This window comes from Chenopodium quinoa, unplaced genomic scaffold (genome assembly GCF_001683475.1).
Source record: "Chenopodium quinoa cultivar QQ74 unplaced genomic scaffold, ASM168347v1, whole genome shotgun sequence".
Taxonomy (NCBI): Eukaryota; Viridiplantae; Streptophyta; class Magnoliopsida; order Caryophyllales; family Amaranthaceae; genus Chenopodium; species Chenopodium quinoa.
This window is the reverse complement of record NW_018745024.1, coordinates 3,057,187-3,129,275: the sequence shown is the minus strand read 5'-3', so window position 1 is coordinate 3,129,275 and position 72,089 is coordinate 3,057,187. Positions and strand designations below refer to the sequence as shown.

The window sequence follows — 72,089 nt, the reverse complement described above, 5'->3', positions numbered from 1 at the left end:
TCGATTTGGTCCTTCAGCTGGATACACTCCTCAGTGTTGTGTCCCGGTGATTCATGAAACTCGCACCACTGATTTTTATTTTTTCGCTGATACCACTCTGGGAGTGGTCTCAGCTTTCTGTAACTTTGCTCCTCCTTCGTTACGCTGTAAATTTTGGCGCGCGGAAGAGAGAGCGAAGTGTAGGACTCGTATCTGCCCGTAAAAGGAGCAGATTTTTCCTTCTTCGACTCGTTGGCCGAGGATTGTTCCGAGGCTTTCGCCTTTCCCTTTGCCTTCTGGCCTTGGCCTTCAAACGAGGGTGCTTGTTTTTGTTTCCCTCCCCCAGATTGAGGTTGGGTTTTTGTTTTGTTCCACTCTTCAGCTCGGATGTACTTATCCGAAGCATTCAGTGCCTCCTCCAAGGTCTTGGGTGAATTTATGACCATGAAGTCGGAGAACGGTCCAGTTTTGAGACCGTGCTGAAGGGCGAAAACTGGCAGCCCTTGGTCCAGCTAAGAAATGCTGGACGACTCGTTGCTGAAGCGAGTCAGATATTCTCGGAGGCTTTCAGCCTCCCCTTGCTGCAGACCCATAAGCTCTGCAGTAGTCTTCTCTCGGCGGTTTGCCGTGGAAAACTTGCTCTTAAACTTGGAGGACAGATCGTCCCACCCGGTGATTGAGCCTTCTTTCACTCCCTTGGAGATCCACGCTTGCGCGACCCCCTTGAGAGTGGTTGGAAAATATTTGCACCAAGTCGCCTCGGACCTGGGGCAAAGATGCATATGAGCCTCGTACGAGGCAATATGGTCCTTCGGATCCGAAGTTCCATCATAAGTAATGTGCGACGGGATTTTAACCGTCGGCACATGGGCTTCCAGTATCCACTGCACGAATGGGGAACTGGAAGGCAGCATCACGGCCTTTCCCTTATTCCCAGCCGAAGGGACCGCGCTCCGCCTTCTCAGAGAGGTAGAAGTGGTTTTCGTCCCTGGCTGGGAGGTCTGGGCCTCGGCTGCAGGATAAGAGAGGCGAATGTGCACGCTCCGTTCCCTGTCGCCGAGACGGTCATGAATGCTTCGGCGGACAGTTTCTGGCTGAGAGGCAGAACTGCTGCTTTTGTGGGCTCTACTCGTGGTGAGCTGAAAGTGAGAGTTCCTATTTCTCTCCCTCTCGGTTCTCCAGGTGTCTTCCTCCCATTCGCCGAGCTCCTTAAAAGACGAGGGTTTCCCCCTATCCTGGCCGAGGTTCCTCCGCTGATTCCTGGTTTGCGGAGGGGTTCGGTCGCGCGGAGGCAGCATATTTTGGGCCTTCATGGCCTCCATGAGGACCGCTAAGGCTCTCACTACTTCCTCCGAGTTGGGCCCCGTCAGGGGTGTCCTCGGCTGAGAGCGAGAGTGGGTGTGAACGCTCCGAGATTGATTCCGAGCGTGGGATTGGGTACTCTGAGTGGTCCTGCTATCCTCATTCGACCGAGGTGGACTCGGCGGATGGTTGGACTGAATTAAAGGGGATTCGGATCTCTCCCTAGGCTCTCCATGAGAGTCAGGTCCCGCGGAAGGGCTCCGATCCCTAGGAGGAGACGGACTAGGAGTAGGGCGTTCTAAGGGACCCCCTCCTAGTGATTTTCGGCGTTTTCTCGGAGGAGAAGCACCGTTGCTCTTGTTCTTGCGATTCTTAGCCATTGGAACTAAGATTGAGGTAGAACTAATGAAATTGGCTTAAAGAATTTTTGAAAGTCTTCCCCACAGACGGCGCCAAATTGTTTCGGGTGAAAACAATAGGACCTTGCTGAAGGTCTAGAGAAGTGGCGAAGACTGGGCTCGATCCAAGTGATGTTGGGCCGAGGGTTTCCTGCACAGCAAACACACGTAAACTAGCCTCGGGGGTGTTGCCGAGGAAGGCCCCTCCGATGCTAAAGTCAGTACAATGTGTAGAGAGAGAAAGCTATGCAGGAGAATTAATTGATTGAGGCTTTGTCTGAATGAATGTACAAATGTGATATTGATGACTTTTAAACCTTTGCATATGTGGGAGAAGTGGCCCTTGGCCCAATTGACTTGCTTTGTGGACTGATCTTGACTTTAGCACAATTGGAGAGTTGAGCCTTGACCTTGGGCTTTTAATTGGATCATTTAATGATTAGGTCTAATTGGACTAAATTGGACCCAAACAATATATATATATATATATATATATATATATATATATATATATATATATATAACTCCCCACCTAAACGATGAATTTCCCTAAGGTCCGATGGAAAGCAATGTTTGTCTTCCCTTGTTGTCGCATTAAAGAAACATGTAAAGGAGTCGGAGCAAATTACACTAGATGTTAAGGTACCTATTCTGCCACGTCAACAACACAATTATGACGCCTGCCAACTCGGCAAAAGTTTTTGTAACAAACTTATTGCTTTTTGTGTTTGTTGCTAAGGTTATGAAATTTTATATAAATAGTTTCCTGTAAACATTATTTCATTTTAATATATTCAATCATAAATTCCCGAATATTCCTCTTCGTTTTCTCTCTTCTCCGTCTTCCATAAATTTATGATATTTTCCGCCATTGTTGAACCTCGAGTTCAAACTTCAGAAGTTAACATGGTATTAGAGCATAACTCCATCGTTCTTCTTTGATCATTTCCTTGAGGCAGTTTTCTTCTTCTGCTGGAGGCTCGATTGTTTTGTTTCTAGTTCATCTTTGTTCGCTATTCGCCCTTTTAACCTCGATTAATTTTCTAGATCTTTTGGTTAGTTCATCAATAATCTCTTTGTTCTTCAGCTAATCGGTGTTGTTAGCTAGTTTCAGTGCTATTTTTGGCTTAATTCTTGAATGTTGTGGTAGATAATCAAATTGATTATGTTTTCCTTCGTAATTCATATGTTCTAGTTTTTCCTGAATCAATTTCTCAAGTTAATTATTCTTGATACAATTGATCATAAATAGAAAACCAAGTACCTATTGTTGATCTTTCTCAAGATCCTACTTCACCTTATTTTTTACATCCATTTGATAATCCTTGTATGAAATTAGTCTCTCAGAAGTTTGACGGAAATGGATATGGTGATTGGAAGATATCGATGCTTATTAGTTTATCAGCTAAGAATAAACTGGGATTTGTAGATATATCAATTGAGAAACCTTTACCTACAGTGACGAATCCTATGTTTATATTGACATTTTTTTTTTATAATTAGGGGTAGCACTGGACAATTAAAAAAATATAACGTTGTTATAACGTAACGTAATACATTCAACCAAACAAATTATGTTTAATTTTGGATATAATGCGTTGTGTAGCCGTATTATAATTAACAATCAAATTCAAATATTTATATTGACTTTTTTTTTCAAATAATTTAAATTCTTGTTATCGGTTATACAATGATAAAATTTTCACCTATTTATTATTTTATTTTGTAAGTCAAAGTTGCATATGAATATATACTGAAAACTTTGTTATAAATTTTTCCTTGTGCACATATGCTAATGTAAATTCTGACTGAAAATATCTTTAATAATAAAAAATTTTATAACAATTAACTATTAATTTTTTTTTCGTTGAGATGATTCCAACAAATATCCACATGACTATGTTTATTCTGATGTATAAATCACAAACATTAGTCAGCGTGAATTAGATGACTTGTGTTAAAAGTCAAAACATTTTATTTACTTAAACATAGATGGAGTATGTTTTTTCTATATTCATTTTAGTGTAATTTTTCATACTAATATAACACAAGATATTATAATGGCCAAATAAATGCAATAAATATTATATAATGAAATTGTGAAGAATGTCATCGAATATAACGGAGAGAATATTTCATATTAATGTAAGGATTGTTTATAAAAAGGTGTGAAAACTAAAAAAAAAAAAATTATCTTGGAAACATAGTACTAGCTTATCCTTGTGTTGATGAAAGTAGAGGAAAGTGGAAATTCATTTGGGTTAAAAGCAAAAAAAAGTATGCTAATGGGTCTCGAACCCCTGACCTCAACAAATAAAAACTCTCCTTACAACTCCCTTACCACTGAAGCAAAATATTTATATAAATATAAAGAGCGCTTTTTTCATAAAATCAGTTTTTTTTTTCCCTTTTTTTGGGGGTAGCACGTGCCCCCCCGGCGTCAACGTGGATCCGCCTCTGTTTACCTACTTCGAATTTTTTGAAAGCTTGGGAGTTTTGGATCAGATCTGGCCAAGAGTGTTTTGTATTTTCATTTTGCTAGAGAAATCTAGTAGTTACTTAAGGAAAGATATGGAGCTTTATCTGGTACTGTTCTATTTGTTCTTGAACATTCCATTACTGAGCTAAAACAAGGCACAAATGATATCTCGACCTTCTACACAAAGCTCAAAAGGCTATGGGATCAATTAGATGATTTTGATCCTTTTCCATAATGTCATTGTGCTAATTGCACTTGCACTATTGCTCAACGCTTACTCAAATCTTAGCAGGACAAGAGATTTGTGTAATTTCTTATGAAGTTGAATGATGATTTTGAAGTTGTGAGGGGCAGCATATTGCTGATGCAACCTCTTCCAATCAGTTATCATTCTTATAGATTGCTTGTGCAAAAACAGAAGCATATGCAACTATATAAGGAGAACAAAGAGAATGTTATTTCAGTCGTTTCTAATGAGGCAGTGGTTGTTGCTGTAAACAAAGGAAGGTATCAGGACAGATGGAACAATAGACCTTACATGTAGTCTCAAGGTTTTCGGAATCAAACTCATAATCAAGCTTAGAGTTCATTTCAAGCACCTGAGACAAGGTGCTTGAAGGTTTGCCTCAGATTTCTTATCTGCCTACTGCTTCAAAGTTAGCTAACATATTCACCAAGGTGCTGCCATCACCTCAATTCAACAATCTTCTTTCGAAACTAGGCATGCTAAACACTGCCTAGCTAGTTTGCGCGGGGGATGTTGAGATACCCCTTTGCCACGTCAACAGGAAAGTTATGACGCTTGCAAACTCAGCAAAAGTTGTTGTAACAAACTTATTGCTTTCTCTGTTTGTTGCTAAGCTTATTGAATGTTGTATAAAGAGTTTCCTGTAAACATTATTTCATTTTAATATATTCAATCATAAATTCCCAAATATTCCTCTTCATTTTCTCTCTTCTTTGTCTTCCAGAAACTTCTGATATTTTTCGTCATTGTTAAACTTCGAGTTCAAACTTCAGAAGTTAACACTAGAATTGTTGTGGTTGCAATTCAAACTCCAATTTAGGGTCGAGATACAACCCATAATTTGTCTTTCTAAAGTTTCCAATGTATCAAATTCTACGCACATAACACAATGCCAAAGCTAGAAACTCTGTGTTAGACTTGTAATAATAGGTACAACAAATGGATTTAGAAATTTGGTAGATCAATCATGCTAGAGGGATAATGTTCTAAGTAAAGCAATTGATTCGAAAAAAATATTTAACCTATATACCTATATATGAGTAGTATATATGACCATACTCTTATAGTCTTATTTATGTAATTATTGATTTATTTATTTGTGATATTCACCCATAGTGAACTTCTTAGGTTTTTAAGTTAACTACTGATTTAGTTATTGGACGATAACTGTTTTAAAAAAAAAGGTCAAAATAAAATGAGCGTATGAACTTTATAGTCAGGAGAGAGACAACATATTAGATTGATAGATTTTTTTTTTATTATATGTATGTATCATGTATGTACATAGTTTGGTAGATATTTTTATTTAATTTTTTTTTTCTTGACAAAAGGACTATAAAATTAAACAAGGCTAACAATACCAAACAACAAGAGTCAAAAAGGTAAATGAAAAAATTGATGACGTCGAGCATGAGTAGCTAGCCAATAGGCAAGAGACACCCAAAGACGAGGGACCTTTTGGATATGAAGAGTTGAGCATGAAGCCACGAGGGACTAAAAAGAACCAAGCAAGAAGCAATATTAAGACATGACAGTCCTCCCATGACCACGTAATAGCATCAAGATATCTTAACAGTATGTATACTGACAGACACTAAGAAAGCCTCGACACACAGCCATAGCCAAGGCCCAACAACAAGCCTGAATTTCATCCTGCCGAAGAAGCCAAAAAATCTCTAGAAATTAGGGGTGGGACTTCGGTCTGGCAGTTCGGTTTGACCTCGGTTTGAGTCGGTTTCGGTTTGGAGCGGTTCGGATTGAAACGGTTTAGTTTAGCTGGCGGGTCGGTTTGGTTCGGTTTGGGTTAGTCACGGCTCGGTTTGGTTTCGGTTTATTTCTTTGCGGTTTAAATTCGGTTTGGGTCATAAGCGGGTCGGTTTATAAACGATTCGGATTATGTCGGTTCGGTTTGATACGGGTCGGTTTAAGGGGCGGGTTTACCCGGGTCAATGTCAGTTCGGTTTACAAACGGTTTGGATCAAGCCGGTTTGGTTTGAAATGGGTCGGTTTAGGGGCGGATTTACCCGGGTCAATATCGGTTCGGTTTATAAACGGTGCGAATCATGTCGGTTCAGTTTGAAATGGGCCGGTTTAGTAGAGGGTTTACACAGTTCAATTGGTTCGGTTTATGAACGGTTTGGATCATGTCGGTTCGGTTTATAAGCGGTTTGGGTCATGAATTGAATTCATGATTGTTTTAAAGATCGCGTCATGACCATGATTTAATGAGTTGATACTTATAATACGATAAATCGATAATTAAGAATGTACAAATATTCAATTAGATTGATCAACAAGTGTTTTAAACTTTTAAGTTTTAATAATCAGATATGTAAATATGTTTATCGATTGTAGATTTGTAGTACATACCAATAATTCAATGAGGCAATGATACTTATGATAGTATGATAATGATACCAACCATACATTCGTACGATATGATATACATAATAATTAATCTATAATTACATATACATTAACAATATCGTATTGAATCAATTTCCATTTCCAAACATTGCATTTCTTATAAATTATAACTTACACGAGATTAAATGGATTCGTTATTTAGTTTGTTACTTTATTTAGATTACTAACTCAAACAACTTAATAAGTTAAATGGGCGAAATCACGAAATCATGACCATGATTTAATGAGTTGATACTTATAATACGATAAATCGATAATTAAGAATGTACAAGTATTCAATTAGATTGATCAACAAGTGTTTTAAACTTTTAAGTTTTAATGATCAGATATGTAAATAACTAAATATGTTTATCGGTTATAGTACATACCAATAATTCAATGAGGCAATGATACTTATGATAGTATGATAATGATACCAACCGTACATTCGTACGATATGATATACATCATATACATAATAATATAATTACATATACATTAACAATATCGTATTGAATCAATTTCCATTTCCAAACATTGCATTTCTTATAAATTATAACTTACACGAGATTAAATGGATTCGTTATTTAGTTTGTTACTTTATTTAGATTACTAACTCAAACAACTTAATAAGTTAAATGGACGAAATCACGAAATCACTAATTAAAGTGGTGATGAAAGCATTATGCAATACTAATGTACGAATAGTCAAATATACAACGGTTAGATTGAATGCCCATGAAAAACAATGGTTAGATTTTCATTACTTTATTAGTTATTAGTATTATTACTTATTAAGTTATTATTAGTTTTATAGTTTATTATATATACTGATATACAATCACAGACTCACAGATGTCAGATATTGTCATATTGATGAGCATTAAGCCATTAACTCATTAAGTCATTAACTATGTCGTATTGAATCAATTTCAATTTTGAAACATTTGCGTTTCTTACAATTTATAACTTATAAGTAATAAACTAATAATAATAATAATAATAATAATAATAATAATAATAATAATAATAATAATAATAATAATAATAATAATAATAATAATAATAATAATAATAGTAATAATAATAATAATTATTATAATAATATTATAATAATAGTAGTAGTAAACTAGTAATAATAATAATATTAACAAATAATTATACTAACAATAATAATAATAATAATAATAATAATAAATAATTAAAAAAAACGGTCAAAAAGACATAGAAAAGCACAAAGAAAATCTAGACCGTTAGATCTAGATGAATATTCTAGAATATACAAAAAAAAAAAAAAATGAACGGTTAGATCTAACTTAGATGTTGAGATTGAATATGGACGGTTAGATCAACTGAAGTAAAACCTAAACCTAGAAAAAAAAGCCACTCTCACTCTCTCAGCCATTCTCATTCACTCATTCAGCCGTTTCTCTCTCAATCTCACAATCTGTCATAGTTTCTCTCTCTAACTTCTCAGTTTCTCACTCTTTCGTTCTGAAATTCTCAAGAATCTCAAGCTCAATTTCGTTTCATTTGTGTTTTGGATCTACAGTTCTGATTTCTAGCTTTACATTCTCGTTTTTTTTTTAATTTTTGTTGTTTTCGTTTTGATTTTTTTCGTTTTTGTTCCGGTTTGTTTATTTAGGGTTTTTGTTTTCGTTTCATTTGTGTTTTGGATCTACATTTCTGATTTCTCGCTTTACATTCTCGTTTTTTTGTTAATTTTTGTTGTTTTCGTTTTGATTTTTTTCGTTTTTGTTTCGGTTTGTTTATTTAGGGTTTTTGTTTTCGTTTCATTTTTGTTTTGGATCTAAGTTCTGATTTCTGATTTCAAATCTTCCTCTCCTTCAAGCCGTCAAACCCTAAGGTAATTTTTTTGTTAATTTATTCGATTTTTTTCGTTTTCGTTTCGTTTTTTTTTTTATTTCAAGTTCTGATAATCTACATTCTTGATTTTTTCTTTTGATCTCCAGTTCAGGTAGTTCTCCATCTTCAAATCTCCTTCAAGCCGTCAAAGGTAATTACTTTTTCCTTTTTGTTTTTTTTAATACAGTTTTTCTGTTTTTGTATTTGATTATTGTTGTTATTCTTGCTTGAATATAGTCGAAATATGCCTAAAATGAGTAAAATCTGTTGTTGATTGTATTTTTGTTTTTTACGGGAAAATGGTAGATTTGTGCTGTTTTGTTGTTTATTATGCTCGATTTAAAAGTAATGATGATGGGTTGTTCAGATTATGTGATTATTATTGTTGGAATACATGCATTGTTTATTTATTGGGATTTTAGCTTTATATTTTTAACCCATATTGTTGGAATACAAGCATTGTATATGATTGGCTTAAAGTTAGTACTTAAAATGTACACATATGTGACTGTATCGTATATAACTTTCTATATTCTGTTAGGATATATGTTGTAATCACGTTTGTTGTATAATTCTGAATTTTGAAACATTGACTAGTGCAAATAAAATTCTGAAATATTAACTATCTATTTAGTTGAATTTTGGTATTGAGTGAATAGGATTCACTGTCGTGACTTCAGTGTCAGTCACATGAGACAATGCATGCTTAATTGCTCACTATTAGTAGAATCTGTCACTTAATTTGGTACTTATAAGTTATAAATGCTGTTTTTTTTTTGTTTCAGTCATGTCTCGCGAGTATGATGAATTTGACTATGAGAGGCAATCAAATTTTGATACTGTTAGCTCTCAAGCTGCCTCTGTCTCGGTTGATGATGCTAGTAATACCGGCACTATCAATCCTTCTGTTAATAAACGTCAAAGAACCGCAGGTATATGGAAGCATTACACTTTTTTTGTAAAGACGATAGGTAATGAAAATGTAGATTATGCTTGAACTTGTTATGAGCTGCTGCCTGATGGTAGTGCTTTTGCCTTTTGGTTGTTGTCTCTGCTGAGTTGTTATTGCCTATATTGTTGCCTGCATGAGCTGGTTCCTGCCTCCTGCCAGCTTGAGGTGCTGTGTTGCTGCCTTTTGTGTTATGAATTTATGATAAGTTTTGTTGCTGCAGTTTCTTATGCTTGCTGTTTTAATTTTTCTTGAATCATCGTTGCCCTTGTCATTTATGTTGAGACTTCAATGTATATGTACTTGCTGGAAGCATTTTTCAAGTTTTAAGTTAAAACAGCCATTGCTCAGTGATGATACGATAAACGTAAATCTGAGAGCAATTTTGAAAAACAAAAATAAGTTCCTGCTGAGTCCCTTCTGCTTATATTATTCCTTGCTTCGGATAAGTTGCTGATCTGTTATTGCGTGTGCTGGTTCCTGCTTGTTGCTGCTATTTCCTCTGCTCTTGGGTGCTGGGCTGCTGCTTCAAGATTCTGCTTCAAGATTCTGCTCCCAAATCACTCACATTCTCACTCCTCCCTTCATCTTATCATGTATCATTTTTTGCAACCCTAAACTTGATGATGTTTCAGTTGATAAATCTGAAATCTAATCTGGGTAGTAGTGATAGTAGTTTCATTATGTATTGGTATATGTATTGTGAATTTTAATCAATGAAAATGGTGACTTTTTTTAATTGCTTGTTGATATTACTCTAATTTTAATGTTATTTATCTCCAATCTTATGTTATCTTATTGGATGATCATGAATATCAAGGAACAATGAAGATAATTTGGGTGGACTTTATTACTGGAATGAAAAGATACAAATGATATATCTTGTAATTAAAATAAATAAGTAATCTAAAACGATATTAATAATGTCGTTGGCCTAGATCTAGGTGATATAAACCTTTGTATAAACCTAAGCCGTTTGATTAGATCTACATTTATTAACATTAATTATTTAATTGTATTTACTATTTAGCCATTTAGGTTGTAAATAATTCAATTTGAATTAAGCAGTTTGTAATTGGATAAGTTTAAACAGGTTGCGATTCGAAAACAGTTCGATTTTAACGGTTTAACGGGTTATGGCAGTTCTGTTTAGACGGTTAGCGGATTATAACGGTTCGGTTTATACGTGCGGTTTAAACGGTTTCGGTTCATAAACGGGTCGGTTTAAACGGTTAGCGGGTTACAAATGGTTCGGTTTAAACGGTTTTTTTTCCGGTTTAAACGGTTTCGGTTTATAAACGGTTCGGGTCATTAACGGGTTTATAAACCATTCGGTTCGATTTCGTTTCGGTTCGGATTTGCGCAGTTTGGTTTGTTATCGGTTTACGGTCCGTAACGGGTTGACATTGAGCGGTTCAATTCGGTTTCGGTTTGATATTGAACGGTTCAGTTCAGTTTTCGGTTTACATTTATCGGTTTATAAACGGATCGGTCCGTGATGGTTCGGTTCGGTAACGGGCGGTTTCACGGTTCGGTTTGAAAAGTCCCACCCCTACTAGAAATATATCAAAAATCCAAACATGATTTCTCACAAATAAGCAAATTAACCCAATTTTTGTCCAGGTGTCTACAAATATCAAAAATCCAAACATGATTTCTTCCAGTGTCCGACATATATATAGGTGTATTGGTCCAGCACGTGTGACAATGTCCTATACTGATGTGACAATTTAATAATTTTTTCATATTTTCCCTCTATCTATTAATAAGAGTTGGCTCAAATGGGTAATTAAGTAACTTGATGTCGCTTAAGAAATATTTCGAATTTGAGTCTCACTGTATGCAGCAGAAACTTTTATTGGGAGACTCACCCATCATAAGCCAGGTGTACTACTCCGTCTACTCGAATTGGACCCGGATATATTCAAAGCTAATAAGCTCTAGTAAACCGGGTGGACATCCTTACAAAAAAATAGTCCCCTCTATCTCTTGAATACGCTTTATTTAATTTATGTTGCTAACTTGCTATAGTATAGGAGTATTAAGTACCCAAAAAAAAAAAAAAAAAAAAAAAAAAAAAAAAAAAAAAAAAAGAGGAGAAGTAGCACTTATTAATTAATCATATAAATGCTCTTTTACACATTAACTTAATTGACAAGAGTTGACATGCATGGTCTAGGCTTATTACGTACTTCCAATTCACTAAGCTGCGGTACTAACATTAAATTAAGCAGGTAAAATTGTCTTTCACTCGCTTAATTAGACTTATAAGACAGCTTGAAATAACTAATCAAAGATTATTAGTTGATCAATACAACTACCCTAACAAAGCAATGTAAGCTAGCAATTAGCAAAGCTTAGTACATTTGCAGTGCCGGTGGTGAAAAAAACCACGACACTGACCGCCGGAGAAAGCTTCGGCGCGGCAGATAATCGCGCAGTTATGATCATGTATGCATGGTCCCTTGAAGTACCGGCTTCGCGTTTGGCATATCCTTCCTTCTCCTTGCTTCACTTGCGCTGCATTTTTTATGATTTTATGTTGTTAAATCTCTTCTAAAATAAATTTAAAAAAATAAAATAAAATAAAAAGGACCTGATAATAATTGCGCAAAAAAAAATATTAGCAAAAACAGATTAAAACAACTGATATTTTCTTTATTTATACTTGTCTATGTATATTTTTAACCATATATATATTCAATAAACAATTATAATTAAGATTTTTTTGCAACAATTAACTTTAAAGTTTCAATGAAGTTTGACTATTGCTATCAAGTAATTTTCACATTAGATTTTTGAAATTTGTATGATAGTCATCCTTAAAATGACTATCATTATACTAATTTTTTATTGACTATTATTTTATTTCGTTTTGTATCAAAATTAATTATAAAAGTTAATTCATATTTTAAAATTTATTTTTAAATTTTTTATTTTTTAAAAATTTATTTAGGAATTATATTTTAATTTCAATAATAATAAAAATAGAATTTGAAAATTAATTAGGGAAATTAAAAAAAAAAACAATTCAAAAATAATCAATAGAATTCAAAAATTAGAGAAATGATTTATAATTAATTTAGACATTAAAAAATAAATCAAAATCAGCTAATGGTAGTCATTTTAAAGAATGACTACCATAGAATCATATATAAATTTTGTAAACAATTACTTTTTAGTGTGATATTGTTTTCGCATCACTACCTATTGACATATTTCGTCAAAATTTCCGTTTTATGGCCCATATTTAACGATTTCAATACAAATAAACTTTCAGTGTAGCTAAGTTTAACAATTTCAATGCAAATTAACCTTCAGTGTAGCTAAGTTTAACGATTTTAAGACAAATTAACCTTCAGACCTTCAGTGTAGCTAATTAAGGTTAATTTATATTAAAATTGCTGAATATAGGACCCACAAATGAAAATTTTGATGGAAATCACAATAGATTATTGTAAAAGGAGAATGATTGGATTGTGCAAATTAAAAGTCATAACGTGACAACTAAAAAGAAACAAATTGAAGGAAATGTATGTTATAATCAGGATTTAAGAATTGAACCAAAAACTTTGAAAAATTGTTCCAAAATACTTGTAAGAATCAAGTCAAAAAAAACCTAAAAGTCACCAAGTTAACTAACAAAAAGGTCAAGTAGTGAAGTTAAAAGTAAAATAACTTTAAATATATGATTGTAATTATAATTTTGAAAATAATATGAGTAAAATTTTATTAGATTCATTTCATTATATATTTGTTATGATATCAACATACTCCCTCCGTCCCCTTTTGATAGTCCATTATGGGCATATTTTACGGGAATTAATAAACACAAATAAGAATAGTAAAAGTACATTGAAAAAGTAAATTGCATTGGATATGTAAAAAAGTAATGAGAGAAAGTAATAAAAGTACATGGGAAAACAGAATTTACATGAAAAATTTAAATTTATACAAGTATTGTAACAAATTGGAGAGAATTTTGGTAAAAAATTAATAGGTAAAATTAGAAATAATAATCCCAACTTTGTCTAATTTATGTAGAATAATCCCAACTTTCGTTAATATTGGAATAATCCGAATTTTAGGGGGTTTTTTTTTTTTTTCTTCAATCCTTAACCGGTCAACAAAAGTCAATGACCTATTATATCAGGTCACTTGAAACGTGTCAAGTTCTGATTGGTCCGATTTTTTTTTAAAAAAACCAAAATTTATTAAAAATAATCAGCAGGCCAACCTCGTCGGACCACCACACAACCACCACCCTAGTCGCCGCCAGCCCAGCCACAACCCTCATCGGACCCCCACGAAACCACCACCATAGTCACCGCGAGCCCAGCCAGAACCCTCATCGGACACCCACGAAACCACCACCATAGTCATAATCAAACTGTACTTAAATCACCAGCCCAACCTCGTCAGACCCCCACACAACCACCACCCTAGTCGCCGCCAGCAAGCCACAACCCTCGTCGGACCCCCACGAAACTACCACCATAGTCGCCGCTCTGGCCTACCATCTAAACCCCCATCCCCCTTCTCCGAAACCCCCACCCAACCACCAATAAAACCCAATTCCACCCCAAAAATCAAGCAATTTACGCCTCTAATTCCCCCTCCTCTGCGCCGCTAATACCTCCTCCCCAAGCACCGATGATTTCCCTCCTCCTACGCCGAAGGTGATTGGGTATGGCTTGGACGAAGGTGGTTGGGTATGGGTTGGATTCGGGTCGAGTGAGGGGGAATTGTAGTTTTGGGGTTTATTGTTGCAATTGCGCCGCAAGGAGTGGTGTTGTGTGTGGCGGCGGTGGTAATGCGGTTGGGCTGCTCAGTTTCCCGGCGACAGAGGGAGAGGGCAGTGGGTGGTCAGGGGGGTCCCGGTGAGCAAGGGTGGAGAGTTGGGTGATGTTCTGGTTTTTTTTTTTTTTGGGTGGCTTTTTTTTTTAATTGTGTTTTTTTTTTTTAATTTTTTTAACCAATTAATTTGTGACACGTGTCATTTTAATCAAAAAAAAATTAACCCATTCAACCGGTAACCAGTATTTGGGATTGAAGAAAAAGAAGACCCCCTAAAGTTCGGATTATTCCAATATTAATGAAAGTTGGGATTATTCTACATAAATTAGACAAAGTTGGGATTATTATTTCTAATTGTTGTTGGAAAAAGGCTAATGGGATGAACATTTTGGGACTAAAATTTGTTCATAAGGGACTATCAAAAGGGGACGGAAAGAGTAATATTTTACTAATACACATGCATTAAAAATCAAAGATTTGCATTATAAACAACAAAATTACAATTGGGAAGATAATATTTATCGAATTAGTACAAGATATTAACCAATATATATACAAAATATGTAAGAAGTATACATAATTAGTAAATGAAAGTTAAAGAGAACAAATCACTTACAAGAAGCAAAGAGAACAAGCAACAATAAGAAGCAAAGCTCGAAAAGTCTTCTGCCCATTGCAAATTTCTGATTCCTTAGCTTATTTATTTGAGCAATAACGAAGAACTATAATTAGTTTTGAAAGTCTAAAGTTTGTGTACTCAATTTATAAAGAGTTTGTTGGGATAAGAGTATACCAATAATTTTGCCTAAAAATTACCATATGAGATAGTAATTCACATGCTCACACAACTTCTTCATTATTTATTTTTGTATTTTTTGGCCAATTTGTCCTTGCATGTTATGGACACTAGTTAAAAAGTATCATCTTTTAATATAGGCAAAAAAACTAACAAATGTTCCGAAAGCGTTGAATAAGGTAATTAAAAATAGAAGTTTCAATTTAAAATAAATACAATATTAATTACACCGACCCGACGTATAATTTTGACATACATAATTAATATTGTATTAAAATAAATATTTTAAAAGGCTATCTATTGCCCCAAGCTTGTTCATTAGCAAAATCCGTTTAATTATTTACACTTTTTTTTTTACTATGTTCAAGTGTGGCAGGTAGATTAGTTAATCATTTTGTGCTTGGTCACGAGCAAAAAGCTGGCCAAACTTGGCTTTCATCTGAAAGACAGAAACACTGGTATGGATTTTATTTTTATTTTTGAATTTAAAATTGAAGCATTAGTTACATGTAAGATGTAACATATACACCAAGATTATACCGTAATACCGTAGAATAGATACAAAAGTTGGCAGATTTGTAAATCAAAATGACTGCCACTTTTCTTTTGTTTTTGTATTGTGGTATTGAATTTTAAATCTTCAAATCGCTTGATGGCCTAGAGATTATTTTTAGATTTGAATGTCCCACGACATATTTCATCCGTCCCTCTTTATTTATTACGGAGTATTAGAAAAAAATTGTTACAAACAATCTCATTTTTGGGATGTCTGTTTAATATAATCCCATCTTTGGCTTATTTTTAAATAATCCAATTTTTATATTCAATCCGCTCAAAATGGTCCTAATCGGTCATATAACTTGTTATAATAAGTTACTTGACATATGTCGGCATGCGATTTGTAAAAAATATAAAAATAAAATAAAATAATTTTTTTAAAAAAAAAAAAGTTAAAAAAAAAGTTCAATTAAAATAAAATTTTTTAAAAACCACCCACCAACCCTAGCCACCCTAGTCCCCCTCCCCCAACTCCCCTGCCCCGTGGCTCCGTCCACCTAGGCCCTCAACCCCAACGTCGGCCGCTGCACCGCGCTTGACTCCCCTTCCCTAAGCCACCAACTCGCCCCCCCCCATTAAACCCACACAGATCGAGTTTAAACCACCGGTGAGCCATAAAATCATCCCCCAGCCTAGAAAACCCCATGTTGTCCTGACAGATTATTTAAAAATAACCAGGTGAGATTATTCCAAGAATTTTTTCATTAGCATTATTATGTGTCATCCCAGCTTTAAAAAGTTAATAATTTGCAATTAACGGGTCAATTAATCAAATTAAAAGTTGCTTATTGTGTGACTATGTTAGTAGAATTATTATGTGTGATTAACCTTATGCAATTAGTATTCAGGCCATTTTCACTTTTATCCGCGAGTCTAATCAGGTTCAAGTCATTTTATACACTTTAAAATCATATATCCCAATGCATTGATGCTCAACGTTCATGCGATGTAATGTTGATTTGTTTGCCTCTAACATAATTGTGTATATTATGGTTAAATATGTATACTGTAAATTTTTAAGTGCAAAAAAAGAGCCGAGAGTTTTTAGAATAACCATATGTTAATTACACTCTTTATATATGCATGTGTTTAAATCACAACTAGTGTGTGGCCCAGGCGATGCTCTGTTTTCTTTTTTTTTTTTTTTTTTTTTTTGAACAAACACTTGTAATTGAATAGATAGGTTCATTCTTCCTTTAAAAAAAAAAAAAAATAGGTTCATTTTTTATTATTTATTTATTCATTATTTGTTTAAGTGTTCCTATCAAAATAAATTATATAAACATGTCTTTTGTTTATAATTTATAATATAATGAAAGTAAAGACAAAATTATTTTCAAAATAATTAAATAATTATTTTCGTTCTTGGTTTTATACATTACCTCGATTAACATAATTCAAAAATAATAGGATCGTTTATTTTTTGAAAAACAGAATTGCAGCTATTAAATGTTCAGATCTCCATCCAATCCATATGTTTATATATTTATTAGTCGAGTATAAAAGTATGATTAATATATGGATGAGATGGTAACTTGGTAAGACACCTAATGCATATTTTTATGGTTATGAGTTCAAATCTCATGATTTTTATTAGAATATGATCATAGTTGGAAGATGACATGAAGAGGGTGCCACATGGCACATAAACGTTTTTAAGAACGAGTAAAACTACCTATACATGTTTGATTATTAAGCTAGGTTTCTTATATAACTTACACACAACACTTTCAAGTTTCAAATTTTTTTTTACAAGAAACCTGAGCACTATTCATTTCAAACTTAACTTATGCTTTAGTTTTAGAAAAATACTTCGTATAATACAGAATATGCTATGTAATGTATTGATACTATCTTATGAAGAAACTTTAAAGTGTTTAGAAAATCTTGCTTCCTATGCTGATTTACTTTCCATGATGCAATCATAAAATCGACCATCAATAATGTTAGGGTTGGTGAGTGTGCAGCGGAAGCAAATTAAAGAGGTAGAGATTGATAAAATAAATAAGAGAAATGTAAAGGCAAGATAAAACTAAAAAAAAAATACATGTTTTAGTTTTATCTCTAAGAGCGGATATTTGTATAAATTCTCTCTAAGCATTATGAGGGGACACTCATAAAGTGTATAATATCGGAGTATTGGAAGATATGTAGGTGGATACATGCTCCCAAATAATTCCCAATGCCACTATTTATAGGTGATGTATGGAGGTGGAATAAGTGTATGTAATATTCTACACTTTAATTTAAATTCTCTACACAAATCTAGAGCCTTTACGGATTATATGGGCATTAGCTAATTTTAGATTCTTCCACAACACTCCATTAATTTCTCAATATACAAGATTTTTCTAAAAATTTTGAGAAACATTGAGAAGTATTTAGTTGGACTATGGAATTTGGGCCACACTAACCCAACAAATAATACTGACAACTTAGGCAAAGCTAAGCTTAGTGCCATTATCCTATACTTATCAATGTTCAACTCTACCAATTGGTTGTTGGTGCAGTGGTGATTATGACTGCACTTGGTAGGAAAAACCCATGTTCGGTTCCTTGCAACAATAATTGGGAAGGAACTAGTACCTAACCATCTAGAACTAACTTTCGAATTCGGATTAACCCAAAGGGTGAACCGGATGGAATAACAAAAAAAAAAAGAATTTAACTCTAATTTTTCTCCACCTCCAATCCTAGAGCTACATTTGGAGGCTTTTCCTCAAGGCATTGGTGACAAGTTATGGCTTCAATTGCAGGAACAAACGTAACGCTATGAATGTACTAACGCGAGTTGGTTGATTCACACGGTCTTTTGGCAAGGATAAGGTAACTAGCTAGTGTATGTAATTGTGCATCTCTTATTAATTAAAGGATAACTTTTGTATACACCCGATTTTCAGTAATTATTGTACATCGGGTACACTTTTATCAGATTTAGTGTCACTTTTGTCAAATTTAATGTCACTTTTGTCAAATTTATCAATGAAGTATAAATAACTCTTATATATGTCAGGGTAACATTTGTGCGTTTTAGTGTAACTTTTGCACATTTTATTGTCACTTTATAACGGATGTTCAGTAATTTACTGAACATCCGTTTTATTTAAAAGTTTGTTTTAATTAAATTGGATTATCTCAAGGCCAAATAGACATTGAAAAACTTGAAGAATTCTCTTTGCTTTTAACAACTTGTATGATTGGTACCGCAAAAAGATATCATACTAAAGTCATTCATAAGTCATAATTAACCAACTTTGCAGTAGTAATTGGGTAACAAAATGCCTCCTATTTTGGGCCTTTACAGCCCAATCAAAAGAAGCTTCTAATTGAAATGTGATAATATAAACATGGCCCAATCTAGGCCCACATACTAAGCAAGGCCTGGTAGTCGATCTACTTGTTAAACATAACATGTACTTCGTACGAAGTAAATAGCTAGCCTAGAGGATCCCAAGAATCTATTGCTCAGATCATATATTGTACTTACACTCTTAAACTTAATTTGGAGTCTAGGACAAGTTACTCCTCACTTAATACTCCGTTCTTTTTAGCTAATCGAAGTATCAGAATATACTCCCGAGGCTAGTTTACGTGCTTGCTTGTGTAGTTTTTTTATCCATCAAGCATAACTTCGCTAAGATCTTCCTTCAACATTATAAGTAGACCTCATATGAGAAGTTTTTTGTAAGACGAAAACATATACTACTAGTAGTATACTAACAAGTTTCAAAGAAAGGTTTGTTGGTGTTGTGTCACTCATCTTATGGGATTATATTTACAAGTATATTGTATATTTACTTCCACTCTTATTAAACTTAGGAGTCTAGGATAAGTTATTCCTCTCTTAATATTCCGTTCTCTTAATTAGTTAATCTAAGTATCAGAATACACCCTTAAGGCTAGTTTACGTGCCTACTTGTCAACTTGAGTAGATTTTTTTTATCCATCAAGCACAACTTCGCTAAGATCTTCCTTCAACGGTATAAATAATTAAATAGACCTGTTTTTTGTAAGACGAAAACATATACAAGTAATAGTATACTACCAAGTTTCAAAGATTAATTTGTTGGAATTTGCAATTACCAAAAATTCATGCAAAGTAAAGTAATTTTTTTAACCTTACACAAACTTCTATATGCATGCAATAGACATAACACCAACAAATCTTTCTTTGAAACTTGATGTACATAACTTCTAAGAACAACAAAATCAAATTAATAAAAATATATTCCAATAACATAAACCATACACCCTTCTTCACAACCAAAATAATATATATTAACAATAATTATCATAAAATTCATAATAAAATACAACTAAATGAATACTTGAAAAAAAGGGCATTTCTCAAAGTTAATCAAAATAAAATAATATATAATAAGCCGTTGTTTAGTCATCAATAGAAGGCTTGGTTTTAAGGCGATAAAGAAGTCTTTTCTTCTTAGAGGATGAATTATCAATGGTTAAAACAATTTTGCCAGGCTCACTAGTCTTGAAGGTGTTGCTAATTATGGTTTCTTCAGTGGGTCCCACTTTCCTCATTTTTTGTATAATAACAGTGTAATTATCTTTAGCATTGGGCACAAATTCAGCACCATAGCTTACTTCCCATCCAAGCACTCTCACCTCCCATGTTAGATGGCATGCCTGCATAATATATAGATCATATGAAAAATTAAAATTAAACTACTCTGCGATTTTATTGAAATGAAGGTTAAGTTTCTATCTATGAATTAAAAGATCACGTGTTGAACACAAAACACTTTATCTTTAAGATTTGATATGTTTAAATTAACGTATAGGACCTTAACATGAGAGAATATGATACCCGTCAAAAAAAAAAATAAAAAAATAAAAAAATTGAGAGAATATGATACGCCATATTCTCTAAAAACACAATGAACTTATAACTATCAAAATGAATGGTACCAATATAAACTTTTCTCTCATTTTGAGTTCATTTCTCATAAGATGGTTGTTCCAAAATAAAAAATTTCTCTCATTTTCAGTTCATTTCAATAAATATATTATGTTAATTAAACTAATAAAATGTAATACACATTCTTTTTTTTTACACTAGCTTCTACTATTCATGCTCTTTTTTACACTAAAACTGTAATGAACATGCTTTCTTTTTTACAGTATGTAATTTATTCCGTTCATTTCATAAAATATATTATGTTAGTCAAACTAATAAAATGTAATACACATGCTTTCTTTTACACTAGCTTCTACTATTCAAGCTTTCTTTAACACTAAAACTTTAATAAACATGCTTTTCTAGTTTTCTTTTACAGTATGTACTTATTTCTTATCTTAAATTTAAAAGTGACATTCCTTATATAGTTGATGAATATGAATTTACACCTTTTTTTTTATGATTTTTAAGTTACATTTTTATTTTTTTTTATTTTTTTTTTAGGCCTAAGCCAACAATAGTGGGGTCTTGTCCACCCACCAAAGGAAGAGCTTTGACCCACAAAGAGTACCCTAAACTAAAACATAATCAGTACGTACAAGAATCCAATGACATTTTACACCGGTTACACTCAAAATTTGTTCATGCTCACATCTTTGTTTTCCTCTATATCTCAACAGAGTTAACTCGTGCCCTAAATCGATATGTAGGCCAATTAACTTGACGGATGACGAGTAATGCAATGACATAAAATTATTAAGCATAAGACTAAGACTAACCTCAGTAACATCAAATTCCACAGTTTCCTTGCATGTTGGCTTGACAATAATTTGTGTTGCACCATCTTTGCTTCCAAATTCTCCATCTTTACTAAATCCACCATATTGAACCGGTACTTGCTCCGGAGCAATGTAGCTAAAATTACAATCAATTTTTAGTAAAAACAAATGATTAATTTAGTTGTAATATCTAATATAAGCTAAATTAATCCTATATATAAACACTAATGACGTGCAATTTAAGGAATAGCTTAGAAAAATTAAATGGTGATCAGAAAAGTTTATTACATAATACAATTACTTAAACATTAATAGCCCAACACTTTCCTCTCTTATCAATTTAGATTATTTTGTTTGATTTATCCGTTTAGTTTATCTAATTTATTCATCAAATCACTCGCCAATAAGAATATGAATATATGATGCAATAAAAAAACAGAGAAAGTAAGTCTTTTAAAATAAAGCAAATTAAAATAAGGGTAAACCAGAAAAGAGTTTCAGCAGATTTAGAAGGTCCAGCAACAACAAACTTGCTCTTTGTTCTCTGAGTCAAAAAGGGACTTATCATCTTGTTGACTGCCACATACCACCATGGCACATTGATAAACACCTATCATATAAACAATTACATAAATAAATTAAAGCACCCAAAATAAAAAAAATATATACATTTCATATAAAGTAGCTAGCATAAATGAAAACAAGAAAAACTTTTTTTCCCTTAATTCATTACAAGTAATGATATTATTGAAAAAAAAAAACAAATTAAATTAGCTAATATTGCAACTATTATCATGATCTATGTTATTCGGACTTGGTTACTCATGTTTGACACGAGTTCGAGTTCAGGTGTCCGACTAGCTATTTTGTGAAAAATTTCTATAAACTAAAATAAAGTGTCCAAGTGGCATACTCATGTCCGAGTATCGAGGGTTCAACACGGGAATTTGAGGTAAAATAAAGAGTGCGAGTAACATAGGGGTTATGATTATTAGATTTTTATTTTTCAATTTTTTTCTTTTTCTATTGTCATCTTGATAGTATAGTTTAAAGTTATAACAAGTAATGCAACAATTCTCTCAAAAAAAAAAAAAGTAATGCAACAATTAAATTCGAACAGAACCAAATTATAGGATGTAGAACTACTTAATTAGCATATTAAGAGTTGTTAACTGACCTGTTTGGCAACAAATTCAGGGTAATTATCCTGCAGCAATTGTAGAGCTTGTTTTGTAGCTTGTCTAAGCTCCCATTTACCAGGTCCAGGAGAATTCTTAAGATCATTAACTTGAACCATTGTTGAAATACCTCCATGACTAAAATCCAACTTTCTGATACTTTTCTCCAAGAATTGAATCCTCCATTTCAGGAATTTCTGCCTTTTTTCTTCATCAGAAAATGTTTTCTGATACAATTCCTTGTTTTGGAATGCACCATAAACATTGTAACACACAGGGTGACCTTCTTTGCTAAACCCGTGCATGAACACCGCCTTCTCTAGATCATTCCCCAAGTCTTCCTCGAGCAATTCGTCGATTTTGAACTCTTTCCTCCACTTAATGGTGGATTTGATCATGGCGAAGGCTTCAACCACTTTGAAGTCCCTGGCACGCAGGAACTTCCAGAGGATGGTGTCTGTCCTTTCGTCCTTGAGGAGGGGTACGCCCCATATGGACACCTCCTCCGGAGGCAGTAAGGAAGCGGCTACTTCCTTTACTGCCTCCGTTGGTGTCTTCACCTCTTGCTCAGCATCAGCAAGAGGTGAAGACACCGCAGCAGACGACTCCTGAGTCGAGTCATCAGGAGTCGTCTGCTGCTCTTCGAAAGTCACTGTCTCCTCAATAGCCTCCACAGTCTTTGTCCCATCCTCGTTTACACTAACTTTAGCCAATGTCTCCTTGGTGGCCTCAGCCTCCTTAACCCCTTCTTCATCAACCGCCTTCTTCTCAACCTCTTCATCAACCACAATAGGACCCTCTTCTACAAGCGATTGCGGCGGTGGCGGTGGTAGAGTAGCATAACTAAATTCATGGTTATTAAGAGCATTTTGGATAAGCTGCTTAAGCTCATCCAATGCTTTCTTCTCATTCTCAGGATATAACCCATTATCATCCTTACTTATCTCATCGTTAACATTACTATCAGCAATAACAACATCAGCAACCTTCATATCAGTAGTAGTTACCTCCTCCTTCTCCTTCTCATTCGAGGCGGTAACATCCTCAACAACAGCCTTAGTTTCAGTAACTACCTCCTCCTTCTCCTTCTCCTTCTCCTTCTCCTTCTCCTTCTCCTTCTCATCCTTATCCTCGTACTTCGCTACGACATCGTTAATTGAATCATCTGTTACTACAACAACTTCTTGCTCATTTGGAGTTGGTGTAACGGTGGTTTGATTAGCTGTTTCTTCAGCCATGATTATCAGTTTAACTGGATTACAGAAACAAAAGAGAAAGAAAGAAAGACAGTTGAATAAAGAATGTGAAAGAGAAGAGGGAAAGAAGGAGGTTTAAATAAAAGGAGGGTTGAAAAGAAATGATGAAGAAGAATGTGGGAATGAAGAGTGGGAGAAAGTGGGTTTGAGGTGGATAAAAAATAAACTACTCTAGTAACATAGAATGATAGAAAACAGTCTGTCTAATGTTTTAAAGGTTTCAGACAACCAAGATTATGTGTATTTTTGTAGGGTATGCTATCCTGCTATTTTGATTTCTTTCCGTTTACAATCTGTCATCCAAATTCATAAAGCAAATTTATTGTTGGATAAAATAATTAACAATATAAATTTAATATTTGAATAAAAAAAATTAATTAACAATGTATAGTTTACTGAATTTATTTTCATTGAGAATTTAATTTAGAGAAAATATGAAATTAATACAATATGATTATATTGGGTCCACTAGTTGAGTAATATGGAGTATGAATTAAATATTGTGAAAACTTTCCAAATAAGAAAATGGAACAAGTATTTAAAAACGGCCGAAAATAAAAAGTGGAACAAATATTTAAAGATGGAGGGAGTTATAGGTCCAATAATATACCTCAATTAAATTCTCTAAATATCATCTCAATGAAAATAGGGTAAAGCTATACATAGCCCTTAGGGCTATATATAAGCATTGAATTTACTCTTGAAAAATGTATAAAGTTAGGAATTCATGACAAAAACACGCGCAGATCAGTGTAATTAGTGTGTTTTTGTCATGATTTTCTAAATTTAAACAATTTTCAAGAGTAAATTAAATGTTTATATGTAGCTCTTAGGGCTATGTATTACATTTTCCTATTACTTCACTTATCCCACAACCCCTTTTTTTTTTACTATTTTCTCCTAAAACTCCATGCATGGAGAATGGAGCGAGTATTTAAAAACAAAGGGAGTATTTTTACCTTTATTATTGTTATTAAAGGAACAACTCAACCAATTAACATAAATAAACATAAGTGTATTATTCTACTAATAAGAACAATACGGAAATTATATCATACATATGTTTTCTGATATTATATATCTCTAACAATTGATTTTCTTTTTCTAAAAATTGAGTTTCCTTTAAATCAAGGATAAATAAAAGGTGTGTCTTGAAAAAATATTTGCTTGATTATTTGACAATGTATGAGACTAATTAATCAAAATTGGATAAAAGCTTCTATATGTGACGATAAAAAAAAAAAAAAATATCCTCTGCTATATAAAAATACTTAATGGTTCTTTATAGTTCATACTTAGGGCATGTTCTCTTCAGCTTAATTTCAATTCAATTCAGTTTAGTTCAGTTTAGTTCAGCTCCAATCAATTCAATTCAGTTCAGCCCATTAAATCAGAACATGCCCTTATTATGCATAAATTATTTTTCTATTGAACTAATAACTAAAACTCTAAATGTTTGATATAAGATGTCAAAGATTCATGGAAAAATATTAATAGAACTTGATTTCACAACTGAAAAATTGAAAGGAAGACAACGAGAAGCTAATCACTGGGCTAATTTCGCTATCATTCAAAGTTAAGTGATGGATTTCCGACCTTTGCTCAACCAACTAAATCAACTAATAACATTCATACAATCATACTATAAAAACTTGTATAGCTAGGTGATCGATATGAAGGGAACAAAAATAAAAGTGAAAAGACTTACATGTAAAATATAGTTATCCAGAAATCCATTCTTTTGAGAGGTAAAAGTGCAAAAAATGTACAAAATCTTGATGACATACCCGTTAAAATCGGCAAGAGTGGCAATAGCTTTAGAAGGATACATGATTAAAATGAGAGGCCCACGACCAAGTTAATGTTATGAGTGTGCATGTTCTAAGACTTGTAACATCTTTATTTTGCTAAAAAGTAAGGGAAAGAGTTGGACCAACGCATCAACTATACAAGATACAACTTAACTAAAGAAGAATGATATTGCACTTAACTCATTGATTTACTTTCTCTGCCTTCCCGACCGTTGCGGCGTGATTTTTGTCATGCCTTTCAATCTTCCATGCTTTTTCTTCTGTTAATTCATATTTTCATGTTCGACAATACTAGATGATATGAATGTCGATCTACTATTCAAAAAAAATATATATATGAATATCGATCTGAAGGCACTAGTAAAGATTGGGTATACCGTATATGTATAAATTCGGACTGGAAAGGATTGAATTCGGTTGGACTAGAAGATTGGAGTTCTCATTTTTCATGGTCCTTGCTTACCACGGCCAACATGTGCTTAGTTAGGATGAGTTTTGAGTGGCTACAATAAAATTGTGGTCATTGTATTAAATCAAATCACAACCGTTTATTTTTTATTGATTAACATGAACTGTTGATATTGTTAGGTATGACCCAAATTTTATAAACCCATTATTTTGGAGTATTGTGCATATTCTAGCGGTTTTCGGAATAATCAAGCAAGGTCATTACTTGCTCTTGATTTCTCTAGAATAATATCATACTTGAATGTTGTAGAACATTGGAAGCTATTAGATTATAATAGCTGGTTTGTGAATTTTCTAGAACATTATGGATACAAGAATGATGAAGGAATTTCTAGAATATTCCAGCCATATCTTCCAACCTCCATTTACACCTATAAATATAAGTCATGGACATTCATCAATCATTTAATACAACACAACAAGAAGCCAAATACACAAAGAGCCACACACAAATACATAAACTCTCCTTGTAATTTCCACCAAAAAAGCTTCTCGTTAAATATTGTATGTCTATTTTTACTACTTAATTATCTTACCGTCTTGTTTTTACCTATCTCCTACTTATCTTATCAATCAATACATCTTTAATTTGCTTTTAATGTGCACTCACCAACCCTAATAGATATGGGTTACTATTTATTTTATTTTTGAAGATTTTTTTTTTTTTTAAAAAAAAAAAAAAAAAGAATTACTACATAAATGAAAATACTCCAAATTATGCATCATATTATATAATCAATTAAATCATAGATCATTCAAAAATTAATTGCATTGAAAATACTCCAGATTCTTTATCATACTAATATACTATACAATCAGGTTCAAAATGATCCGAATAAGAAATAAGCATCTCTATGATCTAAACTAATTGACCACCATCAACCTCTTTGAATTAGACTAGCTACAAATCGAACTCCGCCAAATATTCGAAACAATTAGGATTTTCCAACATTTTTCTTAAGTGCGGAATAATATTAATCAATCTCTCACAACCCAAAAATAATTAATGAATGTAGTCACAAATGAATGCAAGAAAGCTCAAAATCATAAAACTATTCACATTTTTTAATAAAAATAACCCAAGAAACGGGTTAAAAAAGATCGAAAAGAAGTCAACGGAAAAAAAAAAATATTGAGTAAAAAATGAAGAGAAACTTTTGCGTGATACCTTTTCACGTGAGTCCAGTTTATAATGAACACACACATCCGACCTTAAAGACGGCGAAATAAAGGCCATAAGCAAGATTGACAAAGACGATCCAGAAGATGATTCAGATGATTATGATGGAAGTGCCGCTGTTGACACAGGATGATCGAAACATATAGAAGTAAGATCTAAGAAGACGACCCAGATGACGATGAAGGTGCTACTAAGAAGACAATCCAGATGACGATTAAGGTGCCAAATATAAGAATTGGAAAAGTTTTATGATTTTCCATTGAATTGTACGAGCCATTAGATAGGCTTAATGAAGTAACAAAATAAAGTAAGATAATTACAAACTAATTAATTTAATAAAAGAAAAAGATGATTATATAAAAGAATACATATCTACATCTAGCAACTAAGTGATAAACACTGACTATAGTAACAATATGATAAACGTAGTAGTAGCTATAACAACTATTGTACGATTTATTTTCAACAACGACGTGCCGCCATTGACATACAAGCATGATGAGTGATTCTTTAACCATTGAAAAGCAAATTTTGTCTAATATCTGATAATATCATCTAATTTCTGATCAATAGCATCTAATTTCTGACCAATATCATTTAATATTTGACTAATTTTATCTAATCTCTGACCAATATCATCTAATTTATGACACTTTTGATTTAATATCTGATATTTATAACTTAATATTTGACCAATATTATCTAATTTCTAACAATTAAGAATTTTATTTTAAATTTGTTTGTACGACCGAACTCACGTGATTCCGTTCTATACAATACTTTTCCAACAATGAAAAACCGATAGAGAAACTGATAAGAACGTGGATTTTTTTGTCATTTTTTTTAAAAAATAAAATAAAATAAATCAATGGCTTACATTAGTCAATAAAAATATAGGGATATGATTATACAATGGCCACAATTTTACCATTTGAAAACTATCCTATAAAGGTATAGTCAATTTATAAAAATTAAAAAAAAAAAAAAATGCTATGTAAATTGGGCTATGATAAAACTAAATGAATTTGTTTTAAAAATAATAAAATTAAATGAATTATAAGGAATGTTTACTACTTCCTCCATTTCAAATTACTCGAACGTTTTAATTCTTTACATGATTCATTAACTTTGCTTTGACTAACATTTGTGTTTTGTAGGTATAAAAAAAGTAGTAATTTGGGATCTTGTTAGATTCATTTTAATGTGTACTTAATTAAAATTCAATTTTTAGTATTTTTTTTACAATAACATAAGTAAAAATATATTCGATTACACTTTTGCATTGGCAAACGTGATTGTAGACACCTAAAAATGTCTCCCAAAAAACCAAACTCGATGATGAACAACCTTTAACCGCCATTATTGGTTGGTTTAAGTATTTAATCTCGAAACTGCTTAAAATCCATATTCAGCCAAACATGTTCAATCCAAATGTTTATTCAAGCATAGTCCAACCCATATTTCAACCCAAACCATTTTAATCCATTTCGTTTTATTTATTATTAAGCCAGATTAATAAATAATAAAACCTTAATCCTGAAATTAAATAAGTCCGGAATAACTGAAACGACGCTTAATTATCACATGCTTAATGCTTAAGAAAAAGATAAAATGAGTTTAGACCAAATTCAGGAAAACTTATTTGTCGCGTCGCGTCAACGGAAAGTTATACCATGTCACGACAATTTGCGCTGTGACACGACAATTTTAGGTTTAATTTCTTCGGGGCATTCCAACTCTAGGGTTTCGTGCTTCACCCCTCATATTTTCTCTATAAATACGAAGGTGATTTCACCAGTTTTAGGACACCAAATAATTCTCTCTTTCTTTCTTATACACCTACACACATTTTAATTTCTATCTCTCATATTCTTAGCCTTAAACCTATTGTCCTAATTACACCATTCCTTCCCTAAGCACTCTCTGGAGTCCATACAACACCTGACTATACTTAAACCAATGCGTGAAAGATTGTTACGATTGAGCTGAGGGTTTAGACCTAATCAGCTCTACTTTTATTTAATTTAATTTCAATTTGATTTATATATTTATTGAAGTTACTAGCAATTTATTCATGATGCAGCAATTTAAAGAAGCACGGAACATAAGTAATTTATTATTACTTAATTACTCTTATTTTTATCCTTATTGCTAGTATCATGATTGAAGTTATTATTTTGATTTGATTTAACTAACATTATTATGGTTAAAATGTTTCCAATGTTATTGTTTATTCTATTTTTATTTTTATTCTTATTGCTAGTATCATGATTGAAGTTACTAAGATAATTTGGATGACCGATGCAGGTGCCTTTTTAATCTTATTGTGTTAATCAAGTGATCACGATATCATATAGCTAATATATAAAGCTAAACTTTTAGCCATGTCACGACATTGCGATACTTGGCGTTCCAACTTTTCGCCAAGTGTTGCGCCACGTTGGATAATTTAAATAGATTTCATAAGATAAAAAAAGTTAGTTTAGAATTCTTGTTAGTTTAAAGTTTTATTATCAATAAAATACCAATATTTCAGATGCATGTACAAATTGAATAATAATTTTATTCAAAAAAAATTATTAGATTATAATTCTCAAAAATTATCATACAAATTTATTTTTTATATCATAATATTTTTTGGAGCGAATGAAGTAGTTCAAAGTGTAAAGCATCCATTTATAATATAATCGGTTTAAATTATATACTTCACAATCTAATAGAATGGATACCTGACAAATAAGGTTGGGTCATGAAATATCTCGGATTAGGTCACTTTAGGTTACGAGTCAAGAAATGTTCAACCCTTATCCAAAGTTTTGGATTCAGGCAATCCAACGTGCTTTGAACATTTAATTATTTAGTTTATTTTTGCTATTTTGTTATTTTATTTATTTATTTTTAATGTATTAAAGCGAACATTTCACCAACATTATTATTAGTCATTACATGCCTACTACTCCCTCCGTCCCCCATTGATAGTATAGTCACTTTTGCCATTTTTGGTGACCCAAAATGTTAGTCACATTTGCATTTTTCAAGTACCGTCTATAAATATTACTAAAGTAACAACCGCTGACTTCATCACTTTTTTACAATTGTACACGTGTCAACTTCTCCTTCATTTTTTTCCCGCCTAAACTTTTTTTTTTCCTTTCGCATATTTTTTTTAAAAAAAATCTAAATATTGATTGCAAAGTAGTTTAATACAGTACAACAAACTTTTTAATTTTCAATTTTTCATTACCTTTTCTTTTAAGAACCTTTTAAAAATCTTAAGGAAAACAAATATCAATCTTTTTATATACGTGATCATTCCATCTTAGTACAAAGTTCGCTAAATTTAATTATAGACGTGAATTTTCTTTTGCTTATATTATTTTTTGTACTTTGGTTTATGTTAATAATATCGTATGTAATACAAAGATTTTACATATAATTATAACTGATATGTCTTTGAAATTTACATAATTATAAATTCTTTTATAATATCCGTGCGTCACACGGGAGTTCATCTAATTAATATTATTTTTTTACCAAAATTCTCTCCCATTTACAAAAAAAATTTACAAAAAAATTTGTGCAAATTTAACTTTCCCATGTACTTTAATTACTTTCTCTCTCTACGTTTTTCCATACCCAATGTAAATTTATTTTTTCAATGTATTTTTGATACTTCTTATTTATGTTTATTAATTCCCGTGATTTTCTACCAAAAGTGACTATCAATGGGGGACGGAGGGAGTAGATAACAAATCGTCAAAAAGCACATCAATTCCTAACTAATTTTGTATCAATGATATATTCTAAATTTTTACATATAGATTATAAATTTATCTTAAAATTCAATAAATAACCTGGGCATTGCACGGGGCACAAAACTAGTTTAAAATTATATGTTGCATTAACATTCAACCAATTTAGTTTAATAATAGTTTGGGGCAAATTGAATATTTGTTTGTATGCCTTTAAGATTGTAGGAATACTTTTCACTATATGAATCGAGTAGAGCCCAATACGGGCAAAAGTGACTTCATGACTCACTTTGTACCATCATGCCCGATCCTCCTTTCGTTGTTCTGAACCATATGGACTTGGTAATCTCATCGATTCTGAATGGGGTGTAACATTCACAGGTCAATCGTTGTTGTCTATCGTTGTTATTCGTGGTTGTCTTAAATGATTCGTGAAGGTTTACAAGTTCCTTAAAAAACTTGCTAGCGGCTTCCTACTTTGCTTTGTCCATAATCGTATATGTCAATTCCCTCTTCCTATGTACCAAGTATACTCACAACATGCATATGTATGCGCACTTCGAACAACGTCTACAGTGATAAAATAACGTTTCATCTAATTTGGAACGTGTCATCATTGATCCACTTTCTCAAAAGCCAATAGTTTTGTAAAATTGAGATTAGTTAAAGCTTTAATTTTGGAGAAGACAAAAACTCACACTCTGTTAAATTTCAGAAAAAGGAATACATACAAAAAGGACATAAAGTTATAAAACATTTAGGACCTGTTCTCTTACGTTGAAATTCAGTTCAGCTCAGTTCAGTTCAGTTCAGTTCAGTTCAGCTCCTAATTTTCTTCTCTTATAAAATATTCATTTCAGTTCAGTTCAGTTCAGCTCAGTTCAGTTCAGTTCAGTTCAGTTCAATTCAGCTCAGTTCAGTTCAGTTCAGCTGAGTTCAGTCAATGAGAACAGGCCCTTAATGTGTGATGAAGCAATTACTCTGTATCTTTTGTAGCTAAAACCATAGGTAGGGGAATTGGTTATTCTTTTCACCTTCTTAAGTATGGATCAAATATCCGACTCAAAATCAATTTCATTATTCCTCGGTTTTTTATTCTTACACACCTTTTTGATATATTGTTTGAGGAAGTAATTAAAAAGGTAAGCATGCAGACGATTTCTGGTCTTCATAAAAATTAAAAATAAGATTACTTATGTTTCATTAAAATTGTGGAAATTATTTATACAATATGTTTATTTTAAGATTTATAACATCTAAATCCTTAATGTGTCATCAGAATTGATATTTAATTTATTTCCCATATTTTGGAATCAGAACTCCCAAAAGACATCATATCATATATATGTGAATTTGGCCTTAGCCCTATCAATCAACGTGGGGGATTCGATTCTTAAAGGAGCCAATGATGTTCGTTTCAAACTATACAATATTTAACTATTGTTTGCATCCTTTTGTAAAAAAAAAAAAAAAAAAAAAAAAAAAAAAAAAAAAAAAAAAGAAAACCTATTCTATGCATCATTTAGGTATGAAGGGAATACCTTAATAAATTACTATTAATACCTTTTTTCTTTTTTTAACTAAAGATGCACCATATTTTTATCACCAAAGCCATTGAAAAAGAGTACCTTGAACATAATTTATTTTTAGAAGACTTTCTACATATGATGATACCAATTAGGAATTTAGGATATTCAATATCCGAAAAAAGAAAATTACTTTGAACAAACTACAATTCTACAATTACTATAAAGTGGAGTTTGTAACACTTTCAATGTGACAGTATCCACAAGACCACATGAAACAGATAGTACACTTGAAATATTCAACAGAAATAACAGGGGAAAAAAATAGTGCCAGTTTTTAGTGCTCCTATACTTATACAAACTAACAGTACCAAGTTACAGGCTTACAACCATAACCATTATCTTAAATCTTTTCAAATTTTGGAGCACTAGCTTATGCCGCCTATGCACACTTCGATAAACATAAACTTTATAAAACATATAGACTACAATGGCAATGCTGCCAACTTAGCTGATGATGAACTCTCCGCTTGCATGAACCTGTTTCACTGTCTTATCGTACTCGTCCTCTTCATCCTCTTCTTCTACTTCTTCTGCATCTTCATCATTATCGTCTTCATTCTCATCCTCCCATCCTGGGACAGGCCTTGATACAGGAGCAGGGTTCCTTGCCTCCCCCACAATCTTCATGATCTCTTCCACGCTTTGCAGAGATGCGAAGCTTGGGTTATCTCTTTGGTAGTAGGCAGCTTGAGCTTGTTCGGTTAGTTCTTTTGGGAGATTCTTTAAGAACCATGGATGGCTTCTGATTTCTTTGAGGGTAATTCTCTGCAAGAAAAAGGAAATGATGACTAAAACAAATCAACATGATTTTGGTCTATATAACCAAATATTTGCAATTATGCAGTGAATTGGACAGACAATCATCTACTTATAATTACATTATTACATGTACATAGCTTTAATCAATGTAAATGCATTTCAAGTATACAATTCATTTTATTATTTACTCAAGATACACCAATATTTTACAGCCATTGAAAAAGAGTTTGATTATTCAACGCCATTGATACAGAAGATAAATTTAGTCTTATTCTAACTTTTGCATATTGTTACGTAAAGAATCCTCGTGTATAATGCTCAACACAAAACACATTAAGAAGCAGTTGATACTACATATTAATATGTTTACAACAGAAAGTAGTTAGCGTAATTCGGACATCAAGTATAATTAAATATTCCGGCAAGTCAAATGCTCTCTTGAACTTGCAGATTCTAAACAACAGTCTCAAAGGAAGAGTCTTAACAAATGGTAAATTCAGCATGCTGTCAGCAGAAAATCGGCCATTAATTTATTACACACAGTGAAAGAGAGTTTTAGATGGTTGCAGACACGTGGAGTGGGTTTTTTTTTTTTGGGGGGGGTGGGGGGGGGGTGCGGTGGGCCGGTGGGGGAGGGGAGGGTGATAGGGCTAGTGTAAGTGTCCTAATTGTGGGAAGATGCTGAGAAGACGACCAGAAACATGAAATGAGCAGGCAGCAGTTATTGTGCATACTGATCTCCCACTCTCCATGCAGAATGGGTGATGAGATTTCTTTGGCTATTTTTTCAAACTGAAAACCCTTATGAAGTACTACCTCCGCTTTTTTAGTTGACACATTTTGAATTTAGCACTATTCACACCCTCCCCTTTGACCGTGTTTTGTGCTTTAGATTCCTCATGATATGTATTTTCAAAATATCAACTTTTTATAATTTTTGTTTCTCGGTAATTAAAGATATTAATGATTGAATTAGTGCATTGGCAAACGTGACTAAAGTAACGTGTCAACTAAAAAGAAACGGAGGAAATATTATTTTATGCCGTAATTGGAACCTGACAAGATAAGAAGTTGAACTTGGCAGACCTTATCTAGAACTTGTTGGCACTGGTCTTTACTTATTTTTGGTGGAAATTTGAGGATGGTGGCAAAGTTCTTTGTTAATTATTAAAACCTATATTTTTAAAACCTATCATTATAAAAACAATTTTTTAAGACTAATAAAATCCCTTAGTATATGTAGATGATCATATTATAGCTTCAGTGCTACATTACTGCTATATGCCAATTTTATAGTATTTCATATTATATAAAAGTGTGACAACAAAAGAAGAGTAATGGATATGATCAAAGAAAAAATCAGGTAATTCATAGAAACATATAGATTCACAGGACAAACATGAAACATATTACATTAGCAGCCAAACATTAGGGATCCACCATAAAACATGCAACAACATTCAGACTACTACGAATATATTCTTTAGTATGAAATGGGAGCCAGAAAAGGAGCATTGTAAACCAAAGACAGACAATGAGACAAATATAGGAAACTTCAGCAACAAACATACCCTTGTTGGATTGGTAGTGAATATACGAGAAAGCAAATGCTTGCAATCTTGTGATATATGAACATATTCGGGAATTTTGTACTGGACAGCCATAATCCTCTGCAAAAGAAAACATTAATGAAACATTTAATTAATTAGTATACTGAAACAAAATAATACAATAAGAACCTCTACAGACTAATTATGAGAAGTTATAAAGAGAGATTACTGTAATTGTCTTTCTGAAATTTTTTGGATCCTGAGGGTCTTCAAAGGGATATGCTCCAACCAGCATAACATATAGAGTTACTCCACAGGACCACACATCTGCCAACTGAACATGAACATGAACAAGAACTTAAGAAAATTTTGAAATATACATAACAGGATTTATGAGGCTGATCAATTACAAAGTCACAATATTCAACCATCATATTTAAATTTTCAGCAAATCACATTTTGTAGAAAAAGGATGGGTACAGGCTACAGAGGATTTTATCACCAAAATCATGTTGGTTGAGGCTAACACGAAAATTACAAACAATCAACTACGTATAATACAGAAATTTCGACCATAATCAAGCAGATTTCTTTTTTTTTTTTTTTTTTTTTTTTTTTTGAGGAAAATCAAGCAGAAGATTATTGTCTGTTGACGTGACTATTGAGAAAAGGACAAGATAAGTAAACTTCCTGAATCTTGCAATTCTTGCCTAGAACTATCTTTAAACGGCACCATTATATCACTTCAGGTCTTTGCAGTCCAATATGTGAGCCATAGACAATTATACGGCTCCGGCAAAAGAACTAATTTCATGTAAAATAATAAGTCATAGATTACATTTGACTTATGTAGTCAAAGCTTGCTAACTCCTAGTTGGTGTGAAAAGTTATTCTTATTAATAAAACTCAATATGTAATAATTATTGCATGTTAAATTAATAAACATTTAATTTATCTAAATTGGCAAATTATAGAGTGAAATGATAAATGTGGGATTTTACTTTAAATTTTGTTCTAAGCTTCTTGAAATCATTGTGTTCCCAATGTTGAATAGAGGAATAAAAAAAACCAAATAATAAGAAAAAAAAAATGTTGTAAAGACGGACAATTATTTGCAATAGCAGCCATGAATGTAAACTATACAAAACTTACTGAAGTTCAAATAATAAAATAAGTAAATAAACAATAACATAAGAAGCTTAACAAGTAGTCAAGTAGGGGTTCATAATAAAAATTCAATCTATAAGACCTGTTTTATTTTTTATTCAAGAAAAACTTATCAAGTTACTCGATCACATATGCGATCAACAAAATACCATAAAGCAGTAGATGAAAAGCAAATCAGATAAGTCGGCCTTTCCTTTAGCAACATCAATATATAATACTAGCAGAATCATTATCAATATAAGCCAATAAAAAAAGCTAAAGCTAATACCATCTTCTTATTTTAGAAGGAAAGATAAATATAAAAAAAATGTGGTACCAACCTAAGGTTGCTTTAAATGTTTTTTAAAGCTTCCCCACAATATACACAGGTGCCAGGTAGCGCAATCTTGACAATGACCAAAGATATTATCTAGATGCACAACTAATCTCCACTAAGGTACTTTAATAATGTTTCACAATTAACATAGCAATCTTTTGGTTTAGACAAACTTTATTACTATTAAGCCTTAGTTAGGGATTTTCGATTTATGACTTCTATACCCATACGCAGCCATACATCCTGCATCGTTCAGTCAGACTCAAGATTTCAGATAATCAGAGCATAGATAGAGATATGAGATTCATTGTCTTTAGCCCATTAACATAACAATTCAATCTTAACAACTGATGATGATTTAATCAGAGGCCCCAAGGTTTGACCTTTCAATGGATAGACATAAATAATTGATGTAATAAATGTAACATGGACCAATCAACTTAGAAATGAAACCATCTTGCATTAAGTCCGTCGTAACACTAAACTTTAAAACATGTGGTCACATGGGTGCTAAAGACAAGGTAAGGTATTCAGCAAAGCGAGTGCATTTATTTTCTCTCGCGACTCATTATATGCATTTTTATGTACACATGTCCCAAATCCTTCAAAAGAAACAAATGATGACCCTTTCCTCACAAAAAGGGAATAAGAAAATGAAAGCAATGTATCACTTCAGAATAACTTCGAGTATGGTTTAACTTTGTATAAATCTGTGCTCTAACTCTGGCATGATAATATTTTTTTTTTTCAAACACGCAAAAGAATATACTACTAATTGGAAAAAACGGTTGGTTTTATTGGAAAAGGTTCGCCTTGACAGTTAATTTCTCAAAGTGTACGTCGAGTCAACACATTTCAGAAGTACAATATTACCGTGTGATTAATTTATCATGATATAAGATCTAACCATAAGGTCAAATGTGATCTATTATTTTAGATTAGAAGAAATACAAATCATCAGATCATTGATCTTAAATTCGGGTCCACCAGTTATGTTAATCAATTCTGACATCACACACACACACTTGTATACTATAATTTGCACAATGCAAGCCTGTAATTACCAAGCATATTTTCGCCCCTTCAATTACGGAGCACTCTCTAAAGGCTCACCTTGCCATCATATTCTCGCCTCGAAAGTACTTCAGGTGCTATGTATGCTGGAGTCCCTACCGTGGATTTCGGCCTTGAATGCAAAAGAGATGACTACAAGTTGCAGTTTTAACAATAAACAAATTAGTGAATAAACTAATCATAGTACTTGATTATAAACAACTTAGCAAGTCAAGCAAACACATGATACAGAATACAATATACTATATGCTGAGCTTCATGGAAAACATAAATACGGTAAGATTCATCCGAACCTTGGAATAACCAAAGTCACATATCTTCAGGCGGGGAGCTGCATTTCCATCTAACAATGTGTTCTCCAATTTCAAATCTCTATGACAAATTTGCTACCACCCAAAAAATAATCAAATAAATTGACACATTAGCTAAGCTTTTAACATAATATTAATATAAATATACAATGAAGAACTAATCTAAGATAGCAAGAAATGGTATTTTACCATAGAATGGCAAAAGCTAACACCTGAGATCAACTGCTGGAAGAAATACCTTGCCTGGAAAATTATTCAAACATAAATGTTAAACACGGCCCTTAGGCCATTAAGGAGTACGACTACATATATAAGAAGCTAAAAGTAGAAATAATCGAACATTAATAGGGGAAAAAGACATGATTTTGTCATAAATTTAACTTAATATGGAAATGATTATAAAAAAAGTCGTAATAAATGGTTATTTATTGTCTTTCCTTTCTATTTTTAGCTTCTTATATGCAACCCTAAGAGCTGCATATATCTTTTTCCATAAAAAAATGATAAAGATTATCATGAGATTATACAACATGTTATTGATTGCTACTTTCAAAGTTTCAATCCCAAGTGGACCCACATTCAACCCCAAAAAACGATGCAAAACGAGTAGCTAGCCATGCAAATTAGTACAAGTAATTTAAAACTCCTAGTAATTAATTAATATTATTTGTAACTGTAACATAAAGTCACAAACCACTACAAATCAAATGAATACAGAATAATTCAAATAAAAGCTCAAAAATCAATATAAAAAATAAATAGAAAAGAATGAGCCAAAAAAAAATAAGTTGAGGATATTATACCTCATCCTCGCTAAAACGACCAGCAGTACAAATTCGGTCAAAGAGTTCACCACCGGCCGCGTATTCCATCACAATTCCTAGATGGGTTGGTGTCAATACCACCTATAATTATCCAAGACCTCAGATCAAATCCCGTCTATACGACTTTTTGTCGATAATAATAAAAAAAAAAATTGATGTCTTACCTCCGTTCCATATTATGCACATTATGCACAATTCATGTCAAATCGTTGCAAATAATATGAAACAGATACAGTAAAGAAAAACCCAAATTACCTCCTTAAATCGAATAATGTTAGGGTGACGAAGCGACCTGTGATTGATGATTTCTCTTGCTACATTCTCATCAATCTGAAAAAAAAAATACAAAATTAGCATTTGGGTATTTTATGAAATCTTATTTCAAATAAAACCCAGAAATTAAAATTAAAAAATTCAAGAAAAAAAAAAAAGGACCTTTTGACCACGTTCGATGTATTTCATGGCAACAAGTTCTTTGGTTTCTTTATGACGCATTAATCTGGCAACTCCGAAATTCCCAGCACCCAATTGCTTCATTACCTCGTACTTTTCCATTTTTATTTATTGTCCAATTTAATTGGGAATGATTTTTTTTTAATGAATTTTTGTGAATTGTAAAGAAAGGAGAAATTAGGAAGAAAAAGGGGAGAGAGAAGAAAGCATGATAAATAAGCTAAATAGAGGAGAGGAGGAGGAGAGAGTGAAGGTACTATAAATAGAAAGAGGAAAAAAGTGGTGTGGTGAGTAGTGGTAATTAAGAGAGGAGAGAGAAAATAAGTGAATGAGGAAGTGAAGGAGAAAGCACGTGGGGTGGAAACGAGAGAAGAGTAGTTTATGGGATTACATGCTAACTCCACTTTTCCCATCACCGCCCATATTCCTTAACTCCAATTATAATCAATCTACTCATATGGGGTAACAATGTTGTCCATTCGGGTTCACGGTTCGGTTTTGGTTCGGGTTGAATCGAGATTATTTGGTTGCTGGATTGGATTGGGTCGTTTTAATTATTAATGGGTTGAATCGGTAATAATAATAAGTGGATCCATTTAGAATAGGTGTAACTCCCTTAAATGCACGACATTCTGCATTAAACACGGCCCAAATTCAAATCAATCAACACAATCTTTGTTTCCTTTTTTAATTTTTTTGTTTCCTTCTTCCAAATTCTCTCTCTTCTGTTTTCTTTCTTATAATAATTTTGATACAAATTATCATTAAATTTTTCAATATAATTTTCTCCAATGTTTTTCTCCTTTAATTTGTTCTTCATTTTCTCTCTCCTCTGTTTTTTTTAATTATTATTTTTCACTTTTTTGATTAAATTTATTTCTTACGACATGAAATTAGTTGCTATTCCCGAAGAGAGTGTCAATGCAGATTAGTTTTTTGTTTTGTTGATTTGTAATTAGCTTTTTAAATTTAGTTTTCGTTCTTCATTTTTTTTTGTTCATAACTTTTATGTATGAATTTCGATTTATTATGTGGTGATTTTGTGCTTAATTTTGATTGATTAGGTTTTATCAGATTTTTTGAATTAATATGAATTGCATTTTGTTAGCTTCGATCAATTTGATCTGTGTATGAATTTCGATTAAAAATATGAACATATGCATTGGTTCATTTTTTGAATGCATATGAACATAAGCATTTCAGAAGGTGATGAACATATACATAAAAAAAATATAAACATATAGATTTCAAAACGTGAACATATACATTTCAAAAAAGTTTACAAAAGCATTTTAGAAAGTTTACATAAGCATTCTAGAAAATTTACATAAGCATTCAAAATATGAACATAAGTATTTAAGAAAGTGAACACATTCTTAAAATAAATGTGAACATATGCATTTCATAAAAGTGAACATTATCAAGCAAAATATGAACATATGCTTAGGTTCCCTAAAAGTGAACATAATCTTTTTAGAAAGTGAACATAGGCATAAAATATATGAACACATGCATTTCAGAATTGATATATGAGCATAGGCATGCTTTTCAGATAGTGAACATAGACATAAAATATATGAACACATGCATTTCAAAAAGTGAACATAACCATTCAAAATATGAACATATTAACTATTTTCCTTAGTGAATGCATAAAAAATATGAACATAAAATTTCACTAATTAATCGAAAATTTCGAAGAACAAAGTTTCGAAAAATTCAGAAAAAAATTCAATAAATTCGGACAAAAATCAGTGAAAATTTACCTTTCTTGGGATAATCCTGTTGATTTTGCATCTCTTCTTGTACATCCATTGTTGATTTTTTAGTTTTTAATGAAGTAAAATCATGTAGAGGAGAGAGTGAAGTTTGGAGAGAGAAATTAATTGCAGGAATTTTTGAAAAATTAATGAGAGAGAAGTAAAATGGTTTTTAAAAAAATATATATAAATTGAAATCCAAAATATGGCGGTTGGGAAGTGGGTCACGTTTTCGTTTGGGTGAGTTTTGCAACTGGGCTTCTTTATTGGGCCAGTGTTGCACCTATCCAAGGTGCATAAGGATACATGTAAGACCAATTGGTGAATTAATTCAGTTCAGTTCGATTTAGTTTGATAATTTAGTATGGTTTTTATTTAGATTTCGTTATTCCAATCATAATTGGTTTAGTAGGCTAGTTTTCAAATTGTAAGTGGGTTTACTCGATTTAATGCAATTTGGGTTCATATCAGCTCGAGTCTTTAGGTCGAGGCTTAAATGGGTAAGGGTATTTGAGTAACAGATCAAATTAGGTCGGGTTGAAATGAGTTCATTTGGTTATTAGCGTATATATAAGGTCAAAGTTTAAGCAAATCAGAAAATTAGATCAAATGTAAAAATATATATGTTTAAATAAGATTTTAAAAAATAAGTTCAACAAATAAGCAAAAACAAGGTGAAATAAACGTAGCCTCAATTCAACTTGGTATAAGCTTATTACAAATATAATCATATTAGATTAAATTAGATAAGATCATATCAAATCTTGTAATATCCCTTTTGATATGTTTTCGTTTTATGAATTAGTATACAAATAAGGTCAATTTGAAAATCAGATTTGGTAAAAAAAAAAAAAAAAAAAAAAAAAAAAAAAAAAAAAAAAAAAAATCAAATTAGACTAGATTAAATCATGTGAACTGGACCAAATAATTATGTATAACTCGTAAATTGCATGGTTCAAATGATTTGTTTAATTAGCATGTAGTCTTAATTAGTTAATTCACATGTAAGTTATTTTAAGGCCCTGTTCTTAGGGATTATGTAAACAAATCGAGTTCAAACTCGATTAAAGCTCATTCATGTTTGTTTATTTAATAATTGAGCTTGTACACGAACATAAATATACTCTTTCATATAAGTTCATGAACAACTCGTTGATATATATGGGTTCATAAGATATTCATGAGCTACTCGTTTATCATTTCTCATGAATTATTCGTTTATTTAAGTTCATAAGATACTCATTTGATTTGATAAGATATGATATCTCGAAGAGGCAAAGTGCTTTTATGTGAAATATAGCTTTGATATAAATTGCTCTTTAACTTTTTATAAATTATTGACTTACACAATTGAGTAATTATTATGCTATTTTGAAAAATTCAAATTTCAAAAGTGCAAAACTCATTTATGAGAGAAGCTCATCATTTATAATTAAATTTAGGGGTGTCCATTCGGACTTTGGATTGAACTGAAGCCTAGTCTAATCCAATTCGAAATATATTTGGACTCTCATTTTATAGTCCAAAATCCAAAGTTTCAAAATCCAATCCAAATTAAAATCTCATAGTCCGAATCCAGTCTGATCCAATCCGAAATAATAATAATAAAAAGAAATCCTAAGAAATTCATAAGATCATAACTCCGATAAACAAAAAAACTTTAAATTGTAATGAGGGAATTTGGCGGATTTGGTCTATTGATTTTGGGCTTACTAATGTTATATGGGTTGAGGTTTATATTATTATTATTGTTATTGTTATAATTATTGTTATTATTATTATTATTATTGTTGTTGTTGTTATTGTTATTGTTATTGTTCTTATTGTTGTTCTTATTGTTTATCATTACTATTATAATTATTGTTGTTGTTGTTGTTGTTGTTGTTGTTCTTCTTCTTCTTCTTCTTCTTCTTCTTCTTCTTCTTCTTCTTCTTCTTCTTCTTCTTCTTCTTCTTCTTCTTCTTCTTCTTCTTATTATTATTATTATTATTATTATTATTATTATTATTATTATTATTATTATTATTATTATTATTATTATTATTATTATTATTATTATTATTATTATTATTATTGTTATTTATTATTATTATTATTATTATTTATTTATTTATTTGGACTGGATTGGACTTCAAAAATTAGAGTCCAAATCCAATCCGAAAAATCTGAATTTCAAAAATTTTGAGTCCAAATCCAATCCAAACTAACAAAAGTCCAATCCGAATAGCTTATTTGGACTGGATTGGATTCCGAACTGGAGTCCGAATAATGGCTTAAACAAAAGTTTGAGAACAGTGTTGTGTACTAAATGAACTGAGTTTGAACAAATTTTTGAGCTCGCATGAAAGCTCGAGATCGTGCTCAGACTCGCCTAAGTTAAATGGCTTGAACATGAACAAAGTGGCACTTTGCTCGGCATATTATTGTTGAAGTGAAATTATTATGTTGAGCTATTATTACTTTTACGGAATAAAAACTAATTTTAAAGGGCTGAAATGATTTTTTATTGATTCTATATTATTTTTCTTTTTTTTCCATGATATTGTTTTTTACTAATTAAAAATTAGGATTTTTTTGAAAATAACACCACAAATTTTACAAAAAATGGATTATAACACCACAATTTTTTCAAATTTTGATTATAACACCACAAAAAAAATCAAAAAAAATTTGGTTTCACCACCAACTAACGGATTCTTGGATGGAATCCGTTAGTAGGGTCCACTGTGGACACGTATCACTCAGCGATTTGTTTTAAAAAAATTAATTAAAAAAAACCCTATATTCTAACCCAACCCAGCCCCACCACCAGAACCACCAGCCAAAACGCCGATATCCCCTAACCTCCCGCCGGAACCACCTTATCTCCTGTCGGAACCAGCCGGAACCGGCGACTCCATCATTTACGCTCCCCGAAAACTATCCCAGCCCCACCTAGCCTCACATCTCCAACAACACCAAACTAGCCCGCGCAACCACCTCCACCACTCAAAACACAACCAAATCGCACCCACCGAACTCCGCCTGCTTCGACAACCCTCAAATCTCCACCTGCGCGATGACCCCCGCCCTGATCCCACCCTAGTTTGCGACCCCACTCCTTGCTAGCGGCGGCTGGGGTTTTTTTCGGTGGCTGAGGTGTTTCAAGGATGGGTTAGGTGGGTTTTCGGTGGCTGGGGTGTTTTGAAGTTGGCTCCGGTGGGTTTTTCGGTGGCTTGAGGTGCCGACGGTGGGGCTGGGTTAGGGTTTCAGGGTTGTCGGCGGTAGTTCATGGTTGCCGGTGGTGGATCGAAGCTAGGTTAGGGATTGGTTTTTTTTTTTCAAAAAAAAAATCCAATCAATGAATGACACGTATGCTTAGTGGGTCCCACTAACAGATTCCATCCAAAGATACTGTTAGATGGTGGTGAAATTCAATTTTTGGATTTTTATGTGGTGTTATAATAAAAATTTAAAAAAGATGGTGTTATAGTCCATTTTTTTTTGAAAATATGTGGTGTTATTTTCAAAAAACTCCTAAAAATCATTTTTATTAAACTTATTTTTACTAAATTAAAATTTTAATTGGATATTACTTTTTAAGGTAAGAGAACAAAGTCTAATTCTAGACCTTTTCAAAGGTTTTCAATAAGAGAAATATACAAGTACTGAATAAATAGTGTATTCCCTCTATTTCTTCTTGTTCTTTGCTTTCATAACCACTATACTAAGCAAGACAGATGGTCCACTAACAATAAGTCAATAATATACAACCAAATGAAAAAAAAAAAAAAACCATAGTATAACTAATTTACTACAAAGTGTAGTTTGTAACACTTCAATTTGACAGTGTCAACATGACCACATCAAACATATGATACACTTCATACTTCAAGTATCCATCAATTATAAAAAGGGGTTAAAAAAAAAAAAAAAAAGGTGCCATTTTCTAGTGCTCCAACCTTTATACAAACTAACAGTACCAAGTCACAGGCTTAAAGCCTCAAACATCTTAAATTTTTTCAAATTTTCGGAGCACTAATTATGCCACACGCCCACACCTATGCACACTTTGATAACCATAAAATTTATGCAACATATTGACTACAATGGCAACAACACCAACTTAACTAAGAGCAAACTCTCCACTTGCATGTACTTGTTTCACGGTTTTATCATACTCATCCTCTTCATCCTCTTCTTCTACTTCTTCTGCATCTTCATCATTATCGTCTTCATTCTCATCCTCCCATCCTGGGACAGGCCTTGCTGCAGGAGCAGGTTTCCTTGCCTCCCCCACAATTTTCATGATCTCTTCCACGCTTTGCAGTGTAGCAAAGCTTGGGTTATCTTTTTGGTAGTAGACGGCTTGAGCTTGTGGAGTTAGTTCCTTAGGAAGATTCTTTAGGAACCATGGATGGCTTCTGATTTCCTTAAGGGTAATTCTCTGCAGAAACATGGGAATGTTAATAAAACAGAATAATTTTAGTCTATATAACCCCATATTTGCAATAATTTGGACAAATAACCATCCATAACATTGGATTCATGACTTCATGTACATAGATTAGATCAATATAAATGAAGTTCAATTCGCATTCATTTCTTATCTACTCAAGGTACACCAATCTTTTGTCTTCAAAGACATTTAAAAAGGGAATATTTAGCCATCAAAATAGTATATCAATTCAGCATCTTAACCTAACATTTGCAGGACGATATATGTAACAAAAAACCATGTATAAAGCTAAACGCAAAACACTTTAGGAAGCAATTAGTTCTATACACTATTCCATAAACACCAGAAAAGATCCTGAAAAACTAGGATACCAAGTACAAGCAAGTCAACAACTACTCATAACAATGGGCAAAATTGTGTTGTTTGCAGAGAATAGACCATTAACTAATTTGACACGTTACATATTCAAATAGGATCAGACAGATTCCCCCCAGGAGAGAGAGGGGGGGGGGGTAAATGTGCTTATTAAGGGAAGATATGTAAACTCAAAGCTTATGGCTGAGAAGAAGTTGAGAAAAAATAAAGATGAGCAGACAAAGGTTACACTGTATGCTGATCATCTCACTCCATGATGAGAATTCCAAGGCTTTATCTTCAAAACCAAATACTCCTTACTGAATTTATTTTTAGTAATGATTTGAAACTTTTTTTAAAGTGAAGAGATACAGTTGTGAGTTGAACTTGGTACCGTGTAGACCTAGTCAAAGCAATTTGACCTTATTTTTGGTGTGAATTGAGCTTGATAACCCGAAACCTTTTTTTATGATACCATTCGTCATTGAGAATGACCTCAACCCCACCAATTTTTTTGCTTTTTTCTAAAGTTTGTATCTTTATTTTGGAATTTAAGTTGAAAGCAAATGGGTGGCAATAAAAGGCTATAGTATTTATAAAAAAGATACAGCACAACATGCCATTTGCCAAAGTCAACTTATAAAGGAATGAGCCAAAAAAAAAGTAATGGAGAATGGAGTCTTGGAGACTGGTAAAGAACAAATCAGGTAATGCTTAGACAATGTAGATTCACATTAGGGTTCTACCAACCATGATTTATAAAATTAAAGATAAAAATTAAATGCAACAGTATTTAGACCACTTTATATATTTCAGCAGCTAATGGCAGCCAGAAAAGAAACATTGTCAACCAAAGAACAGACACATAGAGGAAACTTTAGCAACATACATACCCTGGTTGGATTGGTAGTAAAAATTCGAGAAAGCAAATGCTTGCAATCTTGTGATATGTGAACATATTCAGGAATTTTGTATTGAACAGCCATAATCCTCTGCAGAATATATTATCAATAAAACAGTTAAAAACTGAAATAAAAAAATACAATTAAAACCACTACAAACTCATTATGAGAAGTGAAAAGAGAGAGATTACTGTAATTGTCTTCCTGAAGTTCTTTGGATCCTGAGGGTCTTCAAAGGGATATGCTCCAACCAGCATAACATATAGGGTCACTCCACAAGACCACACATCAGCTAACTGAACATGAACACTAGTGTCAGAAAGTTTGAAATATAGGCTGATGAAGTACAAAGTTACATTAAAATTTTCAGCAAAGACAATGTTAAATAAAAAGAATGGGCACAGACTACAGAAAGTTTTTTTTTTTTTAATCATTAGCCACCAGAAAAACATGTAGGTTGAGGCTACAACAACAATAACAACAAAGACTTTGTCCTAAAATGATTTAGGGTCAGCTAACATGAATTGACATGAGAAACTGCCCAAAATATTGAAAAAGTGTTAAAGTGATGCAACGATAGCGGATGAAAAATGAGAAAGAACATAATGAGCAAAAAAAACAGGGGCAGTGTAATGTGAAAAGCTGAAAACCCAAAAGGAGGATATAAAAATAAGATTCGGGAGTTTAATAAAGGGGGGCTAAGGGGAGATCATAAGGGAGCAAAAGCGGCGAGTAAAAACCCCAAAAAAGTTTTTAAAAAAACCTTAAAAAATGAAATAGAGTTTGCAAAACACAATGTTTAGGTACAAACAAACACACACACACACGTAAAAAAAAAAAGGGAGAAGTTATATGTACTTAAATTCATGCAGGTCCATGGTATAAAAACTCGGCCGTGTCATCGCGTTTCGCCCGATATGTAACGGAATTTGAAGTTACCAAACCGAGATTTAGCGTTTTGTAACGGGGTATTAAAAAACACCGCATTTTTGGCCAAGACGGCCGAATCACCTCCGAATCGCCTGAGATATAGCTTGATTTCGCAAGTTTAATCACTTAATTGAACATGTATTGCAGCTTCCATGGATGCGAACTGCTAGACTCCATTGTTAGGTTGTTGCAAACTCCAAAGAGAGAGAAAGAGGGACAAAATTAAAGGCTAAAATTGTGGGGTAGGTGAAGGGGGAGTTAGGTAGGACATCTGTCCACATATTGTGGTTCCTTTTATTTACATCTTATTTATTTCTTGACTTTTTAATCCCACTAAGGAAGAAGTCACGTGATGATTTAGTTTATTTCAATTTTCTTTTTATATTTTTAAATTCCACTACTTTACTGACGTTATTTTTAGTTTTCCATTTCTATTGTTACGTTATTATACGAATAATCGAATTTAAGAAATAGATGACAATCAATTTAGTATTTAAACTATTTTTTTTAAAATAAAACTTAAAAAACTCTAAAACAAAAATTCTACCGCGATGACCGATACCCGGTCCGCGATCAACGCATCATTTCCGATACCGCAACACCGCGACCGTTCCCGCTATCGCGACCGAAACCGCATTTTTACACCATGTGCAGGTCCTCATGTATAGGTATTTTCCCTCCAACCCTCCCTATCCAACATATTTTCCTCTATCCCTAAAGCACTCATATCACTCTCATCACCCTCCTTCAAGTTTTCTTAGGTCATTCCCAACCCCTCACAATCCCATCAATTTGCCACTTTTCAAGTCTCCTAACCAAAGAGCCTCACTCAATCTCCATCTTACATGGCCAAATCACCTTAGGTGGTTCTCCCTCATCTAATTCTCAATACATGTAACCCCTATCCTCTTCCAAATTATCTCATCCCTCAATAAATCTTTTCTTGTACGACTATACATCGAATGCAGTGTACACATCTCTACCATATCATCTTATGAGCATGACAATGCTTCACATCCCAACATTTTGTACCATATAATAAAGCAGGCCTAAAGAAATAAATTACAAAACTATAACCTACAAGTAATATAGAGATCTCGACCATTATCAAGCGTAAAATAAATCACTGCTTGATGATGAGACTACTGAGAAAAGACATGTAAATTGCCTGAATCTTGCCTAGAGTTATATTTGAACAGAACCTTATTACTTCTGCACAATCCAATATGTGAACCATAGACAGCCCCAGAAAAAAGGACTAAGAGCTGAACTGAACTTATTGGAGCTGAATTGAATTGAGTTGAGCTGAAATGAATATTTTATGAGAGAAGGAAATTAGAAACTAAACTGATTAAAGCTGAACTGAATTGATAGGAGCTGAGCTGAACTGAAATTAAGCTGAAGTGAACAGGCCCTAAATTCATCTCAAATAATAAATTACATTTGACTTGGGTAGTCAAAGCTTATGGCTATAATTTCTTAGTTGGAGTGAAAAAGTACCTTTGTAGGTTTTTTTATATTACTTGGTGTCTTATAATTATTACATGTTTTATTAATAGACATTTTTTTAAAAAAAATATCTAAATGGCAAATTCTAGTGTGAAATGTCAAATTGAGGCTGTTGTTTTAAGCTTCCCGAAAACATTGTGTTTCCGATGGTTTTATAGAGGAATAAAATGACTATATAAAAAAAATGCTGCTACGACTGACAGATATTTGCAATAACGGCCAAGAACGTGAATAGTCAAAAACCCTATAATAACATGTATAGAGGTTCAAATAATAAAATGAATAAACAATTAATACCTCCATTCCTATTCATTCTTGACGTTCACTATTCTCACGGATTTTTAGGCAATAAGCGAGGGTGTTGATGTGATGAGTGGGTATAAGAAATAAAATGGATAAAGTAAGAGAGGGAGTGTATAAAGGTAGGTAGGTACATTATAAGACAAAGGTAGAAAAGCGTAAATATTGTTGGATAAAGTAGTAAATGAAGTTCGCAAAGAAAATGGTAAAGAGATTTAAGGAACGAACACATTGGTAAAGTGCTAAAAATGTTTAGGATGCAATCAGCATAATGTTTTTAAGCAAACAAATCTAACCAAAAAGTCAAATATGACCTATAATACAGAATTGGAGGAAACACAAATTATCAAATCTTTTATCTTAATCATGGGTCAACCAGTTAAGCTGACCAAGAGATCTGACAAGAAAAACACACTACATTTCTACATCATATGAAATTATCAAACATAGTTTTACCCAACCAGGCAACCACGGAGACTCACCTTGCCATCATATTCTTGCCTTGAAAGTACTTCAGGTGCTATGTATGCTGGAGTACCTACAGTGGATTTAGGCCTTGAATGCAGAAGAGATGACTGCAAGTTTCATTTACAACAATAAACACATCAGTAAACTGACTAATTAAAGTACTTAAATTATAAACTAAAAAGTCAAATAAACATGCAATGCCATCAAAAATACACATGTCATGGCTTCACAGAAAATATAAATATGGTAAGAATCATTCGAACCTTGGAATAACCAAAGTCACATATCTTTAGGCGGGGAGCTGGATTTCCATCTAATAAAGTGTTTTCCAGTTTCAAATCTCGATGACAAATTTGCTGGAAAATAAAAACATTTCAGTTAAGCTCTGGCATTAAATTAATAAAAATATTCATCAAAAACTTAGATAGCAAGGATATGGTACTGTACCATGGAATGGCAGAAGCTAACACCTGAGATCAGTTGCTGGAAGAAATATCTTGCCTGGAAAGAAATTCAAACACAAATCTCATTAACAATAAGAGAATGCTAAACGTAGCCTAACGACAACAAGTACATAATATGATGTAGAATCAAAGGCACACTTTGAAGAAGCTATTTATTTGTATGCATCTAAGCAAGAATTGCACAATTTTGCCTTTTTAGTTATCAATTTTAACTTGTTGTATCAATTAATAAACTCGTAGTTTTACCATTACCCTTAAAGTGGGAGTTTAAAATTGAGTAGGGTGTAAATTGGGCTTGTTATAAGTCCAACAGAGATTATTAGATATTCCTATTCATTACAATTTTATCATTAACTATTTGTATAAATAAAAGATTTCTATCCACAATTTAGGATTAGAGAGTTGATATAAAAAATATAAAAAAACTTATTTAAAAACATCTTAGTGAATTTAAATCGAGGGTTAGAAGTAACATTGAAGCCTCTAAATTTAATTCAGGATTGAATTAGGATTATAGCCTGATTGCTTAGGTTAAGAGTATGGAATCAAAACCCTAATGGAATATTTAGAACTGAAGTTTGATCTAAACATACTTAATAAGAAGAAATCGTAATTATCAAGATGATTTGATAAAATAGTCAAATAACCTTATTACCTTTAACGGTTACATTCGAATGAATGATACACATCACGGTTGATAGCATACTTAATACGAGGTATCGTGAATTCGTGATCATGAATTTTTTTTGTAAAAAAAAAAAAAAAAAAAAAAAAAAAAAAAAAAAATGATGATAATGTTTCTTTTTATAGTCAGCCTAGTCGAAAAATAGCGGTTTTAAACTAAACTAACAGTACTAGCCAAAATTTGTCGTTAATGGTGATAGTTATTCTAACATTTATCTTGAATGAATTAATGGAATGAAAAGGGTATTAAATAACAAAGAATATGATGAGCAAAAGCAATACAAGATTGCTATTCTAAAAATGACTAGATATGCTTCTATATGGTTAGATAACATGAAACCTCAAAGAAGTGGGAAATCTATACATGGGAAAAATTTAAAGAAAAAACAATCCCAAGAATATGAGCAGGAACTATACATTAAACTAACCCTCTTATGCAGGAAGATGAATACACATTACACAAGATAATTTATATAGTGTGATATTCAAGAAAGTGGGACTTTAAAGATTGTGGGCTAATTAAAAGGGTTGTCAAAAAAGATCTCCAACAAAGTTGATCTCGAGAACACCCTCCAGTAGTTATAAAAGTAATACAACCAACTACAAAAGTGGATCTCACGATTGTCAAACCTAGTCCATCGTCATGTAACCACAAGTCTTTTACAAATGGATACAACAAGGATCCTAAGAAGACTATAAAAACAAGAAGGTGATCATTAGAGAAAAGTAGCAGCAAAAACAGATATGCTTAAAGTGTCACGACATACAACAAGGGAGTGTCCTAATGCTAAAGCTCGTGCAGTTCTTACAGAGTTCTTAGAATTATTTACCTTCAGTTTAGATATAAGGATTGGAAGAGCAATGTTGGTTTTGATGCTCCTTCACGAATGATTCATTTACTTTGAAGTCACAATATACAATTGATCCTGAATTCGCACTAACTTGAAAACCCTACTCAATTATATATTGTGCAAGATGGTTTTTTGTTTAAGGGTAATAGGTTGTGCATTCCTCATTATTGCGTGCAAGAATTACTTATTTAAGAGGTGCATGGTAGTGTATTGGCGAGTAATTTTGGAGCGAGGAGTACTTCTAAGGGCCCTTACACTCCACTTCTAGTTCCTAGGAAAGTGCGAGCATGGATTTTAAAGTTAGACTTCCTCAGAACTCAATGTGGTAAGGGTATCCTTATGGTTGTTGTTAATTCTTTAAGATGGCACACTTTATTTGCCATAAAACAGATATGTTTCTTATGTTATTGATCTCTATTGTAATTAGATAGTGAAGTTACATGTCATTCATAGGAGTACTCTCTCTGATTTTAACAATAAGTTTCTTAGTCACGTGCGGCAAACTTTATGGAAGTTTGTAGGTACTAAATTGTTTAGAACTTCCCACCATCTAGGTCCAAGGTCACTAATCAGCAAAAAGATTAGTTCGCTTACAAGAGATTTCAGTCTACTATTACATATCGTTCTTCATTTTGAGGTGGTGTATGGCATTAATCCATTTCTTCCGGTGAAATCGACTCCTTTTCAAAAGTGAGATTGAACATATAGCATCAAAGAAGAAACTTGAATCTTCTAAAGAAAACTTGTGCGAAAGTGAAAGCTCGGAAAAGGAGACATTCTCTCAAGCTAGAGATTTAGTTTCAATAGATTTGAGGAAGGAACATTTCCCCTGATAGAGAAAGAACTTAACGTCAAGCTGATAGTCATTGGAGATATGGAGATAGTGCATACAAGATTGAGCTACCTAGTGATGTTGGAGGCATGAGCGTTAACTTTAATGTCATGAACTTACTTTTAAATGTAATGTTCGACAAATTATTTTGAAGAGGGAGATGATGTAGAATCAAAGACACCCAATGAAGAAGCTATCACTTTAAAATTTGACACACTTGGGTCTTGGATTTAATTTATTTGCACATAGGCAAGAGTTTTTTATGTTATTACTAGGCATACTGAATACTTACGTGTTTGCCTTCTATCGATGATGCAAGTTGTAAGTTGGGCATGTTCGATATTATGCTTTCATATTAATTGCAGGTGTCGTCACTTACTACACAAATAAATGATGCATAACCTTTTGATTAAAAAAAATATACTACGTATATATCCTTTGTAAATTTTATAGTGTGTTAGAAGCAATGGGATTAAATAGGAATTATTGTTTGATTACTTAGATTAGGAGAATTTAAGGCATCAAAGCCCTACTCAAGGTAGATGTAAAAGTCCTGGGAGACCGAAACACTAAGAGCGAACAAAGCGTGATTGATTACAGTTTCATGGATTAAACTTAGGGTGGGAATGATTACTAAAAATACAGTGATTTTTTTTTTATTAGACAACGTGCTACTGAATTATCAATTGTTACAATAATCCCAAATAAGAATGCAAATTACTAAATTAGTACAAAAAATTTAAAACCCCTAGTAATTAGTTAATTGTAACATAAACTACTCACTACAAATCAACTCATATACAATTTAAACAAACCCAAATATAAAAAAGAATAAAAATTGAAAAGGCATGAACCTAAATCAAAAGGTAAATGAAAAAAAACATTTGATATACTACCTCATCCTCACTAAAACGACCCGCAGTGCAAATCCGATCAAAAAGCTCACCACCGGCGGCATATTCCATCACAATTCCCAGATGAGTTGGTGTCAAAACCACCTAAAAATCATTAAAATTCACATTCAAATTACTAACTTTTATCCTCTATATTATCATCAATACTCCATACTAGTTAGTAGTTACAATAGTTTGATAAATAAGATCTCGGATCAAATCCCATCTACATCACTGCCTCTATATAACAATAATATTGAACAATTAAACCCCAAAATTACCTCCTTAAATTGAATAATGTTAGGGTGACGAAGCGACCTGTGGTTGATGATTTCTCTTGCCACACTCTCATCAATCTGCAAAAAAATAATTAAAAATGCAAAATTTTAATAAATTACCAACTGGGTATTTTCATGATTTCTTTTCTGAATTAAACCCAGAATTAAAATTCAAATTTTCAAAAAATTCACCAAAAAAAAAGGAAAAAATAAAATTTTTTTTAAAAAAAAAAAAACCTTTTGACCACGCTCGATGAATTTCATGGCAACAAGTTCTTTAGTTTCTTTATGACGCATTAATCTAGCAACTCCAAAATTCCCAGCACCCAATTGCTGCATTACCTCGTACTTTTCCATTTTTTTTATTTAATTAAATTTAAATTCAATTGGTTTTTTTTTTTTTTAATTTATGATTTTTGTGAAAGGGGGATAATAGGAGAATCAAGTGTAGAAAGAAGAAAAAAGGGGAGAGAATAAAAGGCAAAGTTTGTAATTAAGAAAGGAATTGAGTGATTAAAGAGAGGAGGGAGAAAGAGAGTAAAGTGAAGGGGAAAAGCAGGTGGGGTGGAATGTTCAATATTGATTGCTGAAATGAAAGAAAGACTCAGAACAGAATAGAATTAGAGTGTGTGTGTAATGTGGTAATGTTTGTTACGGAGTATGAGAATATTTGCTAATGTCCGACTATACCCAATTACCCCGTACCGCCCACATTCCTTAACTCCGATAAGATACGGATAGCCGCCTAGCCTGATAAGAATACCATTAACCGAATAACCGCTTTTGGTTATTAACCATTAACATTGTGTATCTTTTTACATTAGAAAGATAATAGTTACGGATTATTATTTTCTTTATTTTTCACTTTATTTTGATTAATTATTTACATTTGGTTAAGGAAAATTTAGAAAATAACACCACAAATTTTACAAAAAAAAATAGATTATAACACCACACATTCTCAAATTTTTATTATAATATCACAAAGAATCTAAAATTTAATTTCACCACCATCTAACAGACTTTTAGATGGAATCCATTAATGAGACTCGCCAATAACACGTGTCACTCATCAATTGATTTAAAAAAAAGAAAAAAATTTAAAAAAAAAAAAAAAACCTAAACCCTAACCACCCCCTTTACCGCCAGCCATGCCACTAGCGTCAGCAAACCCTCTCCCCATCACATCCCCTTCTGCGACACCCTCATCTAGGGGTGAGCATGGGACGGGTACCCGTACCGTTAGTATTAACGGTTCGGATACCCGATAACCAATATCATTTAAATTGATATCCATAACCCGAATCGATAAGTTCGGGTACCCGGACTTCGGGTACCCAAATTTTCGGAACGGTTATCGGGTACCCTATAAAGTATCCAATAGTGATAATTAAACTTAAAAAATTAGTTATTATGATATTTTTAACACTAATTAACAACAATACCACGTGATCTTGACCAAATTATTAATAACATTACTAATTATTGATATTATAGTGATTATGAAGTAATGTAAGAGTTTAAATATTGAAAAGATAGATTTAAGTAGGAAAAAAAAATAAAATAATTGCTTATCGGAACGGAACGGGTACCCGTTGATTTTAAAATGATACCCAAAAACCATACCCGATAACAAATTATCGGAACGGGTACCCGAACCGTTATGGTTATCGGATCGGGTACCCTAATTTTCGGAACGTTAACGGAACGGGTTTTCGATTTTTCGGGTAGTTTTGCTCAGCCCTACCCTCATCCACAAAAAAAAACCTACCGGAGCTGACCTTGATAACACCCCAGCCACCGAAAACCCACCTAACCCAACCTCAAAACACCCCAGTAAGGGGTGTTCGCGGTGCGGTTTGGATTCTAAACCGCACCAAACCGCACTTTTAAAAAAACCGCACCAAACCGCACCACAAAATGCGGTTTGGTGCGGTGCGGTTTGCGGTTTAACCGTATTTTATTAAAATTATAATTATTCTTTTTAAAACAAAATATTTATTTTATTTTATAACTATTAGTTTATAATTCAAATATTAAACAATTTTTGTAAACCTTTAATTAACTAATAATCAAAGATTAGCTCATATATTTTAGTTCTTTTATATATTTTTTTTAATAAAATGTAGTATAAAAACCGCAAACTATATTAAAGTGTGGTTTGGTCTAAATTTTTTTGGAAACCGCACCAAACCGCAAACCGCGGTTTGACAATTTTCAAAAACCGCACCACAATATTCAAACCGCAAACCGCACCAAACCGCAAAATTGTTGTTTGGTGCGGTCTAAACCGCACTCTATACAACCCTAACCCCAACCACCATAAATCAGCTTTTAAACCCCAACGATCGGAATTTCAACTGGCTAAAAACGACCTCTCCTTTACCCTTTCGGTACCCTCAAAATGGCCGGAATAAGAATTGATTAATAAAACACGGATGATTAATTATATTAAAGGAAAAATTAGAAAATAAGTTACTGCCATTTTGAGGGTCAAAGGGTAAAGGAGGGACTGTTTTTGGTCGGTTGGAATTCTGACCGTTGGGGTTTAAACGCTGATTGGAAAAATTAGAAAACACCGCGTTCACATTCAACAAGATAAGAATTAATTATTTTTGAATTTTTCAAGCTAATCTAGTCTAATTCTAGTAAAATTAAGTAATAAATGGAGTATGCAATAAGGTAAACATGGTTTTATGAGATACAACTAGTTTGAATCTTAACTAGATTAATCCATAGAGAACACAATAGCTTCAATCTTTTTTTTTTTTTTTTAATAAGTCATTTGATTCAAGTTTGGGTTATAAATTCCTAAAAAAAAGTTTGGGTTGTAATAGACTAATAATCAAAACAAGTCAAGTGAAGTTAAAGCTCATTTATACAATCAGCTTATTATGTAAAAAGTGTGTGGCCCGGGCTTTGCCCCAAGAGATACTTTGAATAATCTAATATATATATATATAAAAATAAAGTAGGCATTTTTGGAGAGCATTGGGAGTGCCACATAAGAAAAGGTACATTTTCGACCAATTAAAAATTAGATTTCTATTTTATTTTAGAATTAAAAAAATCACTCGCCACCTAAACAAAAGTGACGAATGAAATTTTAAAATTTTTCCACGTAGGTAAAAATGACGAATAGAAATTTATTAGGATTTTAATTATTTAAGAACACTAAATTTTATCATTTTTATTTGTTACAAAACTAAAAATTATCTTTAGATATTAGTATTTATATTATTTAAAAAACTAAAAATTATATTTTGATATTTAAAAAATATAAATTATCATTTGATGTTAATGGTTTTATGTAAATATCTGATGATATGATACTTTCATACAAAATTTTAAAACTTATAATGCAAGAAAAAAAATTAAGAGATCACCAAAAAAATATTTATATACAAAATGTATATAAAAATTCGTGCATCGCAAGCCACATAAGCAAAAGTAATATCGATCAATGAAAAATTAGATTTATATATTAATTTAGAATTTTAATTTTCAGTCGCCATTTAAGAAAAATTTAACAAATGAAATTTGAGAATTGAAAACAAAAAATAGTAATTTAAGATTTAAATTATGAAAAAAAAACAAAAAATTATCTTTTATATTATCTTTTACATTAGGATTTATATTATTTTAACAAATAATTAGAAAATAAAAAATATATTTTAATTTAATGATTTTATCTAACTATCCGATGAATGAGATAATATTTATTTCAATTTATAAATTCAATTTCTATATACATAAAATTTGAATAAGAATAATTTAAAACTTAACAAAATATTTTACCTGAAATTAATGTTAAAATAATAGAATAGAAAATAAAAACAAAAAATATTAAGAAATTACAAAAAAAAAAAATATAAAAAATGAAATAATTAAAAACTGTGCATCGCACGGGCTTACATCTAGTTTTATTTTTATGTTAGACACTTTAAAAGGCTTAATAAGTTTTTTTACGTGGTAAATTAGAATACAATGACAAAAATAACTCATATTGGATTTTTATTTGTTTTTGTTTTTATTCTACATTATAATACTTGTTCTGTATGTATTTATACATAAAGGTAGACTAATATATTATAATTTAATTCTAGCTAAAATGTTAATACATGTGTTTTTCATTTAAAGAGCTTTGAGTTTGAATCTCTTTGCATGCATTTTTAATTTGGATCATTGAATGATGATGTGGCATAATGGTAGAGGTTGTTGAATGATGACATGGCGTAATATTGGTGCAAGAAGGGGTACATGTGGCACATAAACAATTTTATGAACGCCTTTTAATATATAGTATAGATATATAGTATAGATATACATGCAAATATATATTTTAGACATATTTGTTTTAAGTCGGTTTGGCTAATCCAGATTTCTTCAATTCAAACATGAAACACATAATTCACTACTATGTATTTTCATACGTATTATTAAGCAATTGTAAAGTCATGCAAAGTTGGTAATCAAGACTTGACATCAAATCTCGTTCATCTGTCAAATATTTGTAACTCCATATACACCAATTTTTGCTATTGAAAGAGATGGAAGGTGATAAATAACTTTGTGAAATTTCTTTTACTCGCTCCCCTGTCTGGATACATCTCATGGATGTTCCCTTCAATAGAATGAACCGTACCTTTGCTCTCGAAATAGGTGAGAACCTCGATGAGGCATACCCTCTGGGATGGAGTGAATTCATGAGAATTAAGGTTGACTTGGACATTAAATACGAGAGGCTGGGGGATTTTTGTTTCTTCTGTGGACGACTTGGACACACTGACAGAGACTGCCAACACCTTAGCAGAGAAGGAGATGAGAATCAAGTCACAGTATACCAATATGGACCTTTCTTGAAAGCATCTCCACGCAAGAGACCCAAGGTGTCGATTTTTGAAATGGAAAGATAACTTGACTTCCAAGAAGATTTTGAGGAGACATGCATACAGGGACCCCCGGGACAGTGGCGGACTTGGGCTTAGACCTGGTGGGTCAAGTGACTCACCAGGCCCAAAAAAAAATTTTAAGTTAATTTAAAAAAAAAAAAAAAAAAAAAAAAAAAATCAGTTTTCCCAAATTCACGAATTCAGTATTTCAGTTCATGGCCTTCAATCCTTCATGCCCTAGCCAATTCGCCTCTTCCCTAATTCCCTTCAAGGCTTCAATCCTTCGCCATCATCAATCACCTATTCACCTCCATAATCGCCTCCTCCAGTCCTCCTCTTCGCAGTTCGCAACTCGCAACTTCGCAAGTAAGCATCTTCCTCACTCCTCAGTTAGTCAGTTCCTCTTCGCAGACTCGCAGTTCGTGCCTTCGACCCTTCGTCTTCCTCTTCGCATAAATTCAGGTGAGGTTAGTCTTCCTCTTCGTCTTCCTCAGTTAGTCTTCATCTAAATTTGTTTAATTGTTGATAACTTGATAACTTGATTGTCTTGATAATTGCTTGATTGCTTCGCTAATCGCTAGACGCCCAGTGGCCCTAGACGCTGCCTAGACGCCTACTGAGTACTGATTATTGTTAATTGTTAATTTTGTTATATATTGTTGTGATTTTGTGAATTGTTCAATGAAATTCTGAATGGTGAATTTGTGAAATGTTTGACACTTTAGTTCCTCTTCGTCTTCCTCAGTTCCTCTTCGCATAAATTAATTAATTAACTTAGTCTTCATCTAAATTTGTTTAATTGTTGATAATTGATATTACTTGTTAGTTATGAATTAGTAATACTAAATTTGATTCTTTGAACCCTAAATCCCTAATTGTTCAATAATCAACTCAATTGTTCAATAATCAACTCAATTTCAATAATCCCTAATTGTTGTGATTTTGTGAATTGTTCAATGAAATTCTGAATGGTGAATTTGTGAAATGTTTGACAATTGACACTTTACATACTTGTTCAAGCTGTGATGCTGTGATGCTGGCCTGCTGCCCTGTGAGCTTGTGATTTCAAGCTGTGAAATGGTGAATTTGTTAATTGTTCAAGCTGTGATACTGCCTGCTGGCCTGCTGCTCGCCTAGTCGGCAGTCGCCTGCTGCCCTGCTCCACTGCTCGAGAGTCGAGAGCGTGCTCTGCGCTCACCGCTCTTCGCTTCGTCGCTTCTTCTAAAGTCTAATCTCCTATTCTCATTTTGCTAGTAAGTTGATTTCTAATTTTTAGTTTAAAATTCTAATCTTCAATTTAATCAAGTCTAATTAGTTAATTCTATTAAACTTTGGTTGATTTGTTAGTTGTTCACTTCAAGTCTTCAATCACTTGTTTGTTTGGTAAACTTTGAACCTTTTGTTAATGAGTAATGACCTTAATGTAATAATGTTGTTGGGTTTTAGATGAAATTTGAACCTTTTTGACCATGTGAATATGTGATTATGTGAATTGTGGTTTGTTTGGTAAAATGATCTTTGTAAATAATTTTTCTGGGGAATTTTGCTTGCTTTAGTTGATTATTTATTCAAATTTCAGAATGAAGAGAAAACGCACTCCAAATGAACTGCAAAACATTACTAGCTTCTTTGCTAAAAAGAATCCTACTTCAACTTCTCTTCCACATCCCACACAAAATGAACAAACTATATCTCCACCTCAACAGAGTGAACAAACTATATGTCCACCTCAAGAAAGTGAACAACATTCATCTCCATCTAATTATTCCACTCAAAATTCCCCTCAAAATGAACAAGGCCAATGTTCTCCTAATGCCCCAATCTTTGGTGAAAGATTAAGTGAACATGAATTTGCTAATCTTCCACAAGATCCAGGAAAGAGGATACTTGATTATCGATTGTGAACATGAATTTGCTAATCTTCCACATACATTTGGTTGTATTTTGTACTGTTTTGAATATTTGGATGTATTTTTTAGTACTATTATTTGGTTCCAAATATTCAAAACAGTACAAAATACAACCAAATGTATGTGGAAGATTAGCAAATTCATGTTCACAATCGATAATCAAGTATCCTCTTTCCTGGATCTTGTGGAAGATTAGCAAATTCATGTTCACTTAATCTTTCACCAAAGATTGGGGCATTAGGAGAACATTGGCCTTGTTCATTTTGAGGGGAATTTTGAGTGGAATAATTAGATGGAGATGAATGTTGTTCACTTTCTTGAGGTGGACATATAGTTTGTTCACTCTGTTGAGGTAGAGATATAGTTTGTTCATTTTGTGTGGGATGTGGAAGAGAAGTTGAAGTAGGATTCTTTTTAGCAAAGAAGCTAGTAATGTTTTGCAGTTCATTTGGAGTGCGTTTTCTCTTCATTCTGAAATTTGAATAAATAATCAACTAAAGCAAGCAAAATTCCCCAGAAAAATTATTTACAAAGATCATTTTACCAAACAAACCACAATTCACATAATCACATATTCACATGGTCAAAAAGGTTCAAATTTCATCTAAAACCCAACAACATTATTACATTAAGGTCATTACTCATTAACAAAAGGTTCAAAGTTTACCAAACAAACAAGTGATTGAAGACTTGAAGTGAACAACTAACAAATCAACCAAAGTTTAATAGAATTAACTAATTAGACTTGATTAAATTGAAGATTAGAATTTTAAACTAAAAATTAGAAATCAACTTACTAGCAAAATGAGAATAGGAGATTAGACTTTAGAAGAAGCGACGAAGCGAAGAGCGGTGAGCGCAGAGCACGCTCTCGACTCTCGAGCAGTGGAGCAGGGCAGCAGGCGACTGCCGACTAGGCGAGCAGCAGGCCAGCAGGCAGTATCACAGCTTGAACAATTAACAAATTCACCATTTCACAGCTTGAAATCACAAGCTCACAGGGCAGCAGGCCAGCATCACAGCATCACAGCTTGAACAAGTATGTAAAGTGTCAATTGTCAAACATTTCACAAATTCACCATTCAGAATTTCATTGAACAATTCACAAAATCACAACAATTAGGGATTATTGAAATTGAGTTGATTATTGAACAATTGAGTTGATTATTGAACAATTAGGGATTTAGGGTTCAAAGAATCAAATTTAGTATTACTAATTCATAACTAACAAGTAATATCAATTATCAACAATTAAACAAATTTAGATGAAGACTAAGTTAATTAATTAATTTATGCGAAGAGGAACTGAGGAAGACGAAGAGGAACTAAAGTGTCAAACATTTCACAAATTCACCATTCAGAATTTCATTGAACAATTCACAAAATCACAACAATATATAACAAAATTAACAATTAACAATAATCAGTACTCAGTAGGCGTCTAGGCAGCGTCTAGGGCCACTGGGCGTCTAGCGATTAGCGAAGCAATCAAGCAATTATCAAGACAATCAAGTTATCAAGTTATCAACAATTAAACAAATTTAGATGAAGACTAACTGAGGAAGACGAAGAGGAAGACTAACCTCACCTGAATTTATGCGAAGAGGAAGACGAAGGGTCGAAGGCACGAACTGCGAGTCTGCGAAGAGGAACTGACTAACTGAGGAGTGAGGAAGATGCTTACTTGCGAAGTTGCGAGTTGCGAACTGCGAAGAGGAGGACTGGAGGAGGCGATTATGGAGGTGAATAGGTGATTGATGATGGCGAAGGATTGAAGCCTTGAAGGGAATTAGGGAAGAGGCGAATTGGCTAGGGCATGAAGGATTGAAGGCCATGAACTGAAATACTGAATTCGTGAATTTGGGAAAACTGATTTTTTTTTTTTTTTTTTTTTTTTTTTAAATTAACTTAAAATTTTTTTTTGGGCCTGGTGAGTCACTTGACCCACCAGGTCTAAGCCCAAGTCCGCCACTGGGCCGGAGTCAGGGCAGAAGCATAAAACTTGGGAACTTATTCGAGCTTTGTATGAGGATGAGCAAATTCCGACTCTATTTGGGGGAGACTTCAATGAAATCCTTAGCTACGAGGAGAGAGAAGGAAACTCTGATTGTGAAAGGCGGGCCATGGCGGGACTCAGGGAGGTTTTGCAGGACTGTAATTTGCATGATCTTGGATTTGAAGGCCAGTGATATACATGGGAGAGGGGCTTGACTGTCGAGACTCGGGTTCGAGAGCGTCTCGACCGTTTTATTGGAAACCCGGCTTGGCTCGAAAACTTCCCAAACATTTCGGTGCAGCACCTACTTCGGTACAAGTCAGACCATAGTCAGATGGTATGCACGCTATCTTTTATCAGAAATTTTGGCATATTATTGGTGATGATGTCTCTAGCTTTGTTTGTGATATTCTCCATGGTACCATTTCCCCAAGTGCCATTAATAGTACTAATGTGGCCTTGATTCCGAAAGTTAAGTCACCGGAAGTAATTTCTGAATTTCGGCCGATCTCATTGTGTAATGTGTTGTACAAGATTGCATCAAAAGCTATTGTTGTGCGCCTAAAATTTTTTCTTCCCGGACTAGTATCGGAGAATCAGAGTGCTTTCGTCCCCGGAAGGCTCATTACTGACAATGCTTTAATTGCTCTTGAAATTTTCCACACAATGAAGAAAAGGAGTAGAGGGAGGAAGGGTACTATTGGCCTCAAACTAGACATTAGTAAGGCCTATGACCGGGTGGAGTGGTCTTTCTTGAGAGATCTCTTGTGTAGATTTGGATTTGCAGAGAGGTGGGTGCAACTAATCATGAGCTGTGTTACGACGGTTTCCTATTCCTTTATTATTAATGGCCAAGTCTGTGGTCATGTTTCTCCGAATAGGGGATTGAGACAGGGAGATCCTCTCTCCCCGTATCTTTTTATACTGGTGGCGGATGCGTTTTCTGGCCTTCTTAGGAAGGCCGTCTTGGATAATGTGATCCATGGTGCGAAAGCGAGTAGGGGTGGACCGATTATATCCCATCTCCTTTTTGCTGATGATAGTTTGCTTTTTGCAAGAGCCAATCGACAGGAATGCTAAAAAATTATTGATATTCTCAACACATATGAAGCAGCTTCCGGACAGAAATTTAACTATGAGAAATCAGAGGTCTCTTTTAGCAAAGGCGTTTGTTTGTCAAAGCAAGAGGAGTTAGTTGAATTGTTGGGTATGAAGAGGGTGGAGTCTCATGTAAAGTATTTGGGCATTCCGACAATCATTGGAAGATCTAAAAGGGCTATATTTAACGCTCTTAAGGATAGACTTTGGAAGAAGCTGAAAGGGTGGAAGTAAAAACTTTTGTCTCGTGCCGGAAAAGAGGTAATTATCAAGTCGGTCATTCAAGCCATTCCTACGTACCTTATGGGGGTTTATAAGCTTCCGAGTTCGGTTATTGAAGATATTCGATCCATGACAGCTAGATTTTGGTGGGGGAGTTCTGACCGGAAGAAATGTGTTCACTAGATTAAATGGGATTCATTATGCACTCCCAAATGCTTGGGGGGTATGGGATTCCGCGATATGGGAGTATTCAACTTAGCTCTACTAGGAAAACAGGCGTGGAGACTTCTTAAATTGCCGAACTCTTTGTTTGGCAGAGTAATGGCTAGTAAATATTACCCCAACTCAGATTTTTTGGGGTCTTATCTTGGTCAGGCGGGCAACTATTCATGGTCGATCATATGGAATTCGAAGCATATTTTGCATGACGGGTTGATATGGAGGGTTGGTGACGGTGAGAGCATTAATGTCTGGGAAGAGGCTTGGGTTGCAGATGACCAAGGGAGTCTCATTACCTCGACTGTAGTTCCCGATATTGTAAAAGTGAAGGATTTGATCGACCCGTAGCTGAATGAATGGAGGTATGATTTCATTCTGGAAAATTTTAATGCTCGTGACGTAAAGTGTATCCTAGCAATTCCTCTCAGCATTCGGAGTGCCAGAGATGAACTGATTTGGGCATTCTCAAATAGTGGTGAGTATCTTGTTAAAACAACGTATTTTTTGGGCAAATCGTGTGATTTGGATGCTTATCACAAGGCTTGGGTCACAATTTGAGGTCTTGATGTTACCCCCAAAGTTCGCCACTTTATGTGGAGAGCCTGTACTGGTACGCTCGCTGTGAAAGACTACCTCAATTATAGGCATATGACTGAAGACAATTGATGCCCATGGTGTCCCAACACTCTAGAGACCATGAAACACGCCTTCTTTGACTGCTATGCAGTTCGAGATGTTTGGAGAGAATTAGATTGTGAGCAGCTAATCTGGGAAGGGGAGGATTCTTTTGCTGACTTGGTCATTCATTGGCAGGAATTTCGAAGAGCAAGTGCAGTCTAGGTGCAATTCTGCTTTGGCAATTATGGAACAGAAGGAATGAAAAGGTGTTTAACGGGGTGGATGTTGCCCACCGTACTGTCATTGAACGTTCTAGGCGCCTGGCTGCTGACCTGGTGCTCTATGCTGCTAAGATTTATGGTGGTATTTGCAGGCAGCCTGTGCATAAGAGTCCTTCGAGGTGGATAGCCCCACCCCCTGACTTAATCAAGATTAATTGCGATGCATCTTTAAGTGATGTTGGCTGGGCTGGTGCGGGTGTCGTGGCCAGAGACTCGACGGGTGCTGTGTTGTTCTCGGTAGGGGTGTGCAAAAAAAACCGTAACCGTTAACCGGTGTAACCGACTCATTTAAACGGTTAATTTACCGAACCGTTTAAATTAAACGGTTACGGTTAACCGTACCGCTAAATATAGCGGTTAACGGTTACGATTACGGTTACAAGTTTTAGTAAACGGTTAACCGTTTAAATAAATATATATATTTTTAATTTTTATAGGGAAAATATATAATGTAACCTTAAAAAAACTCTTATTTCCCAATTCACTTCTTCAGCCTCCACCCTTCACTCCTTTCAGTCCCTCACTTCACCTCACTTACTGAGTTCAGACTTCACCGGAGCCTTCACTGACTCACTAGAACATCAGATCTATCAGGTATTCTTTCTCTCTTTTCAATTTATGCATATTTTTTTTTGAATTAGTGTACAAATCAATTTGGGGAAATTGGGTATGAATTAAAAAAAACTTAGTACGAATTAAAACTTTGTAATGTATTTGGTTTGTGGATTTGTAATCTTAATTAGAACATGAATTTTATTGTTTATTACTTTATTTTAAAGTTTGTATTAGAGTTGGATGTTTGGAACTATTGAAAGTAATGCATATATATATATATATATATATATATATATATATATATATATAATATATATCTATCTATATATATATATATATATATATAGCGGTCAACCGTTCCTTAACGGTACGGTTACGGTTCGAAATTTTAAGTAACCGACATAATGGTTAACCGTACCGTTAAGGCTAAATGGTACGGTTAACCTATTGTGCACAACCCTAGTTCTCGGCTACTAGGAGGGTTCGTAGCTACTGGGAACCAATTGTGGCAGAAGGGAAAGCCATGCTTATGGCTGCTAGACTTGCTCGCAGATTTGGCTTCAAGAATGTCATATTCGAATCTGACAATCTCTCTCTAATCTCCAAGCTCTCCAAAGCTTCCATCTACTTGACTGAACTGGATTCCATTTTAGAGGATATTTTCTCTTTTACTGCTTTCTTTGATTTCGTTTCTTGGACTCATGTAAAGAGGGAGGACAATTTTGTCGCTCATCACCTTGCTAAGTTAGTCCCTTTCGGTGTAGAACAAGTATGGGTTAACCATTGCCCTTGTGAGGTTAATCCTTATGTTTTATCGGACGCTTTGTCCATTAATTAATAATATGCACCGGTGTTTTTAAAAAAAAAAACAAAATTAAAAGGTTAAAAGGTTGAATTTTCAAAAATACTTAATTATGTAGCCAATAAGGAATATAAATGACGCAAAGCTAGCAACAAAATTTTTTACCCCTTGGTGAGAATAATTGTCTAAATACCTAAAAAGGCTAAAATAACTTATTACTAACCCTTTTCACTATTCATTGAAATACGGAGTAATTTTCATTTCTACTAAAGTAATCTAGGAAAATGATTTGATTTAAGCAAATAAGATAAGCATAATTGACCGTTCAGAAGAAAAAAAAAAAGCATAATTGACAATGAAGATGGAAAAACAATCTCTTTGTTAATTGTTTCATTTTCCTATGTTCATTTTTTTTACAAAGTGCTCCCTAAATGTCAAATCATCTTTGGTGATAATTAAAATTTGATTCTTTTGCTTTTACTCCCTCCGTTTTTAAATACTTGCTCCATTTCTCTTGGACACGCATGCCGATACTAATCTTTGATCACTAATATCTTTAATTATTAATAAATATAAATTTTAACAATTGAAAATTAATAATCTATTCATTGAAATAATTTCAACAAGTACATTTTTTCTTATGTATAAATCACAAACATTGGTCAAAGTAGGACAAATGAATAGTGCAAAAAATAGAAATGGAGCAAGTACTTAAAAACGGAGGGAATATATGTTTGATAGTTAACAAAATTATTTATTTCAGTAATTAACCTTGATAATTTTAGATGTATTACGTTGACTTTCTAAATTAAATTTGAGACTATTGTTATATTGATGATCAATAAGTGGTGAAATTTTGAAATTTAAGCATGCAACAAGTGCATAGAGAGCTAGTAGTTATATTACCTGAGTAATCCATTCTTTCATTCTTTGTATACTTATATAGTCCATCAAAATGAAAAAAAGGATAAGCCAAACATTATATGTGTAACCCATACATTATTGTAATATTGTATGGCTCAATTCATTTGATTTAATAAGTGCATACTCTTTTGTCTCTTTGCTATTTTCTTATTAGCAGTCAAAATTCGTATTGAATCACTATAAAAAATAATTAAAAAAAATAGACATTTAGCAACAGATATGTTGCTGAAATGTACTTTTCTGTCGCTAGATATAGGTAGCGATAGATTTTGAAATGAAATTACTGCATTGGGAAAACTGTTGTCGCTAAGTGAGACTAGCGATGTTGTATTCGTTTTCCGGTTGCTGAACTTAGCTGCTACCAATTTTATTTCGATAGTTAGTTTTAGCAATGGATTACTTTGGAAAAAACAATCGTTCCTAAATTTAGCAACGGTAAAAAAAAATATGTCACTAATATCAGCAACGATCATTCTTACCAACTTTACCAAATATTATTTATTTACTTCTACGCACATAAATGATAATAAGTGAAAGAAATATTAAAGACGAAATTTAAAATCTGTCTTAGTTTATTCTTTCAAAAAAAAAAAATGTCTTAGTTTAGAGACGGGTTTGAAAATCCGTTTCTAGTTTAGAGACGAACTTTAGTTTACATAATTCGTCTCTAAAGTAATATTTTACATAATTCATTTCGAAAATAATTTAGAGACATAATTAAAAATTCGTCGCTCATATCAGCAACAGAAAGGGAAAAAAAAAAATCAGTCTCTAATTTTGCAACGAAAAAAAATCTATTTCTAATTTAGAGACAGATTTTCAATTCCGTTTCAAATTTGGAGACGGGCTTTTGAACTCCGTCTCTAATTTAAAAACAGATTTTTAATTCTGTTTCTAAATTAATTTAGATACGGATTTTTTTAACTCCGTCTCTAATTTAGAAATGGATTGAATTATGGACATTTTTTGTAGTGAATTCCCTTTAATATATACTACCTCCGTTTTTATTTAGTTGACACATTTTGACTTTAGCAGTATTCACATACCTCCCTTTGACCGTGTTTTGTGCTTTATACGTAATAAAAAATATATTCATATGAGATCTTGTTAGATTCGTCATGTTATATACTTTCAAAATATCAACTTTTCATAACTTTTGCTTATTGATAATTAAAGATATTAAAGATTGAATAAGTGCATTGGCAAACGTGACAAAAGAAATGTGTCAACTGAAAAGAAATGGAGGAAGTATTAAGGAAAAAAAAACATCATTATGAGATATCTTGTTAGATTTGGACGTTAGAGATGATAGTGAGTCGGGTTAAATGGGAGACCCGCCTCATCCTCGCCCTAGTGGGGCGGGAATGGAGGGAGGTTTGGCGGGTGATAGGGTAGGGATGGGTACAAAATGTGTACTTGCCATGGGTGATGGGGCGGGTATGGACCCGTACCCGCCTTATACCTGCCTCATTTTCCTCAATTAGTCCAAGGTGCACCCTCTTAGATAGTTAGATAGGTGTAACAGTGGCTCAGAAGTCAAAAAAAGGCCCTAAAACTAACTAAAAAACACGTTAACTACAATACACCCACCCACACCCAGTGTAACGTCACTTACAAACTCAAAAATTGCTCTTCTTCTTATGATTTTCTCTCTCCTCTATTTCACTTTCTCTCTCCTCTATTTCATTTTCTCTCACTAAAAAACTGCAAAAACATCGATGGATACTAGAAAAGAGAAGCAAAATAAAAAAGATTCTCCCTAAAAAAGGCAATTTTATGTAAATTTAACTTTATTTTGTTTGAATTTATTTGATTATCACTTAATTTGTTTGAATATTGTTCGATACTATATTGTTCGAAGTTTTTATTGGAATTGTCAAAAAAAATTAGTGAAATCAAACGGATACCTTATGTTGACATTCCGAAATGCATATGTTCATATTTTGAATTCTTATGTTCATATTTTGAATCCTTTTGTAAACTTTCTGAAATGCTTATATTCACTTTCTAAATCCATATGTTCATAATTTTTATGTATATGTTCACTTTTTGAAATGCTTAATTATGTTCATACGCATTAAAAAATGAACCAATGTTGTTCATATTTTTAATACTTATGATGCATATGTTTCATAATCATATTATTTTTTATTTCTTCAATTTTTTATGTTCATAATTACATGCCTTATATTCATAACAATATTTTATATGTTCATAATTAAATATCCATAGTAAATATTTGTTGATCATAAATATTCTCATTAAGTTTGTTTATGCATATGTTCTCTTTCTTAAATACATATGTTCATATTTTTTACGCATATGTTCATCTTTTAAATGGTTATATTCACTTTAAGGAAACCAATGCTTATGTTCATATTTTGAATTGTTATGTTTACTTTCTGAAATGCGTTTGTTCATATGTTTTATGCCTATGTTCACTTTTTGAAAAGCTAATGTTCACATTTAAGGGAACCTATGCATATGTTTATATTTTGCATGATTATGTTCATTGATAAAAAAATTTGCAGAAAATCAGATGAAATTGATCGAAGCTAAAAAATTTCAATTCATATGAATTCAAAAAGTCAGATAAACAACCAGTTCCATATTGTAAGAAACAGATTCAATCGTTAAATCGAAAAAACGAGAAAAATAGGGAAAAAACATAGGCAAAAGGAATTAAAGAAGGAAAGATAAAAAGCAGAGTATAATTTGTGAATTCAAAGATTCATATAAACCTTAATCAATCGAAATTAAAGCACAAATCGAAATCCACACAAAAATTCATACTTAATAACGACTTTCATGTTTTAAGAAACAAAGTCAATCAAAAAAGTGTAAAAAAAGGGGGAATTTAAAAAACAGAGGAGAGAGAAAATAAAAAAACGAAGGAGAAAAGTAGAGGAGAAGAAAGCTAATGTTCACTTTCTAAAAAGCTAATGTTCATATTGTGCTGTTATTACACCTATTTTTAGGTGCATGAGTGTGCACCTAAGAATATGCGATATTTCCTTAAGACGAGTTTAGAATTTATGACAACTTGATACCCCTTAAGGCCCAATCCGCCCAAACCGTAAGAAACCCAAAATTTTTAACATAATTTGATGTAGTTGTCATTAATGTAATACAATTCAACATTATGGCAGTGAGTTTGGGAAGATTTTAGGGCGGGTATGGGTGGATATGAATATCCAAGTGGGTGGTGGGGGATCTTATCTTGTACCCAGCGGGGCGGGTATGGATGTGGATATAGTGCTCGCCATGGGTGGTGGGGCGGGGATGGGTAAAAGATTTTTAGGCTGATATGGATATGGAGGTACCATCATCCGCATCCGAACCACCTCATTGCCATCCCTAGATTTGGTCAAATATTTACTTTCAAAATATTAACTTTTTATTCTTTATACAAATACACAATTAAAGACATTAATAGGTAAACATGTTATTTTGGAAATTGGGAAAAAAATTAATGGAGAAAACAATTGGAAACATGGGGACTAATAGTAGATATTTTAAATTTGAATCTTTTCAATAAGAAAAATATACATTGTTGTTATGATGCAACTATGAAAGGAAAATATACTACTAACATTTTTTTTTTTAAGGTGAGATTGTTGTTACGGGAATTGAACACGCGGTCCTCCTTATCAAGTGTAGTCACAATCACCACTACACCAGCAACCAATTGGCACTTCTAAGCAATTGTAGTTGGTGGAGTTCCAACTTATGATTTTAAAGTCAAATGATGAGTTTCCTAGCAGCCTGGTAAAAAAAATTCTACTGTATTATATTAACTACAAATCAATATAGAAAATGAGTATTATTACCCCATGTCTCTATAATCCTTTAACTATTTTTTTAACTAATTAAACCCCCACTTGTCATAACCTCTTTCCAATTAGACTTTTCTTCATGATTAATAGGATTCTTCACAGCCTATAAGAATATTATTACCTCATTTCTCTATAATCTTTTAGCTATTTCGTTCACTTATATTATGAAAAAATTTGCACCTTTGCTTCAAAACCACTACAACACTGTGCTCTTGCTAGGCTGCAGTTCTAAGCAAGACAGAGATTCCATCATTAACGCGGCATTGCTCTTTTATCCAATCATCGGTTCCATGCAGTTTACATGACATGTGATGCTAGGTGCACGTGATGATACGAGTCCATACGACACTTTTGTAAATGCAATTGTACAACTAACCGAGTGTAAAGTGCAACCAACATTTGCACTTTACTAGTCCACACGACACTTTAGGAGTTCCAAATGAACGAAAAAATAGTCTTGGTTGTACTATTCAACCGGTTGTAATAAGTGATTTGGTTTACTTTTTTAGAATACTTGAGGATCTAGGCTCAAGACAGTTAGATGTGTTTACAAGAATTTCATTTGATTTTGCACTAAAATAGCAAAGGATAGGTATAAGCTTGAGTGTGTTTATCATGGTCTAGGAAAGCGAGAAGCTTGGATGGGTGGTAACTCGAAGAACCGTCTTCATCTTTTAGGTGGCTGGTTGTTAAGGAAATGAGAGCTAGGGTATTGGATAGAGATAGCATACCAACAATGTAAGGATGTAAAATTTATGAGAGATCGCAATGAGTTTGTAAGGAACAATTTTGGTGTTAAATTCGGGGAATTTTATGATTAGGAGATTTAGGACAGTGATGAATATGTGAGGAGACTTAGTATTCTTTAGTTTCGAGACATAAACTAAGCTAATTGGCTTTCACAAATTATA

General features: G+C 33.0%; 4 protein-coding genes across 4 annotated transcripts in view; all 4 read right to left on the bottom strand.

Moving 5' to 3' along the window:
- Positions 1-19,986: 19,986 nt before the first annotated feature.
- On the bottom strand, positions 19,987-24,208 carry LOC110708311 (patellin-3-like). The gene is made up of 4 exons (XM_021886415.1): positions 22,652-24,208; positions 21,960-22,084; positions 21,475-21,610; positions 19,987-20,424 (listed from the first exon to the last, which is right to left on the bottom strand). The coding sequence occupies exons 1-4, from the start codon at positions 23,888-23,890 to the stop codon at positions 20,167-20,169; spliced, it is 1,758 nt and encodes a 585-aa protein (XP_021742107.1). The 5' UTR covers positions 23,891-24,208; the 3' UTR covers positions 19,987-20,166.
- An 8,626-nt stretch (positions 24,209-32,834) lies between these two features.
- On the bottom strand, positions 32,835-39,537 carry LOC110708312 (serine/threonine-protein kinase SRK2H-like). The gene is made up of 9 exons (XM_021886416.1): positions 39,145-39,537; positions 38,965-39,039; positions 38,689-38,790; positions 38,075-38,128; positions 37,868-37,960; positions 37,614-37,706; positions 35,247-35,351; positions 35,039-35,137; positions 32,835-33,473 (listed from the first exon to the last, which is right to left on the bottom strand). Exons 1-9 carry the CDS (start codon positions 39,262-39,264, stop codon positions 33,153-33,155), a joined length of 1,062 nt encoding a protein of 353 aa, XP_021742108.1. The 5' UTR covers positions 39,265-39,537; the 3' UTR covers positions 32,835-33,152.
- Positions 39,538-44,644: 5,107 nt separating this feature from the next.
- LOC110708310 (serine/threonine-protein kinase SAPK7-like) lies at positions 44,645-54,484 on the bottom strand. Its single transcript, XM_021886414.1, has 9 exons — positions 54,063-54,484; positions 53,829-53,903; positions 53,551-53,652; positions 50,271-50,324; positions 50,087-50,179; positions 49,838-49,930; positions 46,808-46,912; positions 46,608-46,706; positions 44,645-45,348 (listed from the first exon to the last, which is right to left on the bottom strand). Exons 1-9 carry the CDS (start codon positions 54,180-54,182, stop codon positions 45,028-45,030), a joined length of 1,062 nt encoding a protein of 353 aa, XP_021742106.1. The 5' UTR covers positions 54,183-54,484; the 3' UTR covers positions 44,645-45,027.
- Positions 54,485-72,072: 17,588 nt separating this feature from the next.
- LOC110708309 (TOM1-like protein 5) overlaps positions 72,073-72,089 on the bottom strand; it is a 16,004-nt gene continuing 15,987 nt past the window's right edge. The window contains exon 11 of the mRNA XM_021886413.1: positions 72,073-72,089. This exon is cut by the window's right edge and continues 881 nt beyond it. The gene's annotated coding sequence lies outside the window, so the exon portion shown is untranslated.

What these genes read in the sequence shown, in the direction of transcription:
- LOC110708312 (XM_021886416.1), bottom strand. Translation starts at nt 39,264, where the DNA reads ATGGAAAAGTACGAGGTAATGAAGCAATTGGGTGCTGGGAATTTCGGA. An exon ending in ACATCGAACGTGGTCAAAAG is followed by an intron (nt 39,040 to 39,144) that starts GTCCTTTTTTTT and finishes TTTTTTTTTCAG; the next exon opens with ATTGATGAGAATGTAGCAAG. An exon ending in TTAGCTTTTGCCATTCTATG is followed by an intron (nt 37,961 to 38,074) that starts GTAAAATACCAT and finishes TTTGGGTGGTAG; the next exon opens with CAAATTTGTCATAGAGATTT.
- LOC110708311 (XM_021886415.1), bottom strand. Translation starts at nt 23,890, where the DNA reads ATGGCTGAAGAAACAGCTAATCAAACCACCGTTACACCAACTCCAAAT. An exon ending in CTGAATTTGTTGCCAAACAG is followed by an intron (nt 22,085 to 22,651) that starts GTCAGTTAACAA and finishes TTTATATGATAG; the next exon opens with GTGTTTATCAATGTGCCATG. An exon ending in TGGAATTTGATGTTACTGAG is followed by an intron (nt 20,425 to 21,474) that starts GTTAGTCTTAGT and finishes TATATTATGCAG; the next exon opens with GCATGCCATCTAACATGGGA.
- LOC110708310 (XM_021886414.1), bottom strand. Translation starts at nt 54,182, where the DNA reads ATGGAAAAGTACGAGGTAATGCAGCAATTGGGTGCTGGGAATTTTGGA. An exon ending in GGCAAGAATATGATGGCAAG is followed by an intron (nt 46,913 to 49,837) that starts GTGAGTCTCCGT and finishes GTTCATGTTCAG; the next exon opens with TTAGCTGATGTGTGGTCTTG. An exon ending in ACTTCAGGAAGACAATTACA is followed by an intron (nt 46,707 to 46,807) that starts GTAATCTCTCTC and finishes TATATTCTGCAG; the next exon opens with AGGATTATGGCTGTTCAATA.